Source organism: Adiantum capillus-veneris, chromosome 14 (assembly GCF_014529385.1).
Source record: "Adiantum capillus-veneris isolate H3 chromosome 14, ASM1452938v2, whole genome shotgun sequence".
In the NCBI taxonomy this organism is placed as follows: Eukaryota; Viridiplantae; Streptophyta; class Polypodiopsida; order Polypodiales; family Pteridaceae; genus Adiantum; species Adiantum capillus-veneris.
In genome coordinates this window covers 91,964,961-92,037,049 of record NC_140944.1, presented here as the reverse complement: position 1 = coordinate 92,037,049, position 72,089 = coordinate 91,964,961, and the positions used below count along the sequence as shown (strand labels likewise).

Here is a 72,089-nt window from a genome sequence, read left to right as displayed (position 1 = left end):
CTTCAGGAGTCTCTGGCTCGCTGGGCTGCAGCGAGAGAGGCAGAGCAGTGTCTCAGACGGGACATTGCTTCATTAGAGAGGATGCAGGAGCAACATCCAGACAGTCCTTGGTTGGAGGCGCAGTTTACAGTAGGCTCGACAGGAGCTTGCTAGCACAAAGGAGAGGCGACATGAGTTTGCTTGCCACTGACATGCATCTCAGTGGACTCAGATGGGTGACAAAGTGATTGGTGCTTTCTTTGAGACAGTGGGACCTCGACACTCGCATGCCAAGGTCAGTCACTTGAGGAGGCCCGACGGGTCAGTTTCTTGTGAGCCCGAGAATATGCGTGCAATTGCTACTGACGTCTACCGTGAGTTAATGTCTGCAGAGCCCCAGTCAGAGCAGCATGATGCATGTAGGGAGCAGGTTTGGGCACAGATGCCTTGTCTTGTGATTGAGGAGATGCGTCAAAGGCTAGAGTTGCCACTTCAACTTGAGGAGCTGCACACGGCTCTTAGGGCCCTCCCCCGTGATAGCTGTCCAGGTGAGGATGGGTTGGCTCCCTGATTTTTCTTGGAGTACTAGGACCTGCTTGGCCCAGATCTTTGTAGTGCTTTTCAGTACATTTTGCACACAGGAGTGATGCTTGACAGCATGAGTGAGGGCCTGATCTACCTCATTCCCAAGGAGGGTAGCTCCTTGCAAGGAACACAATATCCTTGACAACATCTTTACTTTTTGGGAGGCTTCTACCCTCGCACGGCTCTGAGGTGAGGACCTCGTGATTCTTCTTCTCGATTTTGAGAAGGCATAAGATAGAGTTGACTGGGACTTTATAGAGGGCACTCTACGAAGGATGGGCTTCTCAGATGCTTGGATCAGAGGGGTGTCAGCCTTGTACACACAGGCTTGTGAGTCAGGTACTTTTGGCAGGAGGTAGAGGTGATCGCTTCATGCTTACATGCTCGGTCAGACAGGGCTGTCCTCTTGCCCCCTTCCTCTTTCTATTCTATGCGGAGGTGATGAGCAAGTTTTTGGTGTCACAGCAGGTTGGTCTACGGGGCTTAGCACTCCCTATTCTGGGAGATGAGCTACTCGACGCTGAGTTTGCCGACGACTCAGCCTTGTACTTAGATGGCCAGGAGGCCAACCTTCACAGATGTGAGCAGGCTTTGGAGACCTACTGTTGTGCATCGGGCGCACTGATCAACTGGAGAAAGACAGTGGATTTCTCAATTGGTAGTGCTCTTGTGCCAGATTGGATGCCAGGAGAGGGTTTCAGGTGGATTCCCCCAAGGACTGCAGTTTAGTACTTGGGTTGTCAGGTTGGTTTTGACTTGTCTCCTGAGCAGCAGATTGCTCCCCTTCTCCTGTCTATCAGGAGAAAGTTGTTACATTGGAGCTCAACACGACTTTCTCTGGCTGGCAGAGTAGTAGTTGCCAACCAAGTGTTGTTCGGGCGACTGTGTGGTACATCACTTCCTGCTGGATCTTCTCGAGCTCTTGTATCAGCCAGGTAGAGAGGATGATCAGGAACTTCCTTTGGTCAGGACGTGACACTCAGATAGCCCGAGCCAAGGTGGCTTGGCAAGTCATCACGCTTCCTTGTTCTCAGGGAGGGCTTGGGATCATTGATCCAGCACAGCAGAGCAGAGCCCTTCTTGGGAAGTTCATCGTCAGAGGACTTCTTCCAGGTAAGGAGCCCTGGAAGGAGTTCTTGCTACAGCGGCTTCGTGCCAGGGTGCCTCAGTCAGGAGGCCCTTGGAAACCTTCGACCAGATGGATCTTTACAGAGATGTGCAGAGTTGGTTTGAGCACGAGATTGGAGGACCGCTTCGCTGTGAGTTTGCTTCGATCTTGGGAGCTCTTACGGCGTGGCCTGGAGCAGAGACAGCCACGTGCACGAAGGAGCGCCTACGGAAGCCCCTCGTCTGGAACCCATGGTTAGCACTCAGAGAGGCCACTTGGTTGGTAGTCGGCCTCATGTTTCTTGGGGTCCCATGGCAGCAGGTCCAACGCGCTCTCTAGGTGACTGGCTAGAGTTCACAGGTTTGCCAGAGGAGGTGCAGGGGCTCCAGCTACAGGGCATGAGAGGGGTGCAGAGCATGTGTTAGGACATCTTAGAGTCAGTTCCAGCTGAGTGGCTCACGCCTCTCGAGCCAGTAGCACCCCGGTGGATGGGAGCCTTCACATGATTAGAGGTTCTCATCTCAGTCAGGGCCTACTCAGAGACTGTCCCAACCCTATTCTTCGAGCTTCAGGGTGGGGGACGACTACAGCGAGTAGTGGGAATCTGTGGGAGGACTTGCGTCATAGACCCTGACCCATTAGCTCTTGAGACTGGACATTGGAGGCTGTGGGCTTGGGAGTGTTGTCCACTGGCACGAGTACAGTGGGATCTTGGTGAGTGGCTATGGAGGGACCCCTTGTCTTCTGCAGACCACCAAGGAGTCCCGTTCTTTCAGTACACTGTTCGACTGGGACGTCATACACTAGCAACACAGAGAGAGGCGCGCCCCGTTGCAGCACGTCATTGGCAGGAGGAGGGTCTCAAAGTCGAGTTCTTGGCAGCCTTTTGGGAGAGGTTGTGGGACTCCAGACAGCCGAGGCGAGTCACCTTGTTTCAGTGGCTGGTCGCACACAGAGCTACAACAGTAGGGAGCTGGCTAGTGCATAGCTGTCTTTGGGACTGTCCCTCGGCCCAACAGGTATGGCTACGAGTTCTTCAGCTGATGCGTGCTCTCTCCACGGCTTGACAGTACACTTGGGGGGTAGCGGCTTGGTGCACCCTCACGGGCCCGGCACTTCAGTTTGAGCTATCTTCCACCAGCAGGATGATAGTGATGCAGGAGGGGCGACCTACACTCCAGCCTACTACAGAGCTTACTCCACAGGAGTGGTGCAGTGAGAGAGAGGAGTGTTGGGAGCTCATCAGTAGCCTGACACTTTGGTTCATCTGGCGGGCCCGCTGTTTCCGCATCTTTGAGGCTCGCCCTATGCCACCAGCAGAGACTGTCCGTGACTTTTGGCTAGAGCTGATCCATACTCTCAGAGTACAGCTCGAGGGACTACAGGGCTGCTCCGAGGCTTTCCTTCGACTTTGGCGCCCTGGGCCTTTCTACACCATAGTCCAGGGTGTGCTCAGATGGCACTATCGTCCACCTGTGTGGCTCTTCCCTCCTCCCATCTCTTGATTTAGCCTCATTGTATATATGTTGTTTTTTCATTGGGAGAGTCTCCCCATCATGTGTGTTGTAGCCCTCTCTTGCAGAGGTGGTTGTAGCCCTATGGACAGTTTTCATTAACTAATAGAAGGATCTTTTTCTCCGAAAAAAAAAAGTTTTATATTAATCTTGCGTTGTGTTATTGTTAGTAGATGGCTAGCCGATCTACATTCAAATACACAGTGGATAGGGTATCTTAATATTTTCAAGGTAATTTTTTGTTGAAAGTTTACCAAAAAAAAAGAGTCACATGTTCCCAATGTTTGAATGAGTAAAACATATTGGGTCGATTGTCATACCCATTAATTAATTAAAGGTCTAGATTCGTTGTGCCACTCTTCCCAAATTAAGAGCGCGACTTTCGTCTGCGTTCCCGCGTCCACATTCGCCTCAATGCCTCGACGTTCCGTGCTCCCAGTCTGTCTACCGCAGTGGCTCAATCCTGCTCTCGCCTGCACCTGCCAAGTCCCATCGCAGCCTCCCCCTCTCTCTCTCTCTCTCTCCATCTCTCTACCAACACGCAGTGCCGAAAGCGAGCCAGGTCCATGACGCATCGCTCACGAGCCTTCTCCAGCAAGCCGCCCTGTGTCTCGAACCAGGTTTTCACTCAGCGAATGAACAGAGAATGAAGCAGGCTGCACAACGCTGATGGCCTCCTACACTCGCGCAACGCCGAAAGCGAGGCAGTCGAAAGCGAAGCATGGCAAAAAAAAGTACTCTGACCACCATGCAGCTGTTGGGGTTAAGGCCTGTGTGTCTTGACCGATCGCCCAGGTCATGGGCGCCCGCTCACTGTTACCCTATAATTATAGTGAGTATACTGTATAGGGGGAGCTGCCACTTCACAGTTTCCCCACCCACATCGTGTGTGTGTCTCCTTCTCTCTCTCACTCTCCGTCTGTGGTGCTCCCCGATCCCCTTCAATTGGTATCAGAGCGTAGGTGTGGAGGGAGCGCGTGTGTGCACAGTCACGACGACAGCGGAGAGCCAGTTTCATTCCCGAAATCGTGTCCGCGCGCGCGCACTTTCAAGAGTGCAAACAGGGTTTCGACTTCGGCATCGACAAATTCAGCTTTCCGAGAGCGTTTCCACTTAGCATCATGGTGTTTTACCCCCCTTTCGAAGCCATTCGAGCCATCAGAAACCTCATTCGAGCTACGGCTGAGGAGCTGCATTTTTCAGCCCTCTTTTGGCAGTTTATGCTGCGTTTTTGGGTCGAAACGGAGGTTTTTTGGCATAGCTTTCACACCCGGACTCGGATACATGTGATCCAAGAGTCTACCTTGGGGTTTTGGCACGCTCTGGACGCGCTCGTCATATCAAAATTTTGAAATTCTGAACGCTGAATTTTCTGCAGCAACAATTGTTTATTGTATGTCGAGGATTCCACACATGGTTTGCTCTCAAATGTGAGAGTGATATTTGCTGCAAGTTTCCTCACAGGTGGGAGGATACGATGTATGCCTTATGTGGTTTGATGCTCAGGGAGACTAATGTGATTGCATTTTGAGCTCGGCAATGTATGCCTTGAGCATGTTTTTTGGCAGCCACAGGTAGAGCAGATATTTGTGTACTAGATTTGCAGGTGTTTGCAATGATGTATGCAAAGTGTGACGATTGGTGCATGCATTTGGCGTGCGGTTTGATGTGCTTTGGTTGCTCATGGTTTTGAGCGTGCAGCCAGTTTGATTACTGGTTTTGTGGCCGTTTTACTGACGAAACTCTGGCGAAATTTTCCCAGGAGTTTTATGCGCATCATTTATGAGATCTAGGTAGAGATTGCGGGTTGCACTCAGCATTTGCGTGCGGTGTTCTCTGCAGGTGGGAGATTTGTGCGTGTGTATGCATCGATACCGCACAATGTGGGCTTGGTGATTAGCTCACAAATGTTTGCTTTATGACGGCGTGTGTGTAGGTGATCTTCAGACCGAACAAGTCATAACTTCTTGGAGAAGTTTTGGGCTGATTCTTTATGGCTACGGTTGGTAGTGTGGGGCTGAATTACGGACTGTTTTTGGCCATGCAAGAGGGCTGAGAATTTTGTAATTTTGGGCTGAATTTCAGGACTGATTCGGTGAAGATTATGCACAAGGTTATGGTCGTCATGAATGCGTCTTGTAAGTAGTGCGTTTGATTGCAGTGTGATACTAGAGCAGGTGAGGCTTGTATTGGCATTGCGGGAGCTCTATTTTGGAGTGTCTCACAGGTTTTACATTGTGTTTCTGGCCATATTTGTAGACAGTTTCCAGGTGTTGTTGGTGAGGTGATTTTGCTTTCTAGTTTGCTACATTGTGCTCATGGCAGAGACAGGTGATTGCTCAGATTATGATCTCTCCGAAATGCGCATATGTTTGATGGGTGAGACTTTGCAGCATGGAGAGAGTGTATGCTTGACACATTGACACAGCGAGGGCTGCATGGACCATTGAGTGGTGATGCAGGTAAACCTTCATGCTTGTCTGACGATCAGTGGTAGGAGCTAGAGGAGATGGCACTATCTACACTCTCTTTACACCTTGCGGAATCTGTATATGCTCTTGTTATGTATGAGACTACTTCGAGAGCACTTTGGCGCAGATTACATGATATGTATGATAGATCTGAGTCATCAAGGACTCGTGTGAGACATGTACATTCACGAGTACACCGACAGGTGACATGTTGGTATTGTGGTCATTCTGGACACGTTAGACGGTGCTGTTTTCGTCGTATGCGACATCGTAGGAGACATGACAGTCTCAGAGATGTATGTAGTGATGCCATGGACTCAGTTGCTTTGACAGTTGAGGCAGATGTAGTGTCGGAGTATACTAGTGACGGGGATGTCACTTTTACCTCAAGCTATGCACGAGATGCTATACATGTGGATAGTGCACTCCCTTCGTAGTGGTTGCTAGACGCAGATGCTATGTTTCATGTCACGCCGCATCGTGAATGGTTTTGTAGCTATTCTAGCGGGATGCTTGACAGTGTACGTTTGAGCGATGGATCGGTGCATGCAATAGCAGGTGCAGGAGATGTGAGACTGCCATTACCGAGTGGTGCATCTTACTTGTTACGACATGTGCGCTATGTACCAGATTTGATAGTGAGTTTGATCTCGATTCGCCAGCTTAGAGATTGTGGATGTGAGACTGCCATTACCGAGTGGTGCATCTTACTTGTTACGACATGTGCGCTATGTACCAGATTTGACAGTGAGTTTGATCTCGATTCGCCAGCTTAGAGATTGTGGATGTCAGATTTCGCTACGAGAGCGAGATTTTGTGATGCATTTGGGTTCGCTAGTGATTGCGAGAGGTGCCAGGAGTGGTACAGGTTACCCATTGCATGTGGATCACGGGAGAGACGGTGTTGTCTCTGTGATCATGCAGCCAGGTAGAGAGCGAGAGAGCAGGCGAGTCTCTTTTGCTTGTGGGTTGCAGGATGCTTTGCATGGAGTGCAGAGCAGTGACCTTGTTGTGTAGGTTGCGTCTACGGATGCACAGGTAGAGCGGGACAGCTCTAGTGAGTCACAGCAGGATGAGTCATCAGAGGTGATGATAGAGATGACTCACATGGATGCTGAAATGTCGGCTATTGTGGAGTCATTTCTTGATATGCTTATGCCAGAGCTTGATGTAGATTCAGGACATATGGATACTCTTGGTACACATGTGATATGTGGTGGGCACGAGGAGTCACTCCAGAGCTCGGAGTCAGAGTGCCATGGTCTCTATGATAGGGGACATGATTGCCATAAGTTGAGTTCTGAGTTGGAGGTGGCAGAGGTTGCCAGGGTTGCATCAAAGTTCGGTGTCCTCATGTATGAGATGCTGATCTCGAGGCCCGACATAGCAGCTGCAGTGGGAGCATTTGCAGCAGGGTTGATTAGTTGTTCAATGACTGATCTCGGCATAGAGCATAGGGGAGGTTTGCAGGTATTGGACCGATACTTGCAGGAGTGCATGAGCTCTTGTAGACTATTTGCAAAGCTTGGAGCTAGCTGTGTGTGGCTTCCGCAGCGGGATGTTTGTCTATCAGTAGAGCCGGATGCACTAGCTCATCGAGAGTCAGTGGGCATAGGTTGAGAGAATCTCTCACCTTCTATTAGTTGTACACTAGTAGATCTTGCTTAAAGGCACATTGGCCTTTAAGTGGGAGGTTGTTGGGGTTAAGGCCTATGTGCCTTGACCGGTCGCCCAGGTCATGGGCGCCCGCTCACTGTTACCCTATACTTATAGTGAGTATACTGTATAGGGGGAGCTGCCACTTCACAGTTTCCCCACCCACATCGTGTGTGTGTCTCCTTCTCTCTCTCTCACTCTCCGTCTGTGGTGCTCCCCGATCCCCTTCAGCAGCAGCTCATTTCACAGCCCAAAAAATATCACCCCACAATGCATTTCCTAGCCGCAAGCGGCCTCCCTCTTCCGGCACGTCACTTTCAACCTACTTTTGCTTCAGTTTTTGAACGGTATCCCATGAGATACCCAATAATTCAACATGCTTGCAAAATTAGGCAGACATACTAGCTGTGTTGAATATATCATAGATCCAACTTTTTAGAGGGGCATATATCAACAGCAGATGATGTTATCTATATCTTAGAAGACTTTCATGTCATAAGGTACAGATTTTGAGTCAATATTTGTTATGTCTTGTAATAGCTTTTGATATTGTTTGACATCCTCTTCTTTTTGCAAAAACGCTATATTTTAATCTTGCCAATCTCTTGGTAGGTTTTTACGAGTCTATGTGCTATCTAGGACTCATAGAGTACTATCATGTTTCCCTAGAGCTAGACCTTGGTCCAGGGGGGGGGGGAGAGGGGGGACAATAAAAAGTGCCTATCATGGGTGTTCAATAGCAGGGGTTAATTTTCTCACATTTTCACATATAGAAGGTATTGAGAAAATCATCTTGAATAAAATTTACAGATTGAATAGAAAAAGGGTCCCTTCTATTGGTGTGAAAAGTTCATAGCTAAGGTGTTTAATAATAGTCCTTGAATGCACGCGATATACATATAGTGACCCCCCCTCGAAAGATAGAAGAGGCAACGTGACAAGGACACGTCTTTCTGAGAGAGAGAGGATACCAATGGCCCATAAATGCACTACTTTCCATTGGATTTGACGCAGAGAATTGAAAAGTGAGAATGTATGTTGCCGATGATACTCCTAGGTGGCTTTGCACGATACATTGGGCCTAAGTGCTACGAGTGTGAGCCTGTGTCTATCGCAAGCCTCTCTTAAAACCTAAATGATGACTTCTACAATAGCTTACCTTTTATAACTATTGCTAGACTAGATGAGGAGGTTTGGTCTGGTTTTTATCTCATTTTGGGGTTGGGATTCCTTATGTTTTTTTATGTTTCCTCTCTTATCGAGAAGGCTATTTTTTCTAGCAAAATTATTTGCTCCTATGTGGAATGAAAAATCATATTGCTATCCTCCTATTTGTGTGTGTGTGTGTGTGTGTGTTGGGGGGGGGGGGGGGGGGGGGGGGGGGGGGGGTGGGGTTTGTTGCCTCGATTCAATCTAGGCACATTGGAAATGCTACCTTTCATATAGTTCCCAAGAGAAGTTCTAGCCCGTGTTGATGCCAAATAGAATCATGCCTTCCTTGATGGCATTGCACTTCCTTGAGAGCTTGTCATCCCCCCATGTTGCCACCACATTGTAGTGAGGTTGATAATCCCCCCATGCCCTTTGTAGATAACTTTGTTAATGGCCACATAATGATCGTCACTGAGCTGCATAGTGGCTTGTTAATAAGAGTGAGTGAGGTCCGCCATAGGTGGGTCGGGCAAGCTCAGGCCTTCCAATTTTTAACACCTATTTAAAAGTGGGGCCAAATGTCACATGCTTTTGTATTTTTGAAACTTTCCATAGCCATATCTAGCTTGGGGAAGGCTATTTTCCTACACCACTTTTCTTCGATGTCCGCCATAGGCGAGTTGTGCAAGCTCGGGCCTTCCAGTTTCTAACACCTATTGAAAAGTGGGGCCAAATGTCACATGCTTTTGTATTTTTGACACTTTCCATAGCCATATCTAGCTTGGGGAAGCCTATTTTCCTACACCACTTTTCTTCATCTTTTTGGTTTTTTTAAATCAAATAGTCCATTAGCTAAATACTCTCCCAAAACCCATTAATTTGTTCACAAGATTCTCTTGGAATCTCGTAATTCCAATCTCCTGAGTGTCGCCATCTGCAGAGCGGCCACGTGCCCTTGCTTGCTCTTCCGCAATTCCCACGCACATGCAGACCGCCTTCTGCCCCTCACCATCTTCCTAGCTTGTGCGCCCTGGTGTAGCTCGCCTTAGCGAAGTTGTCTCCAAGCTTGCACTCACATACCTGCAGCAAGGAGAAAATCCCCTCCTCAGCAAGCTCTTTCTCTTGAAGGTGCTGCTACACTTGCACCTGTGCTTGGCAAAGCCTGTCACATAAATCTCTCTTCTCCTTATCACACAGAATGGTGCTTCCCTCCCACATGTGAGCGAACGCATCCACGATTCGTCCACACAAAGCGAGTCCTACAGTTAGCGTCGCAAACAAAGGGAGCCCTGCATGTAGCAGAACGCACAGGGATCTCTCTCTTTCATCTGTTGTCTGGTACGCGACTACATGCGAACAGATTCTCCCAAACTGCAGGCTGCTGTAGGTATATATATTGGAGTCGGGGTTTGCTAAGGTGCAACAGGGCAGTAAAGAGAGAGAGAGAGAGAGAGAGAGAGAGAGAGAGAGAGAGCTCGTGCATCACTGCAACTCGATCGCGTCCACGTCCCCTTGTGTTCACCGCTACGTACGCAATGGCTTCCAATTGTCGCAAGGAAACGAAGCTGCAATACTGATCCGTCGCAATGTGCATATAATCCAGATGCAAAGAATCTCATCCCCCTTCCATCCATGTCTCTCTGTCGCCCCTTTTTTTCACTCTGTCGCCCCCTTTTTCCACTCAAGCCCAAAGGCAGCATCTCATAAGATTCGCTTATTAAGACCAGTTTGGAAAATTTGGGAGACCTACTCCATCGTGGGAGACATACTGGGTCTACCTTGGTTTTATTAAGGCGAATCTGGCGAGATCTTGCTGCTCGCCTCTACCTGCTCGCCAGGTCAACATGCCACCGTGGCGTCTCCCCGCCCGTATCCATCATCCTCTTGAGTCATCCCCTCCCGCTCGTCCTCGCACCCCTCGTGTCCATCGCTGTCAGCCTTGTCATCATCGCGACAGAAAGAGAGAGAGAGAGAACATGGCTCCTCACCTTGCTCGTTAGCCCGGCCTGCGAAGTCGACAACAGAAAAAACTGCACACACACACAACCTACCGTGTGGTCATGGAGACCTCGCAATCAAGATAGCATACGAGATGCTATCGCAACTAAAGTCCATTCTCTTCGGCTCACATTGTTAACCCATTGAATCTGATTCTCATGGCACTCTGCACCTCCAAGCCTCATCGTCATCACCCTAAGCAATACGAAGTACCTGCCATCAAATCCATGCGAACCCCTGTCCTCTGTTGTTTCCGCCGCAGTATCTTTACAAACGAGTGAACGACGACAATCAATGAGAGAGGAGGAAAAATATCTTACGGGAAGGGGCACATGTGGGGAGAGAGAGAGAGAGAGAGAGAGAGAGAGAGAGAGAGAGAGAGAGAGAGAGAGTTTCATTCTATCTAGCTTTCAAAAAAACCTTGCCGTATCTTCCTTGATTCCCTCAAAACTAATGCATTCAGAATTGTGGGGACATACTCCATCCTGCCCAATGCACTATTGCTGTCATGCAGCGACACTAAGGAACGAATCCCCATCGCTGCCTAGTTGTCGACGGTCATCGCTGCCTTCTTCAATTTCCAGAGGGTATCACATGAGATACCCTCTAATAAAGCAATAAAAGGGATTGGGCCGCCCCTACTCCATCCTGATGGCTATATTGAACTTGCCATTTTGTAGCTTTCTCGTATCCTGTATGATTTCAAAGATTGTGGCCTCTATGTTTGGAAGAAAATTGTGAGCAAGTGAACCAGGATTTGAACACTTGAAAGTCTCGAGGGAACAATTAATGGGCTTGGAGAATCACATAGACAATCACTTGTTTGCAATGTTGGTTTGTCACTTGGATCACTATCAAAGTTTCACATTGTATTGCCCAGTGATATTGAAGGACAATTCTCGCATGAATAAAGAGAGTCTTTGAAGGAGAGCCAATTGTTTTGCCTCCTTATCATTGTGTGTATTGATTTTTTTTTTTGGGGGCAAAATTCATGAACATGAGTATATTATATTAGCAACCCAAAAGAATTACAAATACAAGTCATGTTCATGACGAGCCATGACTTCTTCCAGTAAACACTCGTACATCAGCTAATAGGGTGGCCATCCCATGGCAATGGTGCAGGATCTAACTGGCCCAGCAGCATATCCTCACATACGCATATCAAAAAATGTTGCAGTCACCACCTTGCCCCACACTTCACAGTTTCTCTTTTTCCCAATGGCAATAATCGTTACCTTGCTTTCTTGTATAATCTCCATAAACCTTGCTGTTTTAGTGCGGTTCTCAAAAAGTCGATCGTTCCTAGCCTTCCAGACGTGTTTAAAGTAATAGAACTTGACAATTTGTGTACTGATGAGCAGTGGTTGGCTCATAATCACCTTCCCTCCCAAATAAAGATCGTTCTTGTAGAACCCAATCTTCCATGTCTTTTGAAACAACTTGCAAATCTTCCCTACCAGGCCACATATCCTCGGTGAATAGGTGGGGGAGGTTCTCACTTGCAGATCTGCATTGTGGGCATCTATCCGGTCCAATACCTTTAGCTAGAACCTTCATCCCAGTTGGCAAGGCCCCCCATAGCACTTTCCAAATAAATACCTCCATCCTAAGCGGACATCTTGTACACCAGATGTTCTTAACAATTGTCACCCATCTTGCCTCTAGCCATTGCTTGCCCCATTGTTTGTTCAGGGGGGAGAACCAATCTTGCGAAGCCATGAGGATGTTGTACACCTCTCTAGTGTGTGGTTTATGGAAATGTCTGCTAATAGGCCACTGCCAGGCTCTCCAATCAAACCTAGATTCACAGGACGACAACAACAACATTTCAGCCGTTCTAAAACTCTATTTACCAGTAATCTCTCCGTCCCATTGAGCATGAACTCGGAGGCTAGTTGGTCTGATCCTTTCCAGTCGCGCTGCTACTAAAGTCCCAAAATTGACCCAGTCAATGTAGTCCTTTGTTTTTCATCTTTCTGGCTACCTCCCTCCAGGTAGGGTTCAACAAGATGCTTCCCGCCTTAGACAGCCAAGGGGACCAGTGAGACATTGAGTTGTGGAAGTATCTAGCTACCTCTCCCCATTCCAAGGTCTTCGCTGCTTTGTTGCACTTTTGGGCTAGCTTGCCAATTAAGCTCCCAAGCTTCAGGTTAGACCACTAAGGGGAAACTAACTTGTCGTGTAGATCTAGCCCTTTCCATGGGCCTCCTTGCGAGTACAATTTGGCATTGTCCATCATGGCCTTAGTCATCACAGCAAGGCTTGCTCTTGCTTCATGATTGCAACCTCAAACTTAGCACATTGTGCCTCTGCGTGAGTACTAGGGTTTAGAATTCCGAGATCGCCTTGCCCCATTGGCCTCTCTATGGCCTCCCAACTTACCTATTGCCAAGGCAGTGGGTCTTTATTGTTGTTTTTCTAGAGGAATCTCTTCACTTGTTTAAGGAACTCCTTCCAGTTGCATTTGGCTATCTTGAGCAGCGGGCCATTGAATGCTAAGCATGGAGCATAAACGAGTTGATCACTTTTAATCTGCTCTAAAAAGGGAGGAGTACATACTCCCACCTTCGCAACTTGCCCCTTATCTTATCTACCACCCATTAGAGTCTTTGCTTGTGGGATATACCCACCCCCAAAGGGGCTCCTAGGTGTCTACACACGATCCCTTTGGACACAATCTCCCCGGACCACAGTGTCGGATCGAGCGAGTCATCTTTTGAGAGGGAGATCAATCTTGACTTTTCAATATTGCACTTTGACCTTGACGCAATAGCATACGTTTGCACAATCTCTAGAGCCTTCCTAATCACCTGAGGACAAGCTTTAAGGAAGAGTAGTGAATCATCCGCAAACAGCTTCGCCACAAGCTAGTCATTATTGAGAAGGGATAGCCCTTGAATCTCCCCTCTTGCAGCACTGTCTTCAAGCAGTGTCATCAAGGGATGAGAAATGTGCCTTACCAAAAGAGGCAATATAATTTCTCTAAAAGAAATGCTCTCATAAAAAGGCTCACAATCGTTTCTTCATGCATTCAAGTTAACTAAAGAAAGAATCATTTTTTCTCTCTATAAAGTATGTGCATAACCTTTTTAGTGACATAATTAAGCTAATATCTAATTCTCTCAAGAAGAAGTTGAGTCTCAAGGATAATTCTATCATAAACAAGGGAATTTTTTTTGTAAGAGGATTCTCATTCCAAGTAAGGTTATCCCCCTCTTGCCAATTGGAAATCCCCCAAACCCTTAAACCTCTCCTAGAGCTACATAATTAATCCTCTCCATTGTAGCAAAGGTATGCCTAAATCCCTTCTTAAAGAAGAATTAGTTAATCATTCGTACACTATTACATGAGCATTTTTCAGTACACTAGCATGTCCACTCTTAGTAACTTTGCAATTTTTTATTTTATTTTTACGCTTACACTACCATGCATGGAAGTGTTTCACTCTTGCATAAACGCTCAAAGGAAGTTTCTTGATTATATGTCGCAAGATTGCAAGTTGGTGCATTCCAAAGTTTTGTGTTTACCATGCATAGATCACACCAAAGCAAAAACTCATTATAGAAAGCATATGCATTGTTCATTTTAAGTTTTGTCTACTTTCAAGTTTGTTTTACAGATTCGAAGGGGGGAGTAAGGGGATAGCTTCACGGATTTCGTGACCGTGTTGCTTGAACATAAAACTCTTATCGCTTCCATGAAGATGCCCCATGGATGGCAGATGATGCAAAGGGACCAAAATGGGATTCATTGAGGTGGGGGTTACTTGAAACTTACGTCAAGACAAAACCTTAAACATCCAAGAGATTCATTGTTTCCTTAAGGTCTTGTTTGAGTAGAAATTAAAAGGAAATATGAACTAAGGGATTACAACTCAAGGAGCTTAATCTAAATATACACTAGGACTAAAAACTTCACCAAGAAGATTTGATGTGGATAGCCCTAGCATAACGTACAAGATTTAAGTGTGAACTTTGTCTTACATGTTTGGAAAAGGCCAGTGTTGGTGTTTACCTGTGGGATGCAATGAGGGATAGTCATTTTTGGATAGGACTGATAACCGTTGGTCTATGTTTTGAGCTCGAGTTCATTCACTATCCTAAAGATGGGATTGAATGGGAGTGAGTCCCGATCGGGTGATAGGGACCCACGGATGCGTCTGGAAATCGGTCTAATCCGGGTAGGCCTGATCCCGACGAGAAAATTGAAGAAGGAAAAATGAATCCATGAAAGGATGAGGATAAGGGATGAGGATGTTATTTAATTAAAGAACTCTTCTAATTGTTTGGTAAAAAGCAACCTTGGAAAGGCTAGGAACCTATATGGGCTATTCCGCAATTGTCCTCATCAATTGAGGGACCTTTGCTTTTTGCTCCTCAGATTATTGATTTAAAAAGAATCTAGAGTAGATTATTTTTGTAATCCGTTCCTTCATAAGACAAAGAAAATTAAAAATTGAAAATTGTGTCAAGGTGACGCCTCCACACATGGTGGAGAAGGCAGGATACCCAAGTCCTGGGACAAGGACAGGGATATGCGCGGAGAAGTATATGTGATTGCTTGAGAGATAACTAGATAAATTTAATAATAATAAAGGATAAAGGAAGTATCATAGTATTATAGTATCATAGTATTACCTTGAAAAGGTGCATTTATCAAACGGTTTGGTGGGTGGGTGAATTTCAGAGGGTTAATTTGTTGGCCAAAAAGTTGAACCCAATTTTATGTTGTCCAATCAAAAACGGGATAAGGGATTTTGATTTACGGAGCATGCTTGGGAACGAGGGCTTTGTGTAGCTATTAAATATACTCATCTTAGGAGAACCATCTGATGGTTGTGCTTGGCCATAATCAAGAAAAAAACGTTAGTGACCTTGAACCAAGGGTAAACTAGACAACACCCACCAATTGACCCTAGAAGCTTGAGTTCACATTAATTAGTTTGATGACTTCGACTGTAAATTTCAAAGCGATAAGGAAAGATATTTTGGGGTTAAGGGTTTCTTAAGAGAAAAGTTAATGTTATCACCCCCTTGAGTTGGCATCAAAGAGTGGGAGGAGTCCTATCTTGATGTCAGACTCAAGCGAGAGGGATGTTAGAAATCGTGGTGTATCCATTTAGAGATGGTGCATCCAACGGTCACTGGCATGGCCCTCACCATGTGGTCCTAATCGAACCATCCTTTGGACACTTGAATGTTGCATCCTACCCAAAATACAACCTTTACAAACATGTTTGGGTGCTTCAATAACCCGCAAAGAAGCAACCATATGAGATTTCAGCGAACAGAGCAAATTGGAAAAATTCAGATGTCCAAAACGTACATGCCAATTTTTTTCATATGAAACAGCCTTTGAATCCACAACTGCATTTGCACAATTCTACCCACATTTGTCATACAAAGTGAGCTTATACAACCCATGGCATAAAATGACAGATGCAACAATTTTATCACCAAAATTGTGATCATGTACTATATACATCTATCATCCACAAATTTGACTACAAGGCCAAGTCTATCAAGTGCAAATACAAACAAAAGATTCTTCTTGACGCCAGGTATAAATAATTCTTCAACAAGTGTTAAAGAACTACCATTTATAGCAGTAAGCATAATCTTTCGAATTCCCTTAGTTGGATAAGAGGCATTGTTTGCACAAGTGATTGTATTCGTGTGAGGGACATCCTCGAGAGAGTTAAACAAGTCACGATGAGATGTAATCTGCTTTGTAGCACTACTATCAAAGTACCACACAGGAGCATCTGTAGCAACTGGCATACATGCATCATGGACAAAAGGATCATAAGTGCACTCTACACTAAAAGCCTATTCTGCATCAACAACAACATTACAATCTTTTTTCACAGAAGACTCAACAATAGCTGCATATGTAGTGGAACCAAACTCTTTCCTCTTAGCCTCTTTAGCCTTCAATTTCGGACAATGCTTGATCAAGTAATCATTAGCTTTACAATAATGGCAATGCATCTTCTTTTTTCCCTTTTCACTAGTTCCTAGACAAATTGCTACTAGAAGTAGAAGCATTAGGAACATGTGATTTACCACTTGCAAAACAATCATGAGAAGTGGCTACATTGCTGTTATCACCTTTTCTTTGAGCATCAATAAAATCTTGTTCAACTGCACGTTATTTTTAACCTTATTTTTTTGGAAAGTGACTCTTGCAACTGCAATGTGTATAATGCATCAAACTTGACAAATTCAGGATTTCCTTGGGTCATACGCCTCCAAGTACTAGCAAAGGTCTGGTAAGAATCTCGCAAAGCATCAAGAATAGTTTGCACAAGGGAATTGTCAGAAATGAATTCGCTTGCAGAAATAAGTTGCTCATTCATATCCTTGACACTAGTAAGGAAAGTGTCCATCTCATCTTCCTCATGCATAATCTTTGACTCCAGCTCTTTATGCAGCAATGCAATTTTAGCTTTATTGTGGCTTGCATAAAGACCAACCAAAATATTGGCAAAGCATGTTTTGGAGATTTTGTTGTACGAATGTGAGGAGTAATAGTGTGCTTCATAGAAAACACAATCAATGCATGAGCCCGCACATCTCTTACATTCCTACGATCTTGCTCAACTGTAGGCAAAACAGCTCTGGCAGCAGCAACCCTGCCATCAAAACCTCCAACATCTTCAACATCGCCTACATCCTTAGAACCAAGATGTACATCAATTCCCTGCACAATATTCTAGATACGTTTTGACACAAGGACATGTTGCATGATATAATCTTACATAGGGTAATTGTCCCCATCCAATCTATCCTGGACAACAAACATCTTGAACCCATCGGTATTGTTGTCGTCGGAAAATGCATGCACTTGATGTGAAAACTGCCCAAAAAGAGGAGAAATGAAGCGAGACCACTACAAGTTATATAGCACAGTCCATAGAAGACTTTAAGGGACTTGTTATGCAACAAATGGCACCAACAAAAATTTTGCACAAAATGACAAAACTGCATGTGCAACACTGCTTGTAGTGGAAATGAAGACCTAAATGAGCTCGAATCAAAAATCTGAGTAGACCAATCTCTGCAAGCTATCTCGAAGTATTTGTTGACCTGCTGATTCTCACCAAAGCTCATAGAAATTGAAGAAAGTGAGCATGCGTGTGCTGAAGCTGATGGCGACTAAGCCCGGGAGGATGCAACTTGCTCTCATACCAATATTTGGAATTAGGGTTGCAAGAAAACACAAACAACTGGGAGAAGGTGAAGGAAGCTCAAGCCACACAACAGAGATTGTATACTTAGTGTGTGGAAAGATGAGATAGCCCGAGAGTGATGGACACATATACAATACACATGGGAAAAAGCATCCTAGTGAGGGAAAAAATGCCCCGACGGTTCTAAGTGTGCTCACACACATCACTACCACATGTATAGAGTAACAATTAACAACAAAGGATTTTCTAAACTTTCTCATATTTAGATGATAGAAGCTTTTTCTAGAAGGATGTGGAGCTCATGGTCTTGCAACATAATTTTGGATTGAAAGGCTTCTGATTAGTAGACTCTTGGAAATATTGACATCCTCATTTCCACCTGTTAGCAGGTCAAAAATTGATTGGAGAGTCGGGCATTGGCCAAAAGACGAAGCGTTCTCTCTTCCCAAGACCCAGAGTACCTGTAATGTGATAGTGTACAAAGCGTATTTGTTTGCCCCACTCAACAGAATCTCAAAGAAAAGCTGGTCAGAAGAACGCTTGCAAAAGAGTGTTAATACCCTCTGGGAGATTAAAGGGAAAAAATACATAATGATAGCATCTGGAAAGTGCTGTGGAGAGCCTGCCTACTGGGATTAAGGTGAAGGCTAGAGGGATTGGCTTTGACACTTGCTCTAGCTGCAGTGAAGACCCCCTACATATGTTCGGCAAGTGCCCTACTTTGCTTGCAGGGGTTGGCCGCTAGGGTTTGCAAATGGGTTAGAAGGACTTGAAAGATCATCTTCTTTATAGATAACCTGATCTTGAGAGGGCGAGGTATCCAAAGCCAGGTTGTTTTGGTGTACACACAAATTACCAATTTTTGCTACCTGAACTAGGTCTAGAAGTCTATGAATCTTCAAGTTTTTGAAGATAAACTAGATGTAACTCATTTTGACGATATTGTGTATCAAAGCACTGAGCTCATACATGGTGTACGAGTAAGAAGAGGGGCATCTCACAAGGATGAAGAATGGATTCATGCAGTTTGTTGCTTAGAACACTCAAGCGGGTAGGAGCATCATCGCTCTTTTTCTGTGTACAAGTCTCTACTGGAACCCTAGCCCCTCAAGGCACATGTAGTGCTTGAGCGAAATTGTATCCTTTCCGAGTTAATACAAGTTCTCTCAACTCACAATTGTGAGTTGGATAAAAAAAGAAGAAGATGATAAGTTGATGACCTTCCAATCTAAAGAAGTAGAAGCGGTCAGTTTGGGTGCAGATTAAGATGGGTTGGTTTTTTCCACATTTTGCCTCCCAATAGTAGGTTGTTGATCATGATCTCCCATATATTGGTTTAGTATTGAGCGAGAAAAAAAGTCTTTCTCCAGGACACTTCCAAGCTTTCCAATCCAACAATGTGGAACATGGAAAGCTATGCTCTTAAGAGGCTTGGAGCAAACACCTCAACAAGATCTGGTACAAAAAGTGGGTTGCAAGCAAATCGTCTCATGTGGTTGGAAACACATGGAAAGCCAAATGTGAAGAGAGAGACAAAGTCTTCCTTTGGAAGGTTTTCTTTGGATTCCTGCCAACTGGAGATAAGGCCAAAGCAAGAGAACTAGCTGAAGGCTCTTGTGTTAGATGCAAGCACTTGAATGAAACCCTCACACACCTATTTTGGGGATGTCCAAAAATAAAAAACTTCACGAGCACTGTTTGCAGGTGGGTATTCATGCATCTGAATACTCCCTTCTTTAGACGCGACCTGGCTATGGGTTCTAGATGCATTGACAATGAGAATCTATTGAGTGCCATTTGCATAGTAAGAGTTACACTATTGACGACCGTATGGCAGTCCAAAAATGTGTTACTCTTCCAAAAGAAGTGCGAGCCTCTGGACTCAAATGCTGTTATGGAAACATGCGGGTTAATTTTGCTTCTTATGTATCCATCTATAGATTATGCCCGCCAAGCCTCTCAAAATTGGATAGTTTGTAAAAGAGTGGAGCGAATCCTCACTAGCCACATCTTTGAGAAAGACCACTCGACGGCAAGCTTTAAAGAGATTGTACAAGAAAGTAGGGAAGTAATCATCTCCATTGGAAAATTGAAGAGCTCATAAGACTAGACTCAGGCTATCAAAGCCATCTCGAGTCCGGTCTCCTCCAACCCTTCAATGTAACTATCTTAGCAACTCTTTTTGAATCCAATAGCCCCTCTTTAAAAACGTTGTCCTCTCAAGGCACGTGTTGTGCTTGATGTTCATAGTGCATTCTTTTTTTCCCTTGAGAGTAGCGCTTAAGTAGACAAAGTTGAGTGGGTAATCATTAAAAACAAGAAGGTTCATTGTACATTTTTTTTGACAGAGTTATATAACATCACCACTCACAATTGTGAGTATGGCTAAAAAGAAAAAGAAAAAGATGATAAGCTGATGACAATTGAACTTTTGTTCCAATGTTATCAATCAGTTTCCGAAAGCAAATTGTAGTTCTGACATCTCTATCTCTCACCATTAATAATTAATGCCTCAACTCAATTGTAACATATAAACGATAATCTTTCATTAAATTCCCATATTTGATAAAATAACAAGCATGTGACTGGCCAACCATCAAATTAGTCCATAAAGTTGCAAAATCAACATCTTTATGCTACTTTTCACAAATCATGACAATTCATTGACTACTACATTTCTCTTCCCTCGGGTGTGAGTGATTTGGAATCTAACATAGAGGGGAAAATTTTATAACATAGAGGGGAAATCTCATGTGCTTCTCCAAAAACTTCAAAATTGAGCAAGCAAATATTCCGAAATGAGCCACCAAGAGATAGTGTTGCCTTCATTGTCAAGGCATTAATTAAAGCCAATTTTTCTTTTCATAAATGCCAAAGAGAGCTTTGCATCATACAATCTATGGCTATCCCTCTTGATTTATGACATCTTCTACTTGCATCACATTCAACAGTAGGTAGTTTTGATACATCTAGAATAATGTTGGGTGTTTGTGACGGCAACTTTCAATGAAAAAGAGACAATTTTCTCATCGTCTCTCCATATGAATGTAGCTTTCTTATTTGTCAAGTCATCTAAATAATTTTATAACAATATGAGCACCATGCAAGAAAATTTTGTTCATATTGAACAAATTGTAGTTCCGACCAATAACAATTGATGCATGCTAAGTTCTTCAAATACAATAGGTAATGGCCTATATGATCTTCTTCATTCTTTGAGAACACAAAACATCATTGAAACTACTATTGTGTTCTATGCTCACAAAAAATACAATCTATCATTCTATTTAAAATAGCTGGCCAAGCCATGATAAGGCAATACTACATGTAACATACGCACCTGTTTTCTAAAAAAAAAAAACTTGGAAGATTCCCCTTCATCACTCTCTACAACAAAATCTTGGAACCCGGCCCACTTTCTCCATCTCCTTCTACGCTACCACACTATCTCTAGGATCACAAGAGAGACAGAGAGGATCATGAGAGAGAGAGAGAGAGAGAGAGAGAGAGAGAGAGAGAGAGAGAGAGAGAGAGAGAGAGAGAGAGAGAGTATTGAAACAACCTAGAGCTTCCTTTCCATCACTGCAAAGATGAAGCTCGCCAATAGATCCCCCTCCCCCAAAAAAAAATTAAAAATAAAATACAATAAAAATAAAAATAATGAATTCTCTCAGCAATACTTATTGCAATGTCTTGCCCCAAGGGTTTCACTCTATACTAAATAGAGAATGCCACCTGTGAGCAGACAATTTGGGAAAAATCCCTATTTACAATTTGTCTAAGGTAAATATGACCCCACTTTTTACGCTTATATGATTTTCAAATTTGATAAAATTATTCTCCTGGCTTATTATATAAGATTTGGACGCAAGTGACCTTACATAATAAGATGAATTAAAGAGAGTCCAAAGAAGCTAGGGTTGGTTGAGCATTCATCTCTAGGATTGGGTCATGGGTTTTAATGCGGCTTAGCGACCATAGTAGCGCTGACAAACACCTAGTGTATCACCACACATGAGAAAGTGCGTTCTACTATAAAAAAAAAATTGAACTAGAGAGAGAAATATTCTAAATTTAAACAAGGTAAAGATCACGTAGGCATCTTAAAACATGTGAAAATCGATAGCTTAGGGATGTGCACTAAGAAGGTGGTGCTTTCAGCTGGGCGGCAAGATTACTGTGCACACAGGTCTACTGGCCGTGGCCCATTGTTGAGCGCTGTTAGGTTTGGGGAGCGTTTTTGTAGGGAGGGATGAGGTGTTGCTGAGAGTGAATAGAGTTTGGGCTCCTCTGTGCATAGGAAGCACTTCAAGTGAAGGAACCCCAGGTTGTTGGAGAGCCCCTGCCTCTCCTAGATTTAGGGTGCAAAAATGAGGCAGGGATTGGATGTTGAGGAATTCATCCCTCTCTCCCAATGATGGAAGTTCTAGCTAGCCAATCATGGAATGTGAAAGGATTGAAGACTTGGAAGAAGCGCACCCTCTTCTCGGAGGAACTTAGAAAAGATAAGGAAGTTCATGGCTCGGCCATCCAAGAACAGCTTCCAGAAAAAGGAAACATGCATTAGGGAAGAAGTTGGTGTTCTATGAAGAGGGAGTGGACAGGTTCAATGGATTCCTCTCTATTGTAAAACTTTGGATAATCAATGGAGAGGGGTAGGCTGGTAGAGGGGTCAAAAAGTTGCTTGTTACCGAGGTATCAAAGACCCTCTATTTAGAAGGCTCACCAAGAAATCTTTGAGTAAACTCAATAAAGATATTAATCTTGAAAAACCTAAATCTTGGGAAGCTAAAGCCAACCTGGTTGAGCAGCAGCTTGAGGAGGTTAGGAGGGTGAGGTTGATATTAAGGGAGACCTTCCTTCATCCAAAGATAAAGTACACTTTTTTAGGGCCTTGAAAATCAAGAAAAGTCGGGGCTCTGTTTACTCATCCATAGATGAGAATGGGTATGATACACAAGACCAAAATGAAATGGCTAGGATGATGCTTGATCATCGAAGCCAAATCATTGGCTAGTCATAGACCTGCTCTCAAGAAGTGGATGAAGCAAGAGCGTCCTTGCTCAAGAGTGTCAATAGGAAAATTCCCCAACTTGAAGCCAACCGTCTTGAGATGGCCTTTTCTGAAGATGAATGCTCGCTTGCATTGCAAGATCCTGGCAAGGAGAAGTCCCCTGTCCGGGATGGTATGACCACAAAATCCTTTAGGGAGCTTTGGGATGACCTCAAGGTCTTGGTCATGTGTATGGCTAACCAAGATTTTTTCAAGGGGTCTTTGGATCCTAATGTTGAAAGAGGGCTTATCAAGACTATCCCAAAACAGGTTTATTGCTCGCATCTTAAGCATTGGTGTCCCATAAACATGATGTCTGTGGCATACAAAATCATTGCCAAGGTATTTGCTCTCAGAATATCCCCCTACTGGATAGAGTCATCACCCCTCATCAGCATGTCTTTATCAAAGCAAGGTCAATATATGACAATATCTTGACAGAAACGGTTGGGATTGAGTACGTAGCCTTCATGAAGCAGGAGTGCAAATTGTTACAGTGAGACCTTGAGAATGCATATGTTAGAATTATGTGGTCTTTCATTGAGGATTTCATAAAATCATTGGGATTTGAAACTCACCTTAGTTGAGTTATACACACTTTGGGTGCATGCAATCAATAACTCTTATTCAATGATATAATTGTGAGCTCCTTTGAATCCAAAAGATCTATCAAGCAAGGATGCCCCTTGGCCCCTCTTCTCTTTGCCATTGGATTGCATCCTCTAATAATGATGCTCAAAGATGTTGCTATGCCGGAGGGAATTCAAGGTTTAACTTTACTCGATAGTGACCAGCTCTTGGCCAAGATGGTTGCAGACGACTCCCTCCTCTTTTTGAAAGCCCGCCCTCAGGTACTCAAGAAGGCCTTAGATATTGCACAAACATTCGTTGTAATGAGAAGTCTAGAATGATCTCCCTAATGAAAACCAACTCATTTGACCCATCGGTCTGGTCAAGGGAGATTGTCTCCAAAGGTAGGGTTTTTCGACTCTGGGCGCCCCCTTCGGGGAGGACGTTACACATAAGCAAAGGTTCCAGTGGGTCCTACAAAAGATCAAAAGAAAAATGAGAAGGTGGGAGTATGTGTTTCTTCCTTTCTGGAGTTGGGTCAGAGTGATCAACTCACTCATGATGACTTATATTGCCTTCACCAACCTACTCCTCAAAATAGCCAAATGTAACTGGAAGGCGCTTTTGAAACCTGTTAAAATAGTTCTATGGAGGAACAATACTAAAGCCTCTTCGCCATGGCAATGGGCAAAGTGGGAAGGTATTGCTTGACTGTTGGTCGAAGGTGGCCTCGGAATTCTCAACCCTGCTGTTCATGTTAAGGCCCTATGTGCCAAGTTTGTGGTCTCAATCACAAAACAAGACTAGCCTTGGGCTATCATGACCAAGGATATGATAGACAAGGCAAACATTTTCTCTAAATGTGGTTAGTGGAAAGGGATCAAGGTGCACGACAAACTATTAGCCTCAAGGTGGTCTAGTGTGAGGCTAGGTGGCATCACTGGAGAACTGGTGCAGAAGTGAAATAGAGCAACATGGGTACTAGAATGGGGTGAATTAACGAGATACTTCTAGAAATCCATCTTGCACTAGTCTCCTTGGATGTCTAAAGCTGCTCGTGTTATCTTGAACCCTTAATGGAGAGAAATTGGAAGAAGGATGAACAATAAAGGAGTCTAGCGGCGGCTGATCCACTTTTGGGATGGAAATAGCAAGTGCTAAAAAAATCCTTTGACGAGTTGGCTACCCAGTTTCCAATCAATGGCACTTAGAAGCTACTTCAACATACTTGTAGAAGGCTTGGACAATATTTTGATGTCGATCTGTGAATTTACTTTTAAGTGGAAAGCTGGGAAATGGCCCATGGGTAGCCAATTGTGTAAACCTCATACGAAGGGCATTTACCAAGTGTTAATACTCAAGGATCATTGGTTCGCCCCTTTGAATAAGAAGTGGAAGAAACAATGATTGGATGCTCGATGGGTTGAGGTCACAAATAATACTTGGAATCCACAATGGCCTCAGTCTATGAAGATATTTCTGTGGAAGGTATTGTGGGGGACTTTTCCAATAGGCATCAAGATTGAGGCATGTGGTATCACGCCCGATAGATGTTTAGGATTCAGATTGCTAACGACGACCTTGCCCCAATTGTCATGGAATGCCTGGTAATTAGAGGCGTGGCAAGAAAAGTGTGGAAATGGATAAAAAGAATGTGTAAGATAGGGTTTTTCAAGAAGGATTTGTGCCTTGGTGGGAAATAGTTTCAAAGTTTTGCACTTCTAATCTGCACTCAGATTGTCAGATACTGTTTCTTTAGTAATATCTAGAAAGCCATGAAGTATTGTGTCTTTGTTGGTGACCTCTCTATGGCTAGCTTCTCAGAGATTGTACAAGAAAGCAAGGAGATAAATTATGTGGTAGGTAAAAGGCATAACTTGAATGATTGGCTTAGGGAGACCCTCGCCATTTAGTCGAGCCTTGCTAAGTTAAGGATTTGGATTTCAAAAATAGTATGTTACTAGGTACATGTGACCTTCTATCCCTCAAGGCTCGACATGAGCTTTAGGGTGATTTTTATATTTCTTCGGGCGACTTTTTAATACAACCACTCACAATTGCGAGTTTTGCAAAAAAAAAAACATGTAATCCTTAAAATAAATCCAATCTTACATTACGTGAGAGATATATTATATATTAAAAAAAACTACAACTGCACCATGCTCCAACCGAGCCATGGCCAAGCAATATCCAAACTGTCCATGCCTTTTATAGGGAGGCATAACCCAATACAAATAAAACCAGACATCCTGGAGGCTTTTACAGGGATCTGTTAGCTGCTGAGCTAACAAGAGCAAAAGAAGAGCATCAAGGAGGATTCCACACATTTTTTCAAGCCTAATCATTGTAATCAAACGTATTTTATTATTGAAAAATATCACAAGTCCAAAGCCGTTGTAATGTTATTGAGTATCAGTGAGTCTAAAGGGGCCAATGGCTTCCACATTTGTGATTCTATGCAGTCTCTTAAGCTTATAATGAGCCCCAATTAGCGAGGAATCCCTTTCACACCTTGGCTAAGGTATAAAAGCCATTTTTTGTAACTTTAAGACTGAAGTTTTGGATAATAAAGAGTAAGCATTGCTGCAGCAGCTCAACAACTATCTATTGTTTCTTCAATCTCTTGTCTCTCTCAAGTACGGTAATGCATTGCTGTTCTGATCATACCAATGCGTTTGCAGGTGAAAACTTTCTTTTTTTATGTAAGTTTCTCACGATGAAGTTGTGGTTTTAGTCATGTCCATCTACGAGCTGTTTTTGCTATGCTCAATACACGTACTAAAACTGGATTTGGACCTTAGAGATAGCCAGAGCATGCCTAGAGGAAGCCGTACAGCCCTTCTGGGACCAAAATTGACAACACTAAGATAGGTTGTTTATCTTATACGCCATTTTTTCCAGGTGTGAGAAACAACATTTGAGCACATGAGAGGTTAGAGGATACCTTGTCCATGCTATGTATTAAGTTTCATTCCATTCGGATACCTATAGCTACACAAGTTTGTTTGGATAAGGTTGCGGTAGAGAAAGTAGTTTTTGGTGTTTGACACACACTTGAGACTTAGATAAGCAAGAGCGACATGGACTTGGGTTTTCCAAAGAGATTGGCTACCTCTTGTAGCCTCCATGCACTAGTCGTGTCAGCTACATCCCACGAATTGACATTTTATGTATGTGGTTCTTACTTTGCTAGCATGAATATGGTGAGGCTTTGCAGTAGGCCCAACATTTGGAGCCGAGCTGCTGCCGGGGGGACACGACAACCTAGACTAGAGAAAAACCCAAAGAAATCACTTGAATTTGCATTACTTCCTCTAGTTTCGGTTAGAATAACACATTTTTATACTTTGTCACGGCTGAGAGGTGCTTGAGAGTAGAGATACTTGGTAAGGATCTTGGGAGCATTAGTTTAGTAGGACGGATTAGGTGAAGGATCCTTGAGACTAGCTAGTGGTCGGTAAGGGTGTTACCTAAATAGAAAGTAGGGATTAGAGACTAAAAGTTACATTTTTAACTTTTTGCACTCTTTTTGTATGTCCAGTAGGAGAAGGGTAAGTAGAAAACCATCAGGAGTGCATCTGGTCAAAGTTGCATTGAAGAAAAAAAAAAAGAACTAACAAGTCTATCTTAGGTGTACCAAAGACAGACTGGGGGTTTCTGAGACTAAAACTGAGAAATTTAACATTCAAGGCGGTACTTGTTTAGACTATCCCCATTGATTTGGAAACATTTGGATCAGTGAAAGGCCTGGTCAAGCCCAAAATTGAAAAAAAAACCCGTAGACTTCAGAGAAAATCAACAAGGAAAAATCAAATCATGCTAAAACTTGAAACCAAGGTGTGGATAAATCCTAAAACTTGTGGGAAAATCAATCTGTGAAGAAAACAATAAAAAAAAGCTAAAATATGGAAGAGATTTATCTTCGACGCTCTGAAGATAAAAATCTCACTAGAAGGAATATTTTACTCATTTTTCATTCCTCAAGGTCTATAAGGGTTATAATACATATCCTAAGCAAGTTTCATCAAAATTGGACCTGTGCAAAAATCAATACACCAAGGGAATTTGTAAAACCAGCCTTCAGGCTCAAAAAGAGCTAAAAACATTGGTAAGGGGTCAAAACCTTGTGAAATTCATGGTACAAGCTTGAAATCACTTGAAGAACCCAACCCAAACCACAAATTGCAAGAAAAAGTGAAAAAGAAGAAGATTTATCTTTGGCGCATTGAAGATAAATCTCACACCAGGGAAGTAATCTTGCAGATTTGACATTAGGGTTGTCTTTGGCAGGCCATAAGGACTCAATTTATGAGTTGAAAGTTGAAATTGAGCCTACTTATGAGTGCATATATCTTCGGCGTGCCTAAGAGAGCTTGAACAAAATTCACATCTTTTGCACAAGGAATCTATCGAGGAATAGAGAAAGGAACTTTTGTACTTTTTGACTCCACATTCACCAAATTGACCTTAAATCGTGGAATCACATACGATTTTGAGTGCTTGTATGCAGGGACTCACGACTTGTGTCAAATTGAGAGCAAAAGAAAAAGCAAAAGCAATGTGATTGAAATCAAGGCCACATGTTTGAAATATCAATTCAATTGAGTGAATAAGCTCATATATGAACCTAACATCTAGTAGAGTTTTGGGAAACACGATTGATTGAGGAGAGAATAGGAGTAGAGCGTCCACATAAGAGAGTGTAGACCATTAGAAACTATTGCGAAAGAAGTGCGAGACACTTACTCTGATTCAAGATCAGACATGTCTTCCTTTTCAACTCAATCAAGAACAGGGACCTCACTCAAATTCAAGCTGACTTTCTTCAAGACCAACAAATACAAAGCCCAGATTTACTTGGACCCAAACGAGGAGTTTGCAGTGCAAATAGACGACCATACCATCAATTTTGAAGAGGAGGTGAGAGCAAACAAATAGGATGACCTGTATGTAGACCAAAATGGAGTATAGTATCGCAAGATACAAGAGCCTGATTCAGTGGATAAATGGGGATTAGAGGTCGATACTCTAATACCCAATAAGGATGTAAAAGAGGGACCTCCAGTGTCAGAATTAGAAGGGTATGAGTTAATAGATGTCAAACCATTAAAATGCGTCCCCACTAATAACCCAAGACTTGAAGTTTAGTGTTGGGAAGAAAACAATATTAAGGATTTGAGGGACCACCCATGCCAGATTAGGACAATTAACTCCATTGAAAATTATGTACATCTTCAAGATAAGGGAAAAAGGGTTAGCAAAACTCTCTACTCATCTCTTTAGATATTGTTACAACAATAGGTGGAATGTCAGCTGCTCAGCTACTAACAAGAGCATCAAGCAGGATTCCACACATTTTCTCAAGCCTAATCATTGTAATCAAACCCATTTTATTATTGAAAAATCCCATATGTCCAAAGCCGTCGTAATGTTATTGAGTACTAGTGAGTCTAAAGGGGCCAATGGCTTCCACGTTTGTAAATTCTATGCTGGCTCTTAACCTTATACTAAGACCCAATTAGCAAGGAATCCCTTTTCACACATTGGCTAAGGTATAAAAGCCAATTTTTGTAACTTTAAGACCTAAGTTTTGGATAATAAAGAGTAAGCGTTGCTGCAGCTTCAACGATTGTCTCTTGTTTCTTGAATCTCTCGTCTCTCTTGCATACGGTATTGCATTGCTATCCTGAGCATACCAATGTGTTCGCATGTGAATTCTCTCTCTTTCTACATAAGTTTCTTGCGATGAAGTTGTGGTTTGAGGCATGCTCGCCTACGAGTTGTTTTTGCTCCCTATGCTCAAAACACGCACTAAAACTGGATTTTGACCTTAGAGATAAATAGAACACATCTGGAGGAAGCTATAGAGCACTTCTGAGATCGATACCGACAACCCTAAAATAGGCTGTTTATCTTATGTGCAATTTTGTCCAAGTGTCAAAATGACATTTGAGCACATGAGAGTGTAGAGGATACCCTACCCATGCTATGGATTAAGTTTCATTCCGTTTGGAGACCTATAGATACATAAATTCGTCTAGATAAGGTTGCGATTGAGACATTAGCTTTTGGTGTCTGACACACACTTGAGACTTAATTAAGCAAGAGAGACATAGACTTGGGTTTTTCGAGAGATTGGCTATCTCTTGTAGCCTCCATGAACTAGTCGGGTCAGCTACGTCCCTCGGATTGACATTTACATGTCTGTGGTTCTCGCTTTGCTAGCATTGATATGGTGAGGCTTGGCAGCTGGTGGCCGACAGGAGCCCCCAATGCCGAGCCACAAAGAATAACAACACAAACAGTCGAGACCAAAACCACCAAGTAAATAAACCTTGGTTGCCACCATCACAACAAGGCTTAAATTGCCACCGCCATACAGGATGCCCAAGGCCGACTAAGCTCACCCTTAAAACATGTAATCCTCCCAAAAAAATCTCTTTAGTTGCATTTCTAGCCTTTCAAATTTTGGACACTCTTACACTCTTAGCAACACTCTTTGAAACAACAAGGTTGACAGAGATCATTCAAGAAAGCAAGGAAACGATTAATGCCATTGGGAAGTGGAGGAACTCTGAAGAGTGGGACAAGGTTGTGATTGTAGCGATATCAAAACTGCATGGGTAAGAGTCTAATCTTTAGCCAACCAAGTGTTTTACCTTTGCCGTGGGGTGGGCCCCCTACTAGCCAATGTACTAATGTTTTCTGGAAGACTTCATGGCTCGACACAAGCATGGCTAGTAATTGTAATTCTTTTGGGTTGCTAATATAACCTACTCATGATCATGATCGTGAGTTTTGCAAAAATAAAAATAAAAGAAATTGGACACTATATCTAAGCTAAAGGAGAAGAAATGAAAGGTTCCGTATGAACTTTGGAAAAAGTACAAAATAAGAAAGACATGCTTAAAATTTTCAATTTCCTAGGCAGGAAGCTGCAAAGGAAACTATGTTCATTTATACATAGAGTGGTAAAACTATGTTGAGTAGTTTACTTAAGCAAAACCAAAGACAAATTAAAAAAGTGAGTGAAACCTTGAGAGATAGCTCTAAGTCATGGCCCCACCCTTTAAAAAATATGAGCTCGCGTGATTCGCCTATGACGGGCCTCGTTCGCTCTTACCAATGGTTTTGATTGAGAGAGAGAGAGAGAGAGAGAGAGAGAGAGAGAGAGAGAGAGGACTTCAAGGTATACAATTTGTTGATAAATTTTAATTTTGTGCATCTAAGAAGAGCAATTTGAATTTTTGAATAAGTTGGTTTTTCTATATGTATAGGTATAAATGAAGTAATGCTCCTATGGGTTCATTGAGAGACCCACGTGGGAGGAAGCAACCTTTTCTCTATTTCTCTTGATCGTGTATCACGTCTAATCTTGCATATGTACGATTCATCAAGTATGATTGGCCGTAGATTAAGTTGCTCGTATGGTATGTTACACGATATATTGGAAGGGACTCTATCCATCCATCTCCCCATCTGCCTTTTGTTTCTTTTAGAGAAACACCAGCATGAGGTGGCTATGGTGAGTGCTTGCAGTGTCACCTTGGCTTATTGGGAAGTGTCAAGACACGGGTCCTGTACCCTAAGAACTAGGCTAGGTAAGGACTACGGCCAAGGGCCGGGCTAGGCAGTGTGGACAGGGGATCCGTCTAGGGCAAGGGGCTAGGAGCCCACCTATAAAGGGAGGTTGGGAGGAGGAATCAGTAGAGCCTAGTTGCCTAGTTTCTTATATTGGTATCAGAGCTCAGGGGGAGGAAGGAATTATGGAGGAGGAGGAAGCCTTGCACGCTTGGTTGCATGATCTCTCTCTCTCCCTCTCTCTTTATCTCTCTTGTTCTCAGGTCGTGGACAGGCCGGCAAGGCAAAACCATGTGCTGCTGTCCCAAGTCGGGGAGGAAGGGGAAGCCGAAGTTCTTGCTCGCGTGCAGCGGCTCTAAACCGGAAGGGGAGGGTGAATCTCTTACTCGTATGCAGCGACTCTAAGCCGGGAAGAGAAGCGATTTGCAATCGCTTGAAACTGGCTCTGCTTGGGCTTGTTGGGAGCGCAAAGCATGAAGGGATGAAACCCGTTGCTGCAGCGTGTCCAAAAAACACTCGAGTCGAGCGCCATATCCTCCTCCATGATCGCGCAGGCAGCGGCCTCCTATGCAGGTATTTGTTTTTGTAAAAATATTTTTTTTTCTTTTTCGTGCCCTAAGTTGGGCCACACACCCCACCTAGGGGTGTTGCCACACGTGCAAGGAGTATTGGCAGTTAAAGCTACAACCCATGGACATTCAAAGTCTCATGGTCACGTCCGTTGGCTCATATGGCAAATTTTTGCACATGTAATGTGCAGAAATTTACAAGTGAAAGGTGTATAAAATCCCTCTGTATGTCGCAAAACATCTCTTGGAATCTCTCGATCTCTCGAACTCTATCCAGTGCGGGATTGCCGCAGGACTCCAAGATATGAATGGACGCAGACACAGATGTGCGATAAAGGATGAAAGATGTACGCCATAATTCTACGGAATCAAGGCTTCTCAATCAGACATGGATTGTTAATCTAATGCAAGGCATAACTAGGGAACGTCGATCGATTTTGCAAGGCATCCGACGACTCTTAGTCAATATTTATAGCCAAGCTTGCTTGGCAACCATGGCAAGCTAGACAGGGCCTATGAACTATTTGCTTACAGCATTCGACAAGGCCGACCAGTAATTACAATTTTAAGCAATTGTTTACCATAAGACACATTAAAAGAGCAAGGCTCCCTATATCGACACCCCAATAAACCGACTGGTGTTTTACGTCGACTGTTAATATTTGGCTCTCTCGTTGTCGTGCTAACTTGACACGAAGGAAAGCATGATTTCTCCCAGCATGGCTCCATGCATTGGAGGCATACTCATTTCCAAACTATTGCACCTTGCTAGGGAGCAGGCAATATAGGTACATGAAGCATCGAGGAAAAACATTGACATCCAGAGCTAGGAGCTGAATGCAATGTTGACCACCATATGAATTTTCACAAGGCCAACTTGTCAAGCAAAGGTTGCTTTGAACAAGCAGTATGTTTCTCACTATTAGGAAATGTTATAATTCTCAATCAGTAGCAAAATTTGGCAAGGCCGATTCCTTATGAAATTTTGACAAGGTCAAACTTTTCCTGCTCGGACAAGTGTGTATCACCAAGAGCATCGGTTAGCTATGAGCACTGAAGTTACATTCTATTTATGCATCTTGCACTACACCTCCCCACATTAGGTCTATGCTATGAGCATACAAACTGGGGACGGACTTGACAATATGCTTGCAGGTTATTTCATTACGTGACAGACGGGCGTATATGATACAAGGGACTTATCTGTACATACGACAACTCCCACTCGTGCAACAGATATGGCTAGGGCTATGCACCATTTTTAAGCGAGTTTTCTTTCGTGGAATATCGGGCCAACTGGTTACGACAACGACCAGGTTAGCCAAGTTTAAGTTTTTCTTGTTTTTTTTTCCTTGTCTAAACTTTACCTGGAAATTACTCGCATTGTGCAAAGCAAAGTGCTTTGGATATGCACAAGGCTTCGGGGAACTGGCCAAAGAGGGGATATCAGTCACAAAATCCCTATCAGTCTAAACCGTGCAAGGCACTCATGGTTTTGATTTTCACGGTTGAGGCCTGCACTCTCGGCAAGGGTTTACCATACTGGATGCACGGCATGCTACTTAGGTGGATTCAATTCTACTGCCTCATGAATTACGCTTCCACTATCACACTCGCAACTCTGTCAAGGACGGACTAAGGATGGACGGGCGGGCAAAGTGCCAATGCTAAGTCGTCCTTATATAATCACGACCCCTGTATGGTAGGAGGATCGCAATGAGTTTTCTGTTCTTCGGTTACCTCTCTCGATGAGAGAGCAATACCAGAAAAATGGGGAATGCTTATAGGATAAGCTACAAGTCAGGCATAAGATGTGTAACACATAGATTGAGCATATAATCTAGAAATTTAAGGAAAGTTCCTCAGTCCAACATGCTCTTCTTATCTCTCTTTCTTATTTCTCTCGAAGAATATTGCATGATTTCTAAGAAGCTTTTGCTACATGTTTCACTAGTGAGTCCTCCTGAGCCAAGATGCTCTAACTCTAACCTAGAAATTGGGCAAGATTCCATCCACATTAGTCTTCATCGGTTCGACGATTGAACACTAATTGCCATGAGGGCTATGAGCCACACACACTGGCTAAGAGCCATTGTTAAATCTAGGGTAAGATCCACTTGTTGGTATTCCTTGGATGATTGTTTTCAAGATCAAATAGCTCCACCCATTGGAATACACATTGACGTTAATGGACAAGAAAGATTCTTGTCATTACAGATGTTTAGGGTGTCATTTTTGCACTACATGTTTTTAGTGCGACGCTCAAGTGAGTTTTTGATAATCTTAAACTCACACCAGCTGATCTCTACCACGGAGTATAGACGCAGCAATCAGTTGTGACAGCATGGCTGTCCATAAGAGATCGACAGTTCACTTGTGTGGGTCTCCTACTCTCTCTATAGCACTACGGAGTGTCTATGGACATACTGTTTTGGGGTAAGACCTGGCGGGTGATTGCTACATCACCCCATAGACATTAAGGATCACAGTTTGATCTGCATTGAGGATCACAGTTGATCTCTCCCAGTTATACTTTCAAGGAAAGAATTCCGCAATCTACCACACGGTAGCAGACAAACACACTTTTCAAGTTCATTCCAATCAATCTGTACACGGTTGACTATGTTGGTTACCGTTATTTGCTAGTTGAACAGTTTCTACAAAGAGTCTTACCAAGGGGTTTGACTACGTAGATTCTAATCCAAGGGCTTGGATTGTACCTAGGGTTTCCAGTGCAATGCTGTTTGTTTTTTTCAGGTAGGGGAGGTGCTCCTCTCCATTTGAATACAGGTAAGTGTACATTACGTTCAAATTTCCAGGTACGCATCTATTGATTTGGTGTTATTCCATTTTTAGTATGCTTTGCTTGGTTTTTCAAGACGTCTAAGTACGCTTGAATGTTACAGAGCCATGCCAAGGGCATGTTGGCACAAAGTATTTTGGGCCAAGTGTCCAATCTATCTTTCTGCCTTATGCTGTTACGAACCTACTTGTAGGGTTCAATTTGGCACATGTTGTCACATGGGATACAACATGGTCTAGGAACTCAAGGAGTTTGGTTTAGCCAGTGTGGAGCAATGAATGAGGGTCCCTCTCACTCCTGTCGTAAAGTGTTTAGAGCTACCTCCACACACAAGTACATCTTGTACTTGTAGGATGTTCTTTTTCAGACATCCTTAGTTGAGACATATTCCACATGTGGCGAATATGAGTCTCTGGGACTGACACTGGTGCCCCTATTTCAAATATGTGTCACGACAAAGTCCCTAAGTGCTGGTCACATCTGTTTTCTAGACCATTTTTAGCTCGACGTATCAGGAGCAATTTCGTGGCCAGAAATTGTCGGATACTTAGAATGACTTGTTTAGGTACAAGTATTGCTAAACAACATTACAGATGGTTGTTTACACATATAGAAAATGAAAAAGTTTCATTGTTTGTATCTAGAAGTGATCACTGTTTCACCTTCTATTATGGTTCAAACGTTTAAGCAAATCTTGCAAAAGATTGCAAATGAAAGTATGTAGTTTCTTTTCAGAACTATTTACATTCCTGTTAATGCGTGCTAGGCGCATCACAAATACCATACGTATTGGCAAGGATCATTACGGATATACAGGTTCGGGTTAGTTTTTGTTAAATGCATGCACACTAGGTGTTATGGGCCCTAGTGTTTAACAAATGCTGATTTGGAACGGCATGCATATTCCTCAGGTTGTTGCTTATGAAGCATTTTGCACTCTATGTGCACTATCTCTATGAGATTACCTTTGAGTCTATAAATCACCAATAGAGGTCATGGCTCGGTTTGGGCGTTTGTGGATTTTTTCAAGTTAACCACGATGGTTAGTTTGGACATTGTTGATTCTTCACCAATGTTAAACACTACTGTGATTTCCCGTTCACCAGTCATCTGTGACAACTGTCTCTAAACCGTGAGGAAAACACACCTCTGTACTGCCAGCTATCCAAGGGGATAGGCAGATTACAAAGAGTAATCTTGTGCTAAAGGATGTGCTAAGAGCATACGTTAACACAACGCATTTCTAAATAGATGAGTTTCTCCCTATTCTAGAATTTGCTTAAGTACAATTTTCGACTTTGAACACCTCTTGTGGTGGGGTTGGAGATTGTGTCAATACTTTCATACGTCACGGACTTACCAGGTGTGCTGACAAAGTATGTTGGCAAGTAACCTTCATTAGGGATGAACATGTAGTTCTTTGTGTTCCAAACTATTCAGAATTCTAACACGAGGACACTCCCTATCTATGAACTTTTCAAGATACTCAGGCGAGTAGGAAATCTGGGTCACAACTGCATGGAAAGTTACGCCAAGGTTTCCTTGCATTATTCCAGCACCTTCAGAAGATCTGAAAACTGGTTATGCCTTTAGACAAATCTTACTTGTGGTTACTTCTTTACAGTACTCAAGTGAGTTATAAATGGAGTCACCATTTAAACCCAAGTGACTCTTAGTTGTGGTTACTCCTTTACAGCACTCAAGTGAGTTATAAATGGAGTTACCATTTAGACCCAAGTGGTTGCAAAAGGACAACAATGTTGAAAACCAAGATGTTGCTATTGGTTTCATTGAACCTCCTCACTGCACCAATTATCGGTCATATAGACAATTGGCTCACTTATGGGACGTCAATAAAAAAGAACACCAGTATTCTTAAAAAGATGTTACTACTTGTGTTTTCAAGGACGAAAACTCTTCCTTAAGGGGGAAGTAATGTCAGGACACGGGTCCTGTACCCTAAGAACTAGGCTAGGCAAGGACTACGGCCAAGGGCCGGGCTAGGCAGTGTGGACAGGGGATCCGTCTAGGGCAAGGAGCTAGGAGCCCACCTATAAAGGGAGGTTGGGAGGAGGATCCAGTAGAGCCTAGTTGCCTAGTTTCTTATAGGAAGTCCTTGGAATTTTATCTCACATGATTGTCAAGGCATTGATAGGAAAAACAACATTGTATGGGCATGGGTGTGTAGAATTGTGTGGGACGGCATCAACAAAAACATTGTCCTTAGGTACTGGATTCATAAGGCTTTTTATGGATTCTAATACTAAGTAGTCAATCAATTGTTTTTTGCATGCTCTATAGTGGTTGTCTACCCTTTCAGATAACCCTTTTAGTTAGTTGTATAAGATACAATAGCTTGCTCATTGTAGCATATTTAGTCAATATCTCATACATGTTACAGTGCTGCTTTGCTTCTTTATGATATTTTGACAAGGTCGATTCTTATGTACTTGGACACACATGTGTCAACAGGAGCAATTATTAGCTATGCGCACCCACACTCCATGAGTACTTATGTGAATCACAGCTTCCCTTTCGAAATTTGGCATAATGGTTTCCACATGTTTGGAATATGCTAACCGCAGGTTTTTACGTCACAAGAGAGTGTATATGATGCATACCACAACATTCTCTTGTGACGCAGATATGGCTATGAGCCAAATTCAAGCGAGTTTTATTTTGAAACCTCAAGACACCTCGCCGCAGTAGGGCAACCAAGATAGACATTTTCAAGTTTTCTTGTCTTTCTATATTTTAACTTTTAAGTTGGCAACAATTGCCAATTGTACAAAGCAAAGTGCTTTGACAACATCTATGAGACGCAAGACATCTAATTCATGCCAATATCTTGCCATTGACTTCAAATCAACAACATTGACATACAGTTCTGGGCATTCGGCAACGTGTGGATATAAGCTCACAATGTACGTAAGACAACGGAAAATTGTGATGTATCCATGCCCGATTGTGCAAGGCACTTTTGGCATCGGCTCCATTTGTAGAGGCCATCCCTATCGCCCCGGACTTACACCTCTGCGTGCATGGCTTGCCAATGAGAATGACATAATTCCATCATGATTACTAGGAGAATGACATAATTCCATCTCATTACTATTTACGCTTCTGCTATAATACTAACTACCCTGTCAAGGACACGATAAGTGCCTACTATCTATCTTTTTTTAATGATTATTCACAGGCAAAGTGTAGTATTTAAAATCACCCTGGTACAATCACACTCACTTTACCAGGTAGGTGGGTTAAGATGTGACTTATGGTATCTCTCTCTACGAGAGCTTTGTACACACACTGTCGTCTGCTTATAGGATAAGCTATGATTCTGACCATGTTTGCACAGAAGATTTCAAAAGGTGCATACAACACATAAGCATAAGTGGTATTCCTCATCCTAACATTCTCTCTTTCTCTCTCTCTCTCTCTCTCTCTCTCTCTCTCTCTTTCCACCTTTGATGCGGGAAAGGTGAAACTAAGCATGTTTTATGTCAATATGGTAACAAGAAGGACTAAGAGGCAACATGAAGGGTTAAGAGCCGTCTATTACCACCTATTTTGGAATGGCTAAGAGCAATCTATTTGTAATCCATCAATGACTGCTTTCAAACTCAAACTATTCGGTGGAGTACTATCGATTATAATGGACAAACAAGCGTCCTACCGCTAGCGATTGTAGAACTACACACCTCAAGTGTGAGGATCAAGTGGAGTTTTTGAATGTCTTATTAAAGTCGTAAGGGATTATCTCTACCAAGGTGTATAGATGCAGCCATCTTTTTTGATAGCACGGCTGTTCACAAAAAACCAAGATTACTGATTTTTTAGGTTTGGAAAATACCTAGTGGTGAATACGATTTCACCTTCAATGGATCTCTTATTTCATCTATAGCACTAAGAGTGTCTATATGCATACAATTTGGGGGTAAGACCCAACTCGTGATTACTAAAACACTTATTAAGTGTGATAGTCAATTCTTGGAATCTTCACACTTGCACTTTCAAGGAAAGAAGTCCATAAGCTGCCAAGAGATAGTAGACAATTTCAACTTTCAAAATTCAATTCAGATATTGTTGGATGCTAGTTGAGTAGTTTCCAAACATAAGTCTAGCCAAGGGGTTTGTCAACGTCGATTTTAATCGAGGGGTTTGGATTGCAACGGCAACACCCAAGGTTACATGTGCATTTTACTACGGATAAGTGAACACTATGTTCGACCTCCAGGTACGCATGCCCAAATTTCCCGCATGCCTGTGCATGCAGGAAATTTGGGCAAGTGCCTTTCACTACGGATATGTGAACACTATGTTCAACCTCCAGGTACAGATCTAATTTGGTTTTGTTTATTTTTCGTTTGTTTTTCCACATCGGATGCATAAACTATGTTTTCATCCCATTTTTGCTCTTAAGAGAAATGACAAGGTCATGTAAAAGCCAATTAATTTGGGCTGTTGTGTCCCACATAAGTTTTCTACATTATGAAATTATGGACCCACTTGTAGGGTTTGATTTGGCACATGTTGTCACATGGGATACAACATGGTCTAGGAACTCAAGGAGTTTGGTTTAGCTAGTGTGGAGAAAATTTCTTGAGGGTCCCTCCCACTCCCATCGTAGAGTGTTTGCAGTTACCTCCACACACAAGTACATTTTGTACTTGACAGATGTTCCTTTTTTAGACACCCTTACATGAGACATATTCCACATGTGGAGAATATGAGTCTATGGGACTGACACTGGCGTCCACTATTTCAAGTATGTGTCACGACAAAGTCCCTAGGTCTGATCAAATCTGTGTTATAGACCGTTTTCAACACGCCGTGGCAGGAAAAATTTCAGTGGCCAAAAATTACCGAATACTCAGAATGACTTGTGAAGGTACAAGTGTTCCTACACAACATTAACGGATGGTTGTTTATGCATATAGCAAGGTTCTGAGTTGTTAATGAAAAGGTTTCATTGTTGTTTGTCCCTACAAGTGCTTACTATTTTACTTTTTATTATGATTCAAAAATTTCAGCACAGCTTGCAAATGATTGCAATAGAAAGTGTTTAGTTTCTTTTCAGAACTATATACACTCCTCTATAATGTGTGCTAGGAGCATCACATTCACCATACGCATTGGCAAGGATATGCACATTCAGATCTGTTTTTGCTAAATACATGCACGCTAGGTGTTATGGGCCCTAGTGTTTAACAAAGGCTGATTTGGAGAAGCATGCATATTCATCACATTAGTTTTCTATGAAGCATTTTGCACTCTATGTGCAATATCTCTATGAGATTATATTTGGATCTATCAATCACCAATAGAGGTCATGGTTCAGTTTGGGTGCTTGTTGATCTTTCAAGTTAACCAAGATGGTTATTCAGGACATTGTTATTTTCTTAGCAATAATGTACCACATTGTGATCCCGGTTTACCAGTCATTTGAAAGACTGTCGGTAAACCGTGGGGAATCCCCCACACCTCAGTACTGTCAATATCCAAGGAGATAGGCAGGTTATAACAGTTATGCTACTGTTAGTATCCAAGGGGATAGGCAGATTACAAAGTGTAATCTTGTGCTAAAGGATATGCAAAGTGCGTACATTACCACCAAGCAATCCAATTAGTATGCATTTATTGCTCTAGTTGGAATTTGCTTACTGTAAGATAAAGCAAGTTTGCGATTAGGTTTAGTCTCTTCAAGTATAATTCAGGTTCTCAACCTTGACCAGTGGTTATCATGCGATTGTTTACTGATATGAGAAGACAACAAGTCAAGGACTTAAACTTGGCTGATGAGTTATGTCAGCAAGTTACTTTCATGGAAAGTGAAAGAGGTACTCTTTCGGGTACAATTTAGTTGTGATATCTCGTTTAGCATGATCAAGTGAGTTCTAAATGGAGTTTATACGCTACGTTGTATATGAGAAGGTTACACCAAGATGGTTGCAAAGGGACAACAATGTGGAAATCAGGATGTTATTCATGATTTCGTTGAATCTCCTGCAGAACCATGTTCCGGTCAAATGCACAGCTGGATCCATGAAGGATACCACTGTGGAACACATAAGTATATCACCACTCTTGTTTTCGAGGCCGAAAATGCTTCTTCAAGAGGGAAGTAATGTCATGCCAAGGGCATAAAGCCCGGTGGTCAAGGACCAGGTCCAAGGGGTCGGCTGCTAGTGTGGATAGGGAATGAGGACCATGGGGCTATATAAAGGGAGGTTGGAAGGTTCATTCCAAGGCAGTCCCACCAAGGGCATCACATCACATGTATATGTCAAGCAATGGGTGGTAGAGTAATGGTGATTCCTCTTCTAGTAGTGGTTGAGGTAGATGCTTTTCTCTCATGGTGGAGAGGTTGGGGGTTCAAATCTTGTGGGACCTGACAATTCTCACCTTATGTTTGCCCCCTCTTAAAACGACGGTCTATATTGTTTGATCACTGTGGGCCCTAAGGTGGTGATATTGAATGCTACTGAAACTATATTCTATGCGTGTCTTTCTTTATCATGCAATGATGCATGAGCCTTGAGCTGCTGAACGTCGCAACTCAAAGAAAATTACATATGTACCATTTGAAAAAAGAAACCTTTCTTCATGCCTTGGGGAGCTCACAATCCTCCAATTTTTTGTCCCATCTAAAAAAGGATGTAGCCCTCATGGTTTGATCAATGTGGAACCGAGCCTTGAGCTATTGACTGCTATGAGCACCATGCTCTACACTAGTGGCTAGCCCTATTTTTTTCGTACTTACTGCAAGCGACCTTTTAAATTCTCAATGTTGCAATTCAAAGCCAAGGATCCATGCATCTTTTAAACAAGGCATTTGGAGATGGACATTGGCACTGCCTTTCACGTCGATTGAAAAGAGAGAGAGAGAGAGTGTGTAAATTCGTGTGAGGTCATTCAAACCCCTTACATTAAATGAGGCGAACTTCATAATGTGAACTTAAGAGATTGAGTGTCCCCCTCATTGTTAGCATCATGCATGTTATCTCAAGGTGAAAACCATCTTGTGTAGGGAGCAAGGAGGCATATTCTTCGAGCAGAAGCATGTTAATAGCAAGAGTACTTAGTGAGGGTATATCTTCCATAAGGACTTCATAGTAATTTTGTGCAGTATAACTAGAGGAGGGGCTCTTAGGCTTAAAAGTTTCTTTGGACGAAGTATATCCATCAACAACTCTTTTCCCTTTATCAGGAGTGTATCCATCCGCATCAACAACTCATTTCCCTTTATCACAAGTAACCATATTGTCATTAGCAGGAGCAAATTTTATGCCTTTGCTAGGGGGAGGCTTTGACAAGCCACGAGGTTTAACTACAGTAGACTTGGGCACCCCTGGCACCTTAGCATATACAAGAGGGCTTGAGACATCGTGGAATGAGAAGAGGTCATAGTAGGTTTATCCACATGAGGAGCATCCTTACATCTTCAAAGAAATTTCATCACTTTCTTGATTGCCATGCAACAATTTAGGCTTGGCTTTGGACTCAGCATGCTTGGAAAAAGTTGGGGGAGTGTCTCTTGGATATACAACTCCCATGTAATTTGAATGCTAAGGATAGATTCTGTGATTGGTCACTTCCTACTTTTGAAGCAAACTGGTGGCTTTCATCTTCCAATTTTTTTAATCTTGCTTTGCTTCCTGAAGCTGTCGTGCATGTTAAGTGCAACTGAATTTGGTCCATGGATAAGGTCTCTAAATGGTGGACTGCCAAACTTGCTGGCATTTTGTCCCTTTAATGCTCTTTTCAACACAAAGTCTTTTTGTGGAGGGTTTTGACTGGGGTCATGCCATTTGGAGAATTGTTGCAGAGGAAAAGTATCACGGATGGCCGATGCCATCGCTGTCACAAACTTGAGTCGGCTCGACACCTATTTTGGTCCTCTCCTGTAGTATACCATTGGTGGAAATGTTTGCACGATTGTTGGAGGAATGCATGGAAGGTTAGGCTTACGAAATTTAACGTTACTTTTGGTACTTTTTTGCATCATGATGCAGGTTTGACTTTATGCATTCTTTTGGTGAGAATATGGATGCTATCGTTCATTTGGTGAGCTTGTAATTGTGTAGCTTTTGATACTTCGACTTTTAGTAGCTATGCTCGCCCTTGGTCTTGCATCTTGATCAAGATCAAGGAAGATCTTATACCCATGGACATGTACCACGACTTTGGTGTGCAATTGGTTTTATCTGTCCTTTGATGTAATGTAACGGAAGAAAAGGAATCTATACTAATAGATAAAGGGAGAGGGAATTCCGGTTCCTCCCCTGACACACGTCAACAGCAACAGATTAATCCGGCAGTGTCGCTTGCAACGTCCGAGAAACACAGTGACACAAGGAGAAGGAAGAGGAGAGAGAGAGAGAGAGAGAGAGAGAGAGAGAGAGGGAGGCAGCGAAGCCGCCGGCTAAAGGAATTCTCCACAAGTTATGTACAATGAGCAACGACCCTGGAGTCTGCTGGAAGAGGGTCTCATATGGTTTTAGGTAGTGAGGAGGTATGGTTCATGATACATGTGCATGAAGCATGCCAATCGAATGGGTCCAAGTGTCGGTAAGTAAAAGGTCTGCAACTCTGAGGTCCAATTCACAAGTGTCGGTACGAAGAAGAGAGAACGGCCATCAGTTTGTGGCCTCGCACTCGGCCAAAGTTACCTTTTCCTGTTCATAGACTCGTGCCCAACTCGTTGCTACTTTGCTGCACATACGCACATACACCCATTCTCTGCATCCATGGAGGGCTCCCATGCCATCGATGGGTGATGCCCCCTGCCCCTGCCCCTGCCCCTGCCCCTGCCCTACCTCTCTCGAGGACCTCATGCTCAAGCTCTGTAGCCCTGATGCCGACAGCCAGAGAGAGGCCTCCCTCGCCCTCCGCAACCTCGCAAAAACCAGCTCCGTCCACCGCTTCTGCATCGGCGAGATCGGCGCCATCCCCTCCCTCATTACCCTCCTCTCTTCTCCTGATACTGAGACACAGACCCATTCGGTTACCGCCCTTTTCAACCTCACTCTCCGCAATGACGCCAACAAGGCTTCGATTGCCTCTGATAAGGGCATTGATGCAGTTGTGCAGGTCATGAACAATGGTGGGCTTGAGGCTAGGGAGAATGCGGCAGCGCTTCTGTGTAATCTGTCTCGATCCAAGGCATCTCTAAGAATGATTTGTGGGGAGGATTTGTTTAGAGGTTTGGTCGGTGTTTTGAGAGAGGGAAGCATGCGTGGGAAGCGTGATGCAGCAGGGGCTATGTACAACTTATTAACAAACAGGAAGAGCCGAGGTCTGGCAGTATCAGCAGGGGCAGTAGAGGCCCTGTTTCAGATAGCAGAAGACAGGGCATCAGGTCTCATAGATGAGAGCATTGCAGTGCTTGCAAATTTGGCCGGACACCGGGATGGCAGGTGTGAAATGGAAAGCCCCGATTGGATGCAGTGTTTACTGGCTTTGATGAGAGAGGGCTCAGAGTCTAACAAGGAGTTTGCATGTGCCCTTCTCCTTTTGTTGTGCCAGCATAGTAGCTCTGTAACTCAGATGCTTCAAACAATGGGCGCCAAAGAGCCGCTTTTGGCTCTCTCCAAATGTGGCACGGACCGCGCTCGTCGAAAGGCCTTGAACATCCTGGAGCTTCTGTAGTCTTTCTGATTGTTTCATGGGGCCCCGTTTTTCAAGGGAGAAGCTTTGAGGGCTTCAATATGATCTGTACAGCATCTGTCTATCCACCGCTGCATTTCAATGTACGTGAAATCCTGCACCTTGGTTTTCTTTAAAGATTTTGTGAAGATGTCTTCGTTGCTGTGGCTTAATGATCGAAGAGAGCTCGAAGTTGGCTTTCTGAAATCTTGCAAGCAACAATGAATAAAGGAAAGGGAATATGCAGGTCCACAGAAATAAAGTATCAGTTAGACTGGTTTCCATCCATTTTTACACTTGAAAATGGTGACTTTTTCCAAGGGATGGTTAGGGCTACCCTGCATTTTAAAGGGTTCCCCTATCTTTGCTATCATGCTGTTGTCCAACAAGCACCGACAAATTGTGTAGTTTTTGTTACCATCTGTGTATACCGTCAACATTTTACGAGCTTTCTTTGAGAAAGATAATTCGACGTCCGAGAACATGGTTCTTTGTTTGTCAGGTGAGTGCCTCTCTACTTGTGCTTATGCTCCCTCAAACAAAGGCAACAAGTTTTGGATTGACATCTTTCGTATCTAAAATTGGCGATGATTCGTGTAGCATAACAACAGTCTTAAGACATATACATGACAATGTAAATAAATAATTATCTTGTTTAAAGTGCTGTGCGAAGCAATGTCGAAGTGATAGTATAATACCTTGCTCTTCTCAACCTGAAAACTGATTTGCCCATCGATAATTGTGTTTCTTAGTGAAGCAGTGAATTCTTGGGAGCAATTGTGAATTGTTGGATAAAGCGTGTGGACTAGTGCCACATGACAAGGTAAGGCCGGAAAACTTGTAAGAGGCATCAATTTAGCATTGCCCGATGTACATGGAGGCCATTGCGCGAGATAGTATTCTATGATCTATCTCTATAGAGGGGCATTGAGGAGTGGGTAACACACACACACACACACTCTCTCTCTCTCTCTCTCTCTCTCTCTCTCTCTCTCTCTCTCATCCATTGTGACTTTTCACCTTGTTGATCTTGTACAGCTTGTGAAATGAGGTAATTTTAAGGCTTATGCAAAAGTTGTAAGACTGCATTGGAACAAGGATGATGTTTGCCAGTTAGATGAGAGCATACTCTTAAGGTTGAGGATATATTAGAAGCTGTGTAAATGTTGGAAATTAGAATCTGTGCATGTGTAGCTATTGTTTCTTACTCACTTAAGTAGGTCAGTCAAGGAGTTTGTTAGCCTTAGGGGCTTGGTCTTTTATCTTTTTATAAATGTGTGGTCCCACAATAATGAAGGGCTCCCATTTAGTGTTAGAAAAAAACCGGGGTCCAATGTATTTTAACCGGCTGAAATTCTAGAATCCTGGTTAGATTTTGAGCTTGCCTTGAAGAAAACCGGGAAATTTTCACAAATTTTAGTGTAATTACCGGCAAAAGCTTCAAAATTTGACTTAAAAATTGGGAGAACTTAAAGTTTGCCCTTATTTTCTTCGGGTTAGTGCTAGAAAAAAACCGGGGTCGAGTGTATTTTAACCTACAGAATTTCTAAAATCTTGGTTAGATTTTGAGCTTGCCTTGAAGAAAACCGGGAAATTTTCACAAATTTTAGTGTAATTACCGGTAAAAGCGTCAAAATTTGACCTAAAAACCGGGAGAACTTCAAGTTTACCCTTATTTTCTTCGGTTGGGGAAAATGTATTTTTCTAGCCCCGCCGGAGTCCCATTTGTTGGGTTTGTTGCTTAGAAAAGGAGCTCTCAAGAATACAATTATCTTTGTACCTTTGTACCTACCCTAGATGTTACCTTCAAAACACTTAGAATTCATCACTCAAAATGCCAAGATGTGAGCACATAGGGATCTCAGGTTATTGGCTTGCAAAGACAAGCCTTAGGGCATGGTCACGCGAGACCTTACTTCCCTTGGGGCCAAAGGTCGTCCCCAAGGACTTCAAATTTAATGGGATCCGCTTTTTGGATTACATAAGTACTCCTTAGTAAACGGTTGGATTTTGGGTGCATCTTTGGACTATTGGATATATCTTGCGGATTATTGCCACATGGCAATCTAACGAAAATGTTTCTTTATTATTATTTATTTTAGGCCCTTATGTTTCTCTCTCTTTAAAGAAGGGCATTGAGTCTTGTGTCAAGCACAATCTTTTTCATCCTCTTTCACTTGCGTTTTTTTTTTTCCCGCTTTCTTACAATGCTTGCAAGTGTTTTCAATCATTATTTTTTATGCTAGTGGAATATATTGTATTTTAAATAGTTCATTGCTACACTTTTCCCCCAAAAATATAATATTTTATTGTGATACCACATGTTTTAAAATAACAGCCACTTTCTATTTTTCTCTCTCACAAGGAAGCCTCAATAGCCGTTTGTAGGCCATAGTGAATTTCCACCGTATTTTTTCATGTTTCTCATAGTGGTTCCTTGCATTTTTTTTTTCAATCATTATTTTTATGCTTTTGGAATATATTATAATCTATATAGTTCATGGTTATACTTCTTTTCAAAACAACATAATATTTTATTGTGATACCACATGTTTTAAAATAGTTTCACAAAAAAGCCTCTTAATATGAAATTCTTCTAAATAAATTTATGTAGGCCATAGTGAAATTTCGCCTTGTTTGGCTTTCATTATGAAGAGAACTTGCATGTTTGTCCACTTATTTGACTTCCATTATGAATACAATTTTTGCAAGTTGATTTGATTTTCATATGTGAAGAAGAGTTTTGCAAGTTGGTCCACATTGCTTTTAAAATCTTGAGATTCAAATTTTTTTTTGATATAAATTTTAGTTTTGAGCTTTGTACAAGGATCTCTCTCTCTCTCTCTCTCTCTCTCTCTCTCTCTCTCTCTCTCTAGGTCTTGAGTTCGGCTCTCTTCGTTGGATAGATCTCTAAGATCTTTTGGGATAGTTTTCGACGACGTTAAAACAATCTTCTCCCCCCCCCCCCCCCCCCCCCCCCCCCCCCCCCCCCCCAAACAAAAAAAAAAAGCAAGCCATCAAGAAACTTCACCTTGTTAAAAGACTTTTTTAAATCACTAATTCAACCTCTTGGAGGTTAACCTTTAGTGTATGGTCTTGGCGGTCATTACATGGCAATCGTTTGAAGATGTTGAGAAGTCCACATCCTTCAACATCTTGCATGCACATTGTTATTCCTTTCCCTTGAGGTCATAGAGACCACATGTTTCCTCTCAAAAGGACAGCTTTGACTTAAATGTGGTTCTTAGTAGTTAATTGAAATTATCTTGTGATGGAGACAAGCCATCCTTGCCACTCAAATGAAAGAAATGTTTTTTCGGCCAAACAAAATTAATTTCCACTTCGAGTGGAATATCAAATCCCCCCTTCCCTCCCCTTTTTGCCCCTAGAAAAAAAAAAAAAAAACCTTAAAGAGAACAAAGTATTAGGGAGTGCATTCAAAGAAGTTTAATCCCTTGATGTGACATATTGCAATATTTTAATTCGAAAAAGAATCTTTTCATTCTTCACGGACCTCTCGAAGGTCTATTTCATTCAATTGTTTTCATTCTTCAAGCACCTCTTAAAGGTCCATTTCATTATTGGCCTGCAAAAGGCCATAGGGTTTTAGGTGCAAACTTGTTGCAAACTTCAGGCCGTTTGATGTTGTTGTTGGATTGCTGCCACGTGCCATTAGGTTTCCTAAAGTTTCATTTGACCCAACCTGCAACTTCTTTTCTCGTGCTGCTCCTGGCGGGTCGCATGCCTTTTTGCCCTGCTCCTACCAGAGAAGGTGGCGTGTGCAGTGGGTGCCGTCCTTTCGAGAAGATGGCGCACAGAAGGTATGCTCTTTTCGTGCTGCTCCTGCCAGAGGACGTGGTGCAGTGGTGCAGGTGTTCGATACGGCAGTGGTGCTTGTTTAATGCTGAAGGCGGGCGCTGTCTGGATGCTTTTCAAGATACTTGAACCGTATGCTTTTAGGGGCGACTGCATTCAATGGTGTCCTTGTGTAGCCTCAGGTGGTGAGCGCTATTCGTCTTCGTTTTCTATGCTTGAGAGCACGTTTTGGAATGTAATGCTTGGAATAGAACAGTCCACGTGCTCATTGTAGCTTGTATAAAAGGCCAGAAAAATGCAGTGTAATATCAAGCCCTTGTCTCAGCTGGTTGTTATTACGCTGTGTCGTGCTTTGGTAGATGTAGCAGTAAGTCTCAAGTTTTTTTTACTGTTGAGCTTTTGAGCTATGTATCTAGTGGAAGATTCTCTCTCTATCCTGCTTTTGTAAATATGCCAGCAAGTCGCAATCTTTGCTTTGATGTTTAAGCTTTGAGCTATCACTATTTGGTGGAAGATTCTCTCTTTGCTATCCAATTTCTATGTCTTGATATGTTGCAATTCCAAATTTAAATTGAGTCGAGTCACCATATGCAAACGGATGTTTTCTTCTGCCAAATGCTGTCGAAGAAGTTGTTGTCGCTCGTGAGGAGTTGAAATTTGCTGAGCGTCTGCCGTGGATTGCTTTGAGGGTTTGTGTGTTGTGCCTTAAAGTAGCTAGATCTTTTACTAACATGGCATCTGATGGTGGCATTGCTGGTGGTGGTGAAGGGAGTGCAAGCAATGCCTCGCCCAGTGATGGTGAGAGCATGGACTTCTCTGGAGGTTTGTTTCTCTGCCTTGTCGACGGTTTCTTGTATGCTTATGTATGATGATAATTGATTTGCTTGCGCTATGCTGGTCTTGGTTTTGAATGTCGGTTCTGGTTTCTTCTTGCTTGCGAGCGTCGCACTCGAAAACATTTCTTGGGCTGGCGTTCTTTTCCCGCTCCTGGCGGTTGGTTTCTGTTCTGCTTGGAAGTGATGTACTCGAGACGGTTGCGGTGACATCATTTCATTCCCTGCTTTTTTGAGATGGTCCTGTCTACTGTGGGCTAGTGTTGCTCCATTTGCTTCTGTTGCATTAGGAGCACCACTCTTTGAGCTGACTGTTTTCTCCATTGGCGGTTAGGTTTGGCATGTGACGGAGCAAGTCACAGAGGCCCATCCCCTTTCTATATTCTGTGTCACCTGCCCTGTCAACAGTTCCAACTGGCATGCAACCTCCTGTGTGAGAAAAAGCCTCGCTGGCTGTGCAATGATCAACAACACGTGGCCGCCTTGTTGGGTCAGCTCGCGACGAGCAATACGCAACCTGCCCGAGCTCCAGGAGCTTTCTGTGAGAACTCGACTTGATGCGGCTTGCTGTATTCGCGAAGTAGATCCTGCGCCACAGCCCCAATACGGGCACTATTGAAAACAGGGGACAGCCCCTTGCTGCCCCTCTAACCTGCTACAACTGTAAGGCATGTAGCCTCCTGTGTGGACTAATCACTGGCAGCACAGCCACCTGCTGTGCGCTCGATATACAGCCTCGCAAGGCAAGTCTCTGAAGCAACCCGAGTCTCCCCTGTTGGGTCAGTTGGCGACCAGCGCAGCACCTTGCTGTGCTTGACTGAATGGCCCGAGCGCATCTGCGGCGCCCTGCTCAAAACCCGTGTCTTTTGAGTTCTCTGTGCGAGCAGCCCCCTGCTGGAGATAATACACCAAGGGCTCGTGCTCACGTAGCGTCCCTGCTTGGGTTCTCGTTATGCCTTTCCCTAGCAGAGCCTTCCCACAACGAAGGCCTCTCGTCGGCTTGGAGCCTTAGATAACAAAGCCATAGTGCTTGTAATGGGGTGAGTCGGTGTTTTTGAGCTGATTGCTTGTAGTTCCTAATAGTCCAAGGACCAGAGCATCATTGAAGTACTTTGTCTATGCGAGGAAGGAGCGGCTTGATGTAACCAGGGTCGAGAATCTTATAACTGGCTTTCAAAAATTTCAATCCTTGGTGACCTTAAAAACAAATAATTCTAGAGACAAAGGAAGATTGGTCCAGTTGTCTATTAACCTGGCTACCAAGCAAGTTTGGCTTTGATGTTTTCTCCCAATGCTAGCTAGCTTTAAGAACTGCTGCTAACAAAGGTATTCATGGTTGATGGTTCTTACACACATGCATTGCTATTTTCAATGTCCTTTTGACTCCTTTGATGTATTATCTAAAATGGCTTATGTAACTCATTTTACCTTTGATCAACACATGCTGATTTGCTTTTTTTTTTAAAAGTATATCTGTAGCATTCTCACTAATTGATATGCTCTTTTGTAGCTTGTTCATGTTGTGGATGCTCTTTCACATGATGTAGTGGCAGAAATTTGGCAATATTTTGCATCTCAAGCTTTAATATTTCTTGCACCTGTTTTAAAGGCTTCAAATTCTTGGCCTATCCCACTTCTAGGCCATTTTTTTTGGATCTAGCTGTGTTGCAACATTAAGCCCTGAGGATCAACAATCTTTGGAGGCTGTGAAGAGACTTTGGGTTCTACTTGAACCTCAATTCATTCGGAGGCTTAGTAGGCTAGGTAAAGGTATTGCTATGGTTGAGCCATTGTTCCAAAGGCCCATTTGTTTTTTAGAAACATGAACCGTTTAAGTGTTTACAGTGAGATCAAAACAATTTCTCTTTGTCTTGTAGTACTCAACATCATCATTGTCATCATATATATGTTGCATTTGACATTCTACAAATCATTGGCATCTTTAACCAACAACAACAAAACCTTCAAGCATCAGGTCACTCACGTGTTTGGGGCCACAAAAGTGGAAGAAGTGAAACCAAAAATTTGAGAGCATGTGGAGTGGTCTTGATATAAGGAAAAGGTGGCATTGATCTATAACACGATGATCAAATGCATGAGATACATGCAAATAATGCTAGACTTGAATGGTGTGAAGGCAAAAGATTGCATTGGGGATTAGGGGCTCTAAAACGGCATAGAGTATGATCTACATCTCCAACAGCTATCGACTAGCAATCTGATCATGAATCACCCATGACAATATCTTGCATAAAGGAATAGGCCATCTGTGGCCCGCATTCGAACAAGCCTCCGCTGATCCATTGAGTGCAATGCTTGTCCTTGTGCATCCCGTCTATCAAGGCCCGAAAACGACCCTAATCCTCCTGGCTTAGCCTTGCATCGGCCAAGCGCATTTCGTTGTGCTGTTATCTCAGTACCTCCACGCATGCGGGTCATATCATAACCGAATGCATCACAATATTGGCTAGCTTCTCACGGGTCCCATACGACATTCTTCCCACATTTTGTCTCTCCACCTAAGTGGCCCAGAGGAGCCAGTGACCCCGCCACGGAGCCCCAGCCATAAAGCATCAAACACCTGCTTTCACCTGCTTGGAAGACCTCGCAAAGCCGCCCGCTTGGAGGGCCACCATTGGTCATTGCCACAACTTGGCTCAGGGTTCTCAAAAAGAAACCAGTCATCTCACATGCCTTCAGCTTTAGTAGGCCTTGCTCAATCCCATCGAGTACCCCGCTAGGGGGCTCCTTATCAACAAACCCAGGTAGCCCTGATCGCCATCCATGGCTTCGATGGCTGCCCCGTTCAACATTCCTCCCCGTGAGCATAAGGTCCCAATACCACAACACGAGCATCACAAAAAATCTGGGCTCGATCTCCCAAGACCCTCAATTACTGTCATGTTTGAAACCAAACTCGGCCCATACCATGTTACCTCCTTGCATTTTGCCTGGCTCTCTAGTTCAGGTTCCACTTGTCCGTGCCATCTTGACCATCGAGGAGATCACCTGCTGTATTGTAGGACGTCTCAGCTAAAGGGACAGCCAACCCTTTGGTTGCATCATATCTGGCCAGTCAAGCCAGGCCAGGGGGCACAAGGTCCTCAAAAAAAATTCAGTCCAAACTTTGCTCCATGCTTGCCATTCAATGGACAGTTCTCCCGTGTATCGAGTGAGTACAATGATTACGACTAGGGCACCAGTTCCTGTTGACCGCCGCTCACCTGCCCAAACCATCTGGATAACATGCTTGGCCGTCCGCTGATTCGCAGGACGCCTCAGTCGAGGGGAGTTTGAACCCTCCAACCTCACCACATCTGATCTGTCAAACCAGGTCTGAAAACCCCAGCTCTTACTGGCCAGGATTTGTGAATACTTCACGAACGGGCACCTCGCCCCGAGTGACAAACCCGAAAACTGGTGGTTCATTACATCTTCATCGAAGTACAATTGCACGCTTGCCATAATCTGCCCCTCCCTGCCAAGGCGCATACCCATTGAGGTCAACCCCAAAGGTGTTGCCTCTAGTTCCTGTAACCCTGCATAGACCCCACTCGACGACCCTCTGCCTTTGCTAATCATAGCACTAGCATCATGCACACGCAACGGTTCTCCCGTATCCCACAACCCCAACCTTTTTATGTTCTGGTTATACCTTTTCTGACGCGTCTCTACTTGCAACATCTTACAAACCCCAGTAAATCCAAGCCTCGGGCATCAGTCCTTCATTAGCTTTTGACTTATGCATGTCTACACAAGCTCGCATTTCCCCATCGCATGAGGGGAGTGAATCGGCAGGGTCCACCTCACGCTCCTTATCATCATCCTCACTTGAGTAACCCGCAGTCTTGCCACCTGGTTCGCAGGCCTCCATATGCGTTGCCTCTCGAGTAGAAGCTCATGATATTATGCATTGTATGAAAAACATTGAGAGACTTCGTTTTCCTACATGAGAAAATTTCTAAATCTTCTTGTGTATGTAACCTACAGAGGGATTTGAAACGTGACATTTTCCAAGATTAAACAACTTGCTTGCCTGCTCATCCAAAAAGAAATCACATTTGGCACAAGTTTGTTCGCATCCTTTCAAGAGCTTCGTTTCTACGCCTCATTCTTCCTTTCCTTTTACGAGTGTGCTGCTTGTAGGATGTTTTTTACTCCCTCTTTGCTTTGCTCAACTAGTCAATGCTATGGTTAATTGGATGCTTCTTTTTCTTTTCCTCCTGCAGAGCTGCGCAGGTTCGTTGAGTCCCCTCCATGTCCTGCAGGAGAACGTTCATCGCACCTGGTGGTGTTGAGCTCTGCCGGGTCGCCCCCAAGTCCGGGCTTCGAGGAAACCGCAGCTGGGAAGAGGTGTAGGCGTGCCTTACTTCAAGGAAGCTCTGCTATCGATCCCGCTAGCAGTGTAGGTATGGTCAGCGTGCACAATCATTCTTTGTGGAATAGGCTTGACGTGTCTACGATGTTCTTCGCTACAATGCACTCTTGAGTGTTGAGTTGTGTTAAGATGGTGCTCTACTTTTTTTTGCAGGCAAAGGATACTCTCCACTAGGGGAGGAGTGCGCACAAGCACCATCTTCGTCTCAACAAGAACTTCCTTGCCCAGCTCACGAATTAAGCAAAGCTGCAGCCTCACTTTCTGAAGTTGGCCAATCTTCAGCTGCTCACAAAGTCTTGGACAACGGCAAGCTGCTGGACAAAGGGAAAATCCTGTTAGTCAAGGAAACCTTGCCGCTATTCGCGATTAGCGATATAGATGAGGTTAGTAAACCTTTCTCCATAGAGGGGAAAATCTTGAATTTGTATGGCACATACCGTTCCATCTCCCCTGGGCAAAAGAAAAATGCACGTTACTTCAAGTTCGACATCGTCAATGCCGATTGTATCGACACGATCATGGTCGTCGTTGTGGATCCGTTCATTGAGACCTACACCAGGGAGCTCAAGATCGGCTTGTTCGTCAGGATTGATTGTCCTCTTGTGAGGGCTAAAAACCATAATGATGCTAGGTCAGCTTTGTTCTCCTTGCATGTCGGTGCGTCGACAACCATTCAACCTTGTGACCCATTCCCTGTTTCTTTAGCTTTCTATCCTGAGACCAAGATAAGCACATTTCTTGCTGATGCTGCAATTTTCGAGACTACTAGCCCACGTCCGCCCTTAGCGACACTGGCGTTTGTTGTCTTGCAAAGTCGTAATTTCCATCAGAGAATTGGCACTACATTAAGCGATTTGGTTGTTGCTGATGGCCCGACCCCAGATGACAAAGCAGTTGTATGTATCAGAAGCATTGGCTTCAGCGTTTCTTTCTGTCGATATTGACAAACCTTTTGTCATATGTAGGTCAGCTTTGTCAACTCTCGAAAGCATGACTATGATCAAGTCATGGCCCAGATGGCTAGGGAGGAGATTGTTATGTTTGTGGCTAGGAATATTGGCCTCTTTGTTGGCAAGGTGCGCACATTGTCTATTCTGGACGTCACAACTTTGGCCCCCGTGCGAGGATCACGCTTAAAGCAAGAATTGAACACAACATTTCATAGACAGTGTGAGATTCTCGCCTACAATAGAGAGGTGACTTTCCATGCTTTGTACTCAACCGGATAAAGACATCTTTAGTGGTCTTTACACGTTTGCTTTTTTTGTAGGTTGTGGGGACTTTGCACTTTGTGAACTTCAATAGAGCTCTCTTGCATTCCCAGTGCTCAGTTTGTGACTCGCCGAAGGTGAAGAAAGTTGAAGGCCGACTGTGTTGTTCTCTTTGCGATAAAGATCACGTCATCAACACGAATCTCAGGCTGGAGGCACAGATCCGAAGCAGCATTGACAAACGTGTTGTGGCGGTTCAAGTGTCAAGGTCTATGGTGGATCGTCTTTTGGCCTTGCCAAGGAGCTTTAAGGAGGTGTACATGGAGAGCATTCCAGAGGCGAGGGATATTTTGTCGACATCTGTTGTCGAGGGTGTGTTCAAAATTGGCACAAATGGGTCTATGATATCTTTCACTCCTCTGTTGGAAACCTAGATGCTTTGAGAGCATGGATTTCCATAGCTTTTGGCCTTTCACCACGAATAACTATGCTTCCTTACCTAGATCCCTCTACAATCGATGAACTAAATTTTGGCTTGTTCATTGTATATAGAGTTTCATAAGAAAATGGTATCCTGCTTTTGAGCCTTGTTGCCGTGGTGTCTCTCCATAACTCGCTCTCTACTCTTCCTTCCTCTCCATCTTTTCAACCTTCCAAAGCACTCTCTCTCTCTCTCTCTCTCTCTCTCTCTCTCTCTCTCTCTCTCTCTCTCTCTAACACACACACACAAACAAACACACAAGACGGCTGAATATTTACAATCTTTCTGTCTTTGCAATGACTAACTTGCCCGAACACGATGTCAATACCGTTTTTTCGGCACAGTTTCCGAACAATTCAGACATCTTCCTCGCACTACACCATCTCCAAAACTCGACAAGTGCACCACATGACCTTAGATCAAATTTGCTCAATGACTTGTTTGAGAGCTTCTTGCTTGAAAGACGTGCTGTCCCGGGTGCATGCCTCTTCTTCTTTGCTAACAGGGCCACTAGCGCAATGACGGCCACAAAATTCTCATCTTTGTATTCAACATGCGCCAACTCACTTGCTCTTAGCCTCGACGTGTTAACGGCCTTTGCTTGCTTTGCGACCTGTAGGTTAAAAGTGTATTTGAAAAGAAATGGAAGCATGAGAACAATCATCTTGGGGATGCCATCAAAATCATTTCTTGCAAAGGGCATTTTGCTCTTCGAAACAAGCAATGGCATCGCATACCTTCCCACCTTCACAACGTGCTCAAGCCGTGCACGTGTTGGATGGAAAGAAGATGAGGTGGCCACTTTGCATAGGCTATCCTTGTTGGATGAGGCTTTGCCTGATGTTGAGGTGGTCCGCATGTTCCAAGCCAAGCACCCACACACGTTGCATACAACCCAGGCCGTGAAATGCAAGCTTTCACGCCCGAAGAAAGAGAAGGGCCTTGTCACTGGTGCTCAGATACGACGCACCCATGCCAGCTTGAGCAAGCCAATTAAGAGATACAACAAAAGAATCAAGGACAAGCCCATTACACCCTGCGAAAAATGTGGACGCTTGCTATTCTGACGCCAGCTAACACGTCAGCTTCTATATTCAGTTGTGGGATCGACTTCGAGGAAGCGAAGACAGTATGGGGATGTGTATGTCTGCAGCCAGTGCAAGAAACACTTGACAAGTGATAGCAATCGCCTGTGGAGCTTGCAAGAGACAGGGTTCAATCCAACGCTTCCCTTCGTGTCAGATCTTAACCCCGTAGAGGCATGCTTGGTCTCCATTCGTATCCCCTTCGCCAAGATACGTGAACTGACGTATGATGGTCAATACGGGCTTAGAGGTAGCGTTGTTAATGTGCTTGCCAACTTGGAGAAGAGCCAGGCTGTGCTGCCTCGCTTCATTGAGGATGAGGCTTCTGTCCTTGTGGGAATCAAACGGAAGCTCGAATACGATAGATGTTACCTAAGCGGTGTTGTGCGACCCTTGCTCACAATGCGTGCAACCACTACGCTGTTGTCCACACCACTCTACACGAGAGAAGGTGTCATTATCAACGACAAGTGGCTTGCACACCTTTCTAGTCTAAGTATGGCTCCTACGAATACCCTTGAGGCCAATGCGCACGATGTTGAGCTTGAGGATGAACAAATTGATGTCATGCTTCATGCGGTCACAAGTGTGGCAGAGGTTGTCGATTACAGTGGCAAGATTCTTCATGTTGCGCCTTGCGAGGGCAATTCACCGTTGAACATCTTCACGGATGAGTATTGCGAGGAGTTGAGCTTCCCAACTCTTTTCTTCGGGTCCCCTAGAAGATATAGAGAAGCCGCAACCAAGGATTACCAAACAATTGCAAAGTGGGAGCTCCTGAACGTCGACAGAAGATTCGCCCTGGACATTGAGAATTTATTTTTCAAGTCTATCAAAATCATGTCACAACAAGTTGATTCCTCTGTTTGGGTGCGAATGCGCAAGGGAAAGCTAGCAAGCGCAGTGCTGACTGCAAGGCAAGTTGTAGAAGACACAAACATAGAGAGGCTTCTCAACTTAAGGTTAGGCTTCAGAGACTTTGAGGCATTGCGCACATCCCCCGACTACAAGGAAAAGATGAAAAAAATGTCTTCGCAATGATCCGACAACTTGGACCGCCCACATTTTTTGTCACGTTCTCCTCCGCAGAGCGAAGATGGAAAGAGCTTCTTGATGCACTAGAGAAGTTAGTCCCGCTGAGCCAAGAGCCCGCGGAGAGCCTGAGCTCGTACCAACATCGCCTCATTCGTGCCGATCCCATTGCAACTGCTCGTTTCTACGTCAACAGGTTTAACGCAATGAAACGGTTGTTGCGGACTGATTCCTCCATATGTGGCAAAATACGAGACTTCTTTTTCATCACGGAGTTCCAAAGTCATGGTAGCCAACATGATCATGGTTTTTTGTGGCTAGAAAATGCTCCATCACTCACAACACACTCAGATCAAGATATTGTAAAGTTTGTAGATACCCACATTAGCACAGATGGATCCATCTTGCCCAATGACCTTTCTGAATCTTACAAGCACAAGCACCATAAGACTTGCCTAAAGAAGAGCAAAAGTTGCCGTTTTGGATTTCCACGTTTCCCCATGCCATTCACAACTATTATCCGGCAAGGAATACTTGAGTTGAACATAGCTAGACAAGGTAAGCTTTACTTGCAACGAGTCGAAAGACAACTCAGCCAAATTGATTTACAAAATGCCCCTACATTTGAAGAATGCCTAGAACAAGTACAACTCTCCATGGAACAGTACTTGCTTGCATTGCAAGCAACTATCTCGGGACCCACTATTTTCCTCAAGCGCAAACCAAGAGATATATTCACAAACAACTTCAACAAGTCAATAGCTTCGCTTTGGAATGCAAACACAAATATACAGTTCGTGCTAAACGCACATGGAGCTGCAAGCTACTGCACCTCATACATGACAAAAATGGACAGTACATTAATAGAAACAATCAAGTCACAGGTTGATCACTGTGTCGCAAACAATGCAACAACATTGGAGAGACTACGAAAAGTTGGTAGCACAATCCTTAACACACAACAGATTAGTTCACAGCAAGCTGCTTACATATGTCTCTCACTTCCATTGCATAGCTCCTCTAGAGAATTCATATACATAAATACTAATCCACCTGAAGAGCGTGCTCTTGTTCTCAAAAAAAAGAATGCCTTACAAAAAATGCACCCCGACACGACAGAAATCTTCTCTGCCTCCATCATTGACAAATATACCTCCAGACCACACTCTTTCTTTGCTATGTGCTTGGCCCAGTTCGCTTCCACAACCAAAAATCCCTCCAGGCCTGACACGTTGCTGCGGAGGGCACGCATCATACGCTACGTTAGATACAATAAAGCCAAAGACCCTGAAAACCACTACAGAGAACAATGCCTTCTCTTCTTGCCGTGGTCAAGCAATGAGAATGAGCACCTACCCGAAGGTTCTTCTTGGATCGATGTCTACACTTCGAACATTGAGACAGTGAAAAACAATGAATCACAGTTCGTTGTCGAACCAGCTTTGCTCGACAGATTTGCAACAGCCATCACAACCTCACGCATCACGAGAAGTGTAAGCTCCTTGAACGATTCCGACAATGCCAACGTGATGATCAACACCCCATCAAAGCAACCGATGAAGAAACCAGTTGATTTGCATTTTTCCAAACATATTGGGATGACCAATGAGGATTTCCACGCATCAATAAAGAAGTTAAACCCACAACAACGACTCATCCTCGATGATGTCATGCTCAGAAAACGCATAGCGCCGTCAAGAAAGATACATCTCTTCCTCACAGGTGGAGCAGGCACTGGAAAAACATTCACGTTGCTCTTGCTAGTCGAAGCCCTCATTCGTTTCTACACACATAAGTTGGGCCACAATCTTGACTTTCCTAAGGCACTCCTGATGGCATATACAGGCAAGGCAGCATTCAACATTGGTGGTACAACTATACACTCAGCTTTACATTTGCCTTTGATAACTACGGCACACACAAGCCTCGGAGCAGAAAAGCTAGATGCATTGTCCTTACTTTATAAAGACTTGGAGCTTGTAGTATTTGATGAAGTCTCCTTGATAGGATCAATTGTCTTCTCATTGGTTGACTCACGTCTTCGTGCCATTAAGAGAAAACATGACCAACCTTTTGGTGGCCTTGATGTCATACTTTGTGGTGACCTCTGCCAAGCTAGCCTAGTCAAAGGCTCTTGGATATTCACAAGCAAGTAGCCTCTTCTAGAGGCGATTGCACCTTTGTACTGGCATGACTTCCCTAAGTGCTACGAACTAACGATGACAATGAGACAAACCAATGGACAGTTTATAGAGTTGCTCAACCGAATGAGAATTGGCTCGCACACCAGCAGTGACCTTGCATACATTAACAACTCCTTCCACAGAGAGTTGCCTGCTGACATAACCATATCACACCTATTCTACTCTAACAAGGCAAAGGATGAACACAATGAAAAGTTATTCACACAATTGCCCGGTGAGCCACACATATTCAAAGCAATTGAGAAGCGTGCCCGTTCTTGCAGCAAAACAATACCAATTCCATTGGATGCCAGACAAACTGCAGGTCTCCAAGCAACACTGTGTCTGAAGCCAGGCCTAGTAGTCGAGCTATGCGCTGGAAATTTGGACATTCTCGACGGCCTCGTGAACGGTGCAGAAGGCGTCTACAAGCTCTGCACTACATTCTCCGACACGACATGCCTTCGGATTCATTTCACCAACCCTAGCATAGGGCAAAAACAAAGATATGACCACCGTCATCTTCGCAACCCACTCACATTGCTTGGTTGGACGCCAATTCTCCGCATCGCACGTGAATTCCAAATTGGCAAGAACTACTTCAACACCCTCACACGCAAGCAATTCCCAGTTCAGCCCGCCGCGGCCCGCACAATTCACCGATCACAAGGGCTTACACTCAACACACTGGCTTTCAACCCCAAAGGAATTAGGTCTCACGGCCTCACATACACTGCTCTCACACGGATTCGTGACACTGCAAATCTATATTTGATAGAGAGCTTGCTACCCTGCAACATTCACACCGACGCATCTGTCCTCAAAGAGCTCCACAGGTTGAGAACAGAAGCAACTTACTCTCCCATCCAGAAGCAGCTACATCTCCACCAAGATACACATTACATTGTGCAATCATTGAATGTCGTCTCCCTTGGAAAGCATGCAAACGATATCATCCACGACAAAAGCCTGATGGCCTCCGACATTCTCTGCCTACAAGAGACTCAACAACATGCGACAACCATTCCAGGCTTCCACAGCATATCCTCAACACAACTACACGGCATCTCCATTCTCCATAAAAACAACCTAGTACCTACACAAATACACATCTGCATAAATCAAACGCTTGAAACGATCCATGCAACTTTCCACTGCGCCACCAAGTGCCTGGCGACAGTCATTTCACTCTACAGGGCACCGACATCATCACTCCCACGATTCCTGCATAGCATCTCCAATCTTCTTGATTCAACCCGCACCATGCGACCACTAATCCTAATGGGAGATTTCAACATTAACGCACTTGAGGAAACCAACACATATAGAACCCTTTCCAACCTCATTCTCCAGCACGGTCTCCACCAATTGATACACCATCTAACCACAGTGCACAACTCTATGCTAGACCACGTATGGGTTAGCAATGACCTGCCCCAAACCATGTCTGGCACTAACTACAACTACTGGTCCGATCACTCCACTACATACTTCCTTATCGCCAAAAACCAACCTTCCCTTGCTTCCTGCAGGCCATTGTGAGTTCTCACCTTGTTTTATTAGTGTTTGTGCTCACTAGACTTACATTTTCATGAAAATTATTAAAATATTAGTTTGCTTTAGTTTGTCAACATTCTCTTTATTTTATTGTTTTTATTTTACTTCTTTTTGGCCTGCTAAAGAAAGGCCCTAGTATTGGGTCACCTTAAGCGTCCTTTAACTGATGGCGTTCACGTGGCCGACCATTATCCTTTTAAGCGTTTCATTGTTGCAGGTGAACTCGCGAGCCTCGAGTCCTCAGTGGACTTTGTTTCTGCACTACTGCGTTCACCAGACATACTGTCTCTGTGTCATTGAGAGAGAGAGAGAGAGAGAGAGAGAGAGAGAGAGAGAGAGAGAGAGAGAGAGAGCAGTTTTCACGTATGTGGCAGTGTCCTCTTGTGACTGATCAGTGGTCCTTGCCCCTCGTGATCAGAGCTGATGGAGCCTTATCATCGTCAACACATAAATGAAGCACTAAATGCAGGCAACGTCGTACTCGTTTTTGTTCCATGCACGCCATTTGTGTGTACATTGTATAGTGTGTGTGTGTGTTGAGAGAGAGAGAGAGAGAGAGAGAGAGAGAGAGAGAGAGAGAGAGAGAGAGAGAGAGAGAGAGAGAGAGAGAGAGAGAGAGAGAGAAACTATTGTCGTGACTCGTGAGTGAGTCTTGATAGTTGCATTGCAGCACATTAGACTGTACTGGCATAGAGCATCTAACCATCATGCATCGGCGTCTAGCTGATGGCGTAGCGTTCCGTTGTAGGTGAACTTGCGAGCCTCGAGTCCTTGACAGACACTCAGCTCAACTTAGAAGAGAGTGGACGGGTCAAGAGTCAAGGCACAGTTTTCCACGATGCACCTTGAAGGACGTGAAGTCAAGTTAGCGCGTGCGAGGCTCGAGCTTGAGTCGCCTGATGTGCCCTTGCGTGTTACATCACCTCATGTTTTGTGCATGGTTGTGTGTGAGAGAAAGAGAGAGAGAATTAGTATTTTTGCACGACACTCTCACACACACAAATCAAGGCACTATGTGACCAATCGCAACTTCGCACGTTAGATGTTCTCGAAGACAATATTGAAAAAAAGCTTTTAGCCAAACATTGTCGTGCCCTCAACCGACATTTTTGAGATTGAAACCGGCACACTATTAAGATGAGGCACCATTCCCCACGAGCGCTGATTTCTAGAAATCCTTCTCCTCCAAGTGCTCGGGAAAAATCGTCTCCTCGAGCATACAAACTTCTTGTCGCTCAATTTGCCAACAAGAAATTTTAGGCTCGTCCTTTCGCTGTTTCCATGGTGTTCAATGCATGAGCATGGTGGGAATCCTAGACCACCAACACACACTCTTGGATCTAACTCAACTTGAAACCTCGAATTGCACAGTCTATGGACAAGAAGAGTATGCATGGATAAAGTGGGGGTACCCTTTCTGATTGGTGTACCTTTGTCCACTAGTTCATTAATGCCTTTAAATTTTATGTTCTCTTTGAATTTTATGTTCTCTTGCATGTGCCTAAATTGTGTCAAATCCATTTATGTGTTAAATCATTTAATACATCTGATAGTAGGTTAGCCTTAAGACTTAGTAAAGGTTGAGAAAGAGAAGGGAGGATTGTAGTATATAAGTAGTGTTGTTGCAGCAAAAATTAGTTCAAGACTATGCTTCTCCCTTATTGATCCTAAGATCCCTATGACTTGTGATTATGTGAAGTATTATTTCTATGAATTTATTTATCCTTTAGCTAAAGAATGTTCTTTTCTCTTTGCTTCTTTTGAACAAGTCAAGTAATAGGTTGCGTGAACATTATTTACCAACCTCTCTTAATATGGTTGCCTCTTCCTCCTCACGAAATCCACTCTATGGACATTGTGTTGGCTACAATGACAACATGGAACCTATGTGCAATGAATCTAGTGATGTTCGCTCGATGGAGTTTGAAGATGGTGGCTCAATAGCTTGATAACTTCTAGAAAATACTTGATGTATACTTGGCAATAATGCGATTTTGCTTTCTATTTTTTCAGAGTTAAACAAGATAGTGCACCATGACACAGCTGCATCATTCTTGGAACCTGATAGTAGCCTCATTCTTGATCATGTGCCTCCACTCCGCACAAGGAGCGCTTCGAGTTTGCCTAAGCTTGATGGTTCTTCTTCTCTTGGCGTTGGGCCCAAATCGCTCAAGCGTGTGAATCAAAGTGGTGCGGTGGCACGTACACTTTTCAAGACTTGTAAGATGACAATGGAACCAAGTAAGGCTTGCTTGCGCCCCATATATATTCTATTGTTGTGTCCAACCCTTACGAGTTTTGTTTTTTGTTGTGGCAGCCAAGCCTTCCCTAGAGGGTCCATTGCCTGCAGCTGAAAAAATCAAGAGCATTGTAGAGCGTGCCAAACTAGATCGACATACTACTACTGAGTCTTACCATGGTGATGTGATTCCCGCTAGTTCATCTTGCCTTGTGGCTTATATTCCCACTAAAATACCTCTATTACGCATTGTTGACATCATTGAAACTTACCCTCGCTTCACATTTGAGGGGTGGATACTGAATCGATATGGGACTTACAAACAAAGCCCAGAAGTCGCTAAGTATATGCGCTACCTTAAGGAAGACCTACTTGACCCTCTCAACACTGACACCATCACTTGCATTGTTAGTGATCAATTTATTGCACAATTCATTGACACTCTTGATAGAGGAGACTTTGTGCACATTGAGAATGTGACTGTAAAAGAAAAAACTAAGCGAGATGGTTGCACATCTCCTTATGTACTATTCTTCAATGCTTCCACGGTTCTAGAAAAGACAAAACCTTTTGAAGTCAACCTTAGTTTCTACCCAGAGAGCAAAGTGCGTCAATTTTTGGATGAGGCACATTCCTTGCATGCACGGGCACTCGTACACACTTTGGAACTATAGCTTTTGTTGTTATACAGGGCCATGCTAGCACTTCCAAAGCTGGTCTTTCCCAAGGTGATCTTGTTGTTGTGGATGGGCTAATAGCTGAGGATCCTACCACTGTAAGACTTCCTTATCTTTGCCCTTCTATAGATTTGTTGCTTTTTAATATTTTCTCTCTCTTGCCATCACAGCTTAGCTTCGTGAATGCATGCAAAGACGATTACCATGCTATCTTTCGTGCTCTTGAGACCGTCGTGCATCCTATGTTTGTTGCACGAACCGTAGGTTTCTTGACAGGCCGAAGAATTACACTCTCAGTCTTGGATATTACTATCCTAGTACGCATCAAAAGTTCTCGTCTCAAGCATCGTTTAGAGGAAGCATATAAGGCCCATATTCTTGATGTTGGTCACAATCAAGAAGTAAGTATTGATCTTGCTTTTCCTTTTCCACCGTAATAGCTAAAGAAAGCTCTAACTCGTCAAGTGGCTATACATAGGGCATTGGCACATTTCACTTTGTGAATGTCAACTCAATTTTGGTGGAACATTTTTGCGGTCAATGCAAATCTACTAACATTTATCACCAACAAGAGGCAGACTTTTGCTCTATCTGCTCAAAATCTACAACTAAGGTTTTATCGAGACCTACAATTTAGCCGTTTTTGATGAAGTCTCCTTGATTGGAACCAACATCTTCACTAGGGCAAGCTCTCGTCTGCGAGTTATAAAAAACAACTACGACCTTCCATTTAGTGGTGTTGATGTTGTCTTGTGTGGTGATCTTTGCCAAGCTAATCCAGTACGCGACTCTTGGATTTTTTTCAAAAACCTCAGTTGCTCGAAGCTATCTCACTCTCTTTTTGGCATGACCACATAAAGTGCTATAAGTTAACAATCACCATGATACAAACTAATAAGACATTCATCGACATACTCAGCAGGATACACATTTCAAAACACACCAACGAAGACATTTTGTTCATCAATATACATTACATGCACACAGTACCTCATCCAGCCATGGTCTCCCACCTTTACTATGCGAACAAAGATAAAGACCTACACAACCAACATATTTTCAACACTACCATAAGGACACCACTACTTATTGAAGCACAAGACACAAGGGAAAAAACTTGCAAAAAAACTATTCAAATACCAATAGATCCAAAGTTAACAGCAGGTCTTCACAAAAAACTTCACTTAAAACCATGCCTAATTGTAGAACTTTTTGTTGGAAATATTGACATTCTAGATGGCCTAGTCAATGGAGCCGACTGTATATTCAAAGTAGTAACACAAAACTCCATGACACAAACCATCTGGATTCACTTTCAAACCACTAAATTAGGCCAAAAAACTACATATGAAAACCAACAACTATACATTACATCAATAGATAGACAATGGACACCAACCCAAAAAATAGCATGTGAGTTTCAAATAGGAAAGAACTTCCTAAACACTATTACCAGAACACAATTCCCAATTCAAACTGCAGCTACTAGAACCATACACCGTGCACAAGGTTTGACATTGGACACCTTGGCTTTTGATCCAGCCAGCATTCGAAGTCACGGCCTTGTGTACACCGCCCTCTCCCGCGTAAGAGATCCCAACAACCTTTACCTCCTGACATAATTAACTTCCAACTATATTAAAGTACACCAAACAGTTCTAGTTGAGCTACACCGCCTCAAAACACAGCCCACTTGGCAACCTTCAAAGCTTGACCTCCACTCTTTGCCCGGCAATCACTTGATAATACAATCTCTTAACATTGTGTCCCTAAAGAAACACTACAACAACCTTCTTCATGATGATAGCTTAATGGCCTCCCACATTCTTTGTTTCCAAGAAACAAAGCTACAACATCCTAACACAGTGGCCATACACGGTTACACACACACTCAAAAAACTGGCCCCATGGGAGTATCCCTCTTCACATCAAAGAAAAACATACATCTACAACACCAAAACGTCATTTCCACAAATGAAATAGAATGCATTACAACGCTCCTCAGCATGCCACATAGTCCACCAATAACCCTGATAACATTGTAGCGCAGACCCTCAACTCCACTTCCCTTGCCCCTGCAAACATTGACCACACTACTCACACCTCACCTCCAACACACCCCTACCATTTTACTCGGTGACTTCAACATCAATGCTAACTACCAAACCCCTGAATACCTTGCATTTTCTAACCTTCTCTCCATACACAACATGACACAACATATAACCCAAAGCACAACAATCTAAGATTCAACTTTGGACCACATTTGGACTACAAATTCCTTCACTAACATAACAACATGCACTAACTTCTCATTCTGGTCAGACCACTCCATTATTTACTTGCTGCTGCCACTAAACTCCAAAAACACATTTTAATGCCCCCCTCTTCCTACTTCCTAAAAGCACCTTCACAAATCCTTCCATTGGCAGGCCCTCATGATTCCTCACCTTGTTCAATTTACTTTGTTTTAGAATGCCGATGTGATCCTTTCACCTTCTTGTTTAAGTGAGCTCCTTGTTTAAGATGAAGGTTGTGTGAAAGGTAGTCTTATGGACTTCTTTAGGGGCTATGAGTATCTGATGATACCCACTTTTTAAGTCGATGCGAGTAAAGATGCTTGCACCCTATAACTTGCCGAGAATATTATTAATCCGAGGAATGAGAAAGAAATTCTTGATAGTGATCTTGTTTAGAGATGGTAGTCTATGCACATTTGAAACATGCCATCTTTCTTTTGCACCAGTAAGACTGGAGAGCAGTAGGGCGAAGTACTTGATTGTACTAGACCTTTTTCCAGAAGCTCGTTGACTTGCTTCAAAATTTCCTTTTGCTGAGCAAGGAGGGGTTGGTTTGACGGAGAGCTACCTAGTACGAGATTAGTGCGATGATCTTCCAAGCATTTCGGAGGTAGTTTATTTAGAAGAGTGTCCGTGAAACAATTCTTATACTTTTCAAGAAAATGAAAACGTTTAATTTCCAAACTTGAGAGTGAACAATTTTATCTTTTTCTTGTGCAAAAATCAAGTAAGCAGAAATGCACTTCTTTATTTCCTTTTTAATGGAGTTTACAATAGGGAATAGCCAATTCCCTGCATCAACAAAAATTTTAATGTTCTTGCCCTCATGCTCAAAGGAGAGGGTCTTTTCTACATAATCTGGAACCGGTTGCATATGGTAGTGGCATGACATACCCAAGATGATATCATATCCCTCGATGGGTGCCATCAAGAATGATTCATGGTCCTTGTAATTGCAAATATAAAGATTAAGCGGTCCTTGCATGGGAGTTGGATTGGTGGTCAACCCCTCGAATGCCAATCCAAAAGTTACTCGAGTTCCATGCTAAGCTGGTGTGAGGCCTAAGCGTTTTGCAGTTTCCAGTGAGATGAAGTTGTTGGTCAATCCAGGGTCATAAAGGATCAACGCCCACTGGTTATTCACAGATCCATAGCCTTTAAGGAACTGAAGCTTCCCTTTTTCTCTTCCATATTTCCTTGCACACCAAGAATAGAATTTGAGCTCGGTGGCATTCTGCAGTTTCCAGTGAGATGAAGTTGTCGATCAATCGAGGGTCATAAAGGATCGATGCCCACTGGTTATTCACAGATCCATAGCCTTTAAGGAACCGAAGCTTTCCTTTTTCTCTTCTGTATTTCCTTGCACATCAGGAATAGAATTTTAGCTCGGTGGAGCAGGTTCCTTCTTTGAAGATACTTGTTCTTGCGGTTGCTGCCGAATAGGGCAGTTGGTCTTCATGTGTCATTTCTCACCAAAGTAGAAGCACCTTACTTGCTCTTTGAAGGTAGAAGGCCTGCTTCAAATTTTTGCGTCTTTTCCTCATAAAAAATCTTTATAAAAGGTGTAACTTTCAGAAGAATCGACCAATATTTGTCAACATAAGTTGTGACTTCCTCATGTTTCTTTTGGGCGAGCTAGTCCCATTCCTTCTCAAAGTCAGATGGAAGAAATTGCTCATAAAATTCAGTTTTGAATTGAGCCCATGCTCTTGCTTGTGTACCTTCCAGAATCTTGGCTAACCACCACTTGCTTATCGTCTGTTTGAGATGCATCCGAACATGACACAACTTGGATTTTTTGGTGGAGTTTTTGTTGACAAATGCAACTTTAAACTGCATGATGAAATAAGTGCCTTGGAGATATCTCTCAGTTCTGTGTAATTGTCAAACTTGACATCCTTGTCGTTGAATTTGAAAACCCACATCTTGTGAAGACTCTTGCGGTTATTCTTTTTGAACTCAGGCTTCTCTTTAGTATTACGTAGGGACGTAGTAGGAGTTTTCTTCTTTGGAGAAGATTTAGATACTTTATGAGAAGTAGATGTAGTACTATAATCAGGAGAGTATGATGGAGAAGAGAAAAAGATATCCTTGATTTATTTTAGCAAAGAGAGCTATTTTTCTTGGCCTTTGTTCTTGGAAGACCGTTTGTCCCAATCCGGAGATCCCTTGTGCGCTTCGGCACCTCTTTCCGCATCTTCTTCCTGCGGGTTGCTACCACCGATAGGATTTTCTTTACGCCAATCGACATTTGATCCTCGTGACTTTCAAAATATTTTGGACAGCCAACAACGAGATAACTTTTTGCAATTTCACAAGTTGAACTCGTACTTGCTGAAGTTTGCCTTCAGCGGTTCTTACATGGCTTGTCATGGTTCTTCTCGTTCCTTGCTGAAATCGTCCTCCTTTCTAGTAGTGAAAGAGAGGAATCCGATCTCTGATATCACTGTCACAAACGAGAGCGCACACACATAATCAAAAAGCTGAAAATGAATAAACTTTCAACTCAAAAGAGATGAGGGAGAAGATCGACCCAATATTTGAGACCAAAAGATGGGTTTCCCTCCCCCTTAAAGAGAATCTTTATTAGAGAGAATCTTTTTACAAGCACAAGAACCGGAGTGATCCCTCCTTTCAAAATCATTAGACTCGATGGTCAATTCCTTCCCGTGCGAGAAATCCTTGAGAGACGAACTCTCAATTCTGTTTCCATCTATACCTACAGTGTGAAAACCTACAGACTGTTCTTGATTCCGTTCTCAAAATCTAGGATAAAGCCTCCTTGCTCCTCCTTCGTGATGGAGTACCCACAAAAACACAAACAAAAAACAATAGCTCGTATTGCGAATCCACAATCGGTATCAGTTGCTTCGAGTATGGTAAAGCGAACTCCATGCAGAGGCTTCGTTCGATCACTTGTAGATTACCAATGGAGGTGCTCCTTGCTGCTAGCACTGGTGCATCTGGGAAGCTGATAGAGATAGATAGATAAATAGATAGATAGATAAATAGATAGATAGATAAATAGATAGATAGATTTCATTATCGTCCACGAAGGTCAAATATGACCCATGGGACCAAAACAAGCATTACGCATGGCGTTTTGAGTGAAGGCATTAGATACATATCAGTTAGGGACTGAGGGTCCATCTGGGGGTGAAGGGAAAAGGAAAAAGAACATGAACAAAACCTAAGGAGGATCAAGTGGAGATAGAGCTGGCTTGGGAGTTCAAAACTCTTGGATGATGGATTTACCACCATGGTAGACTGCCCATTTACCTTGTTTACGAGCTTCATGCATCTTCTTGAGCTCACTTGCTTTAAGCTTGAGTCGATTGCGGTCAATTCCTCGGCGATCCAAATATTTGTCCCCTTGAGGCGATAGGATTGACATAGAAGTCTCGTCCGTTCTTCTTTGTTTTTTGAAAGTGAGGATGCATTGACCAACTGGCACACGCCTACACGTATCATTGATCCAAGAGATAGTGTTGGGCTCTATGTTAATTGGTGGAAGAATGTCATTGAGCTTGGTGAGGGCTTCTTTGAGGGTGTCCTCCTCGGTGCACCATGGTAATCAAAACCCTTCAACCCGAATCTTGAGACCGAGGGCTTCTTGTAGCCGGCATTCTTGTAAGGCCGCTTGTATTTCTCTATCAATCTTCTTATGTACTGCCTCGTGGGCTTCTTTCTGAGCTGTCTTGACAATCTCCCTAAGAGAAGCTTTGACTTTGTGTGTTTTTGCAAGCAAACTTTCGCTCTCCTTTGCCTTTGTATCCTCGAGCTTACTCAAGCGTTCTTTGAGTTGAGCATTCTCCAAAATAAGTTCTTGGATCTGAGCTTTAGGGCCACGATCCTTGAATCTTGGCAAGCGATGGGATCTTTCTTGGGTGCATCTGCCACCGCAAGAAAACTCTTGTGTGCACTAGTAATGGATGTGTTGAAGGAGGACATTGGAGTTGTGGATCCAGGGAATCCAAAATCTATGTTATGTGGGCGAGCCTCCCCAAAGCAAGAGAAGCGTTGATTTTTTTTGTGGAAAAAGCTATGGGAACAAGGTCTTTTGGGTCTGGGATGGCCTGAACTCGTTGGTGTGCAGCCCGCCAACAAGGTCCTTTGGGTTTGAGATTGGCCCGAACTTGGTGGTGTACAGCCCGCCAACAAAAAGGTGGCGTTATGCAGACTATCAACGCTGGTATGTACCTTTGGCACCTTTGAGCTTGTAACAGGTTGTCGGTTGAGAGAGAGAGAGAGAGAGAGAGAGAGAGAGAGAGAGAGAGAGAGAGAGAGAGAGAGAGAGAGAGGTTTGCTTTTATAGGCTCCCGCACCTAGCAGGAACAGGGTGGGGCAGATCGATGAGAATAGGGAGAAGAGGTAGCGCTAGACAAGGGGAGGGGTTGGCAACAGAATAGGTGCGCAAGAGAGAGATCACTGGCTTCTTTTATTTCCAGCCGTAAGTCTAGCAATGTTCTTTTTTTATGGGAGCCTTAGTTTATTTAAAGTGGGTTGTTCACTTATGAAGTGGGCAGCCGATCACTTTTCAAAAAATGTGAACTTGGATAAATTAACTCAATAAAACTTAGTGAGCTGAAAATTAATGCTACACAGTCACATTCCATGCGTCCCCGGATGAATTTCTTAGTTATACAATGCCTATAGGATATGCAACTATTGGTAATGAAGTAGTTGTAAAAATCGATGAAGAGCTTCACAAACTCCCCCCCAACGCACCCCTTGAAGAAAAGAAGAAGTTTACACAGAGAGAGTGTGACACAAACAAGGCAATCCGGATGTTCAACCACCTTAATCACGCTCGCAACACCGGAGACTAGGAACTCAATGATGGCTTTGAGACAATGCGTGAAGCTCTGGGCAAGTGGGAGACATGGGGATACATAGACATTTCTCGAAGGTCTGCTTTACAGGCGGAGATTGACCATTTGCTTGTCTGCAAATGCACAATCAACCTGGTCGACATCTCTAGCTCTAATGTGGTAGAAGATTGAGGCAAGATTTAAATAATAATGCACTAAATGTATATAGTTAAATAAATATGCACTAGCACATGATAAATTGTACTAGTGTGATGCAAGTTGTACTGTGTGTGTGTGTGTGTGTGTGTGTGTGCGTGCAGGTTTGATTCCCTACCTAATCATGTAAACAACTTATTTCAATTATATGCCTCTCTCATGAGAGGCAGCCATGTCTAGCCGCCCTTGTGTAGATAAGTCCAAATCGAACCCTCCAATCCGCCCATGTGTGGCCGCCCTTGAGAAGACAAGTCCTCCTTTGAAATCCGCCACCGGCCATTGAATTTTGACCATCGGCCACTGGCCACCGACCAACAGGCCAAATGACCAGCCGTTTTCCAATCACTTTCAAGCCGCCAGCTGGCCATAATATTGCGACGAAAAGGAATATTTCGACGAAACTGGCCAAGACTAGCCCCCGTGAAAATTTTGGTTTTCTGCGAGTGATTTTTCTTCACGCACGATGGCTTCTCCTGATAATGGGGACCTTACGAATGTGCGTTTTTAATACAGGAAATTACAAGGTGTATATCAGGCTCCATACTTAACACTTCCAAAGCTTCATCCAATAAGCACATAAGCTCAAGGTCCATGGCTTTAGAATATTCCTCTATCCCGCATATCTTAGCCTTTAAACTAGGCTTTCCACATATGGTATGCATTCTAGCCACATTTGTTGTAGACTGCTCATCAAGTTTCTCCCCCTCATCCAAATATTTTTGAATTTCTGTAGCACAAAGCTGAGCATGCACATTGAAAATTGCATCAACTGTCCTATCCATATCATCTGCACAATGCAACCAATCATATGCAACATCAAGAGATTGCAATTTTGTGTGTACCCCCTCTGAATAGGAATCATCAACTCCATGTCATTTTTCCATAAAGTGAGCCCTGTGTCACAAACTCTTGATAAAGAAGGAGTCTGCACCCCCTCTAAATCATCACTTTGCATATCTGCAAGCACATACTCTTGCATATCCAAGCCCTTATAATCTGGTATATCCAAACCTTGTAAATATGATATTCACAAGTCCTATAAATACTCATGTATATCTACACCCTGTGAACCATCAAGTGTGTATAGACCCTCTAAACCCGCATAATCTCCTCTTGTTGAGCTTGAGAAACTCTATAAGGAGGTTTGTTAGGCGGTGAACTTCCTGGAAGAAGTTCAATTGCATGGTCATCATTACCTCGTTTAGGAGGTAGCTCACAAGGGATGTCGTCAATAAAAACATCTTGAAATCCCTTGAGAAAATTGGGTAACTCTAATTCCTTTTGGTTGCTTTTATTTTCTTTTGCTAAAGCATTAGGTTCATTTTGATAATCTTTAACAAAAATCATGTACACGGAAATAGAGCTCTTTATTGACTTGTTGAAAGTTG

General features: G+C 43.3%; 3 protein-coding genes and 1 pseudogene across 3 annotated transcripts; 3 read left to right on the top strand and 1 right to left on the bottom strand.

The window, feature by feature from the left end:
- The first annotated feature begins 42,892 nt into the window (after positions 1 to 42,892).
- Positions 42,893 to 44,542, top strand: LOC147442763 (uncharacterized). Its single transcript, XM_086528816.1, has one exon. It carries the CDS (start codon positions 42,998 to 43,000, stop codon positions 43,883 to 43,885), a length of 888 nt encoding a protein of 295 aa, XP_086384942.1. The 5' UTR covers positions 42,893 to 42,997; the 3' UTR covers positions 43,886 to 44,542.
- Positions 44,366 to 54,672, top strand: LOC147442761 (uncharacterized). The gene is made up of 6 exons (XM_086528815.1): positions 44,366 to 44,384; positions 52,761 to 52,940; positions 53,063 to 53,566; positions 53,615 to 53,805; positions 53,875 to 54,105; positions 54,180 to 54,672. The coding sequence occupies exons 1-6, from the start codon at positions 44,366 to 44,368 to the stop codon at positions 54,552 to 54,554; spliced, it is 1,500 nt and encodes a 499-aa protein (XP_086384941.1). The 3' UTR covers positions 54,555 to 54,672.
- Positions 50,761 to 51,402, bottom strand: LOC147442762 (uncharacterized; annotated as a pseudogene).
- A 2,051-nt stretch (positions 54,673 to 56,723) lies between the features above and the next one.
- LOC147442760 (uncharacterized) lies at positions 56,724 to 58,874 on the top strand. The gene has a single exon (XM_086529421.1). It carries the CDS (start codon positions 56,724 to 56,726, stop codon positions 58,872 to 58,874), a length of 2,151 nt encoding a protein of 716 aa, XP_086385547.1.
- Positions 58,875 to 72,089: the final 13,215 nt, after the last annotated feature.

Bases quoted from the DNA above. Each gene is read 5' to 3' on its own strand.
- LOC147442763 (XM_086528816.1), top strand. From the start codon at position 42,998: ATGCCATCGATGGGTGATGCCCCCTGCCCCTGCCCCTGCCCCTGCCCC.
- LOC147442761 (XM_086528815.1), top strand. The intron at 52,941-53,062 runs GTATGGTCAGCG...TTTTTTTTGCAG, and splicing joins CGATCCCGCTAGCAGTGTAG to GCAAAGGATACTCTCCACTA. The intron at 53,567-53,614 runs GTGCGTCGACAA...CTGTTTCTTTAG, and splicing joins TTTGTTCTCCTTGCATGTCG to CTTTCTATCCTGAGACCAAG.
- LOC147442760 (XM_086529421.1), top strand. From the start codon at position 56,724: ATGATCCGACAACTTGGACCGCCCACATTTTTTGTCACGTTCTCCTCC.